At 25.4% G+C, this 60,948-nt stretch overlaps 9 protein-coding genes across 9 annotated transcripts in view; all 9 read right to left on the bottom strand.

The window, feature by feature from the left end:
• Positions 1–17,447: 17,447 nt before the first annotated feature.
• On the bottom strand, positions 17,448–19,688 carry LOC122510209 (cytochrome P450 9e2-like). Its single transcript, XM_043624680.1, has one exon. The coding sequence runs from the start codon at positions 19,284–19,286 to the stop codon at positions 17,766–17,768; it is 1,521 nt and encodes a 506-aa protein (XP_043480615.1). The 5' UTR covers positions 19,287–19,688; the 3' UTR covers positions 17,448–17,765.
• Positions 19,689–20,347: 659 nt separating this feature from the next.
• Positions 20,348–21,939, bottom strand: LOC122510208 (cytochrome P450 9e2-like). The gene has a single exon (XM_043624678.1). The coding sequence runs from the start codon at positions 21,931–21,933 to the stop codon at positions 20,407–20,409; it is 1,527 nt and encodes a 508-aa protein (XP_043480613.1). The 5' UTR covers positions 21,934–21,939; the 3' UTR covers positions 20,348–20,406.
• Positions 21,940–22,515: 576 nt separating this feature from the next.
• Positions 22,516–24,032, bottom strand: LOC122510212 (cytochrome P450 9e2-like). Its single transcript, XM_043624683.1, has one exon. The coding sequence runs from the start codon at positions 24,030–24,032 to the stop codon at positions 22,521–22,523; it is 1,512 nt and encodes a 503-aa protein (XP_043480618.1). The 3' UTR covers positions 22,516–22,520.
• A 701-nt stretch (positions 24,033–24,733) lies between these two features.
• On the bottom strand, positions 24,734–27,205 carry LOC122510206 (cytochrome P450 9e2-like). The gene has a single exon (XM_043624676.1). It carries the CDS (start codon positions 26,278–26,280, stop codon positions 24,739–24,741), a length of 1,542 nt encoding a protein of 513 aa, XP_043480611.1. The 5' UTR covers positions 26,281–27,205; the 3' UTR covers positions 24,734–24,738.
• A 1,470-nt stretch (positions 27,206–28,675) lies between these two features.
• LOC122510211 (cytochrome P450 9e2-like) lies at positions 28,676–30,691 on the bottom strand. Its single transcript, XM_043624682.1, has one exon. It carries the CDS (start codon positions 30,580–30,582, stop codon positions 29,068–29,070), a length of 1,515 nt encoding a protein of 504 aa, XP_043480617.1. The 5' UTR covers positions 30,583–30,691; the 3' UTR covers positions 28,676–29,067.
• A 2,268-nt stretch (positions 30,692–32,959) lies between these two features.
• Positions 32,960–35,087, bottom strand: LOC122510210 (cytochrome P450 9e2-like). The gene has a single exon (XM_043624681.1). The coding sequence runs from the start codon at positions 34,876–34,878 to the stop codon at positions 33,361–33,363; it is 1,518 nt and encodes a 505-aa protein (XP_043480616.1). The 5' UTR covers positions 34,879–35,087; the 3' UTR covers positions 32,960–33,360.
• A 1,973-nt stretch (positions 35,088–37,060) lies between these two features.
• Positions 37,061–39,289, bottom strand: LOC122510205 (cytochrome P450 9e2-like). Its single transcript, XM_043624675.1, has one exon. The coding sequence runs from the start codon at positions 39,163–39,165 to the stop codon at positions 37,642–37,644; it is 1,524 nt and encodes a 507-aa protein (XP_043480610.1). The 5' UTR covers positions 39,166–39,289; the 3' UTR covers positions 37,061–37,641.
• Positions 39,290–43,753: 4,464 nt separating this feature from the next.
• On the bottom strand, positions 43,754–45,567 carry LOC122510207 (cytochrome P450 9e2-like). Its single transcript, XM_043624677.1, has one exon. It carries the CDS (start codon positions 45,532–45,534, stop codon positions 44,005–44,007), a length of 1,530 nt encoding a protein of 509 aa, XP_043480612.1. The 5' UTR covers positions 45,535–45,567; the 3' UTR covers positions 43,754–44,004.
• A 15,264-nt stretch (positions 45,568–60,831) lies between these two features.
• The window catches only part of LOC122510213 (mitochondrial genome maintenance exonuclease 1-like), a 5,752-nt gene continuing 5,635 nt past the window's right edge, over positions 60,832–60,948 (bottom strand). The window contains exon 4 of the mRNA XM_043624684.1: positions 60,832–60,948. This exon is cut by the window's right edge and continues 113 nt beyond it. Within this exon, the coding sequence (XP_043480619.1) occupies positions 60,918–60,948 (31 nt within the window). The 3' untranslated portion in view covers positions 60,832–60,917.

The following is a 60,948-nucleotide window of genomic DNA, read 5'->3' as shown; positions in this document are numbered from 1 at the left end:
CTTTAATAAAGTCTAGTGCTCCACTAAAGAGTCGATACTTAATTAACGCTAATTTAAAAATAAATTTAGCGGTGCAGTTATTACCGGGAAGATCGTTCCCTTTTAAAGTGGTTCATTACTTGCTTTAAATCACCGCGTACTTGTGGTTTCTGCGCGTGTTTTTAAATTTTCCTTTTTTAACACCGCACTTTTCTTTGCGACTTTATAAACCCCCCTCCCCTCCTCTTTCAAGGGAAGAAACGATTCTTGTCGCGAATATAATGAAATTCACTAGTTTTCATCGTCATCCTCTTATATAAATATATATTTTCTCTCTTTGAGCGAGATAGAGAAAGAGTGGGAGGAACAAAACTGATCCCAACAATGTCTGTCTGAATTTTAAAAGGCGAGATACTTTACGCTAAGAGCATTTGGAAAATGGTTTTGTCGGGTGTATTTGAAAGGTGAGGCTTTTATTGAAAACCAATATACGTATATAGAGAGAGAGTGAACGAGGGTAGGCTAAATTCTGGCAAGCGCCATCGGAAGCCTAATTAATGTTAATTAGTTTAAGTGTCCAGACCAGCAATTCGACTAATTATTTAATTACAAGTTCTTTTCTTTCGTTCTTTCTTTATTTTTTTCCCTCTTGTTTTCGCACCTTCTATATACCGTTTTCTTGTTAATCACTTTTTTTTTCTCACTGGCTCGAGGCTGTGATCTAATTATTTTCATGCAAACCCTACCTTTATACTGCTCTTTAGAGTCCCCCCGCTAACCCTATACCTGCCATCGTCATGGCTTTGTTACTTTCTGCCTCTCGAGTGCTTGAAGCTACTTGGGGAAAAAACATTTGATGTGAGCTGAATTCTTATATATAGTGGAAAGCGGGAGTGTTCTTCGTTCATTGGTGAGGGAAGCTATTTTGAATTCAGAGGGAGATTCTTGAGACGGGATGAATTGACGTGTGTTTGATAGTATACGCACCGAGTATAATTGATGAGTTTGTTCTTTGATAAAATAAGGTGATGAATTCATTAAGTAGGTAGTAAATAATTTTTTTCGGAATTGTAAGTTGAGTGATATGCAAATCTGTTTGCTTGATTTGTTTTCGAAGGAGGTTTTTTTCAATTTGTCATCAGGAGAATTGTTATTGATTTCTAGGAAAATTGGAACAATGATTAAAATTATTAATATTAATTCTTTTTTAATTAATTAAACAAATTTTTTTTAGAAAAATTAGAAAATCATAGTTAGAGAGTCCTGTTTTACTTAATCTCCTTTTTTATCCCACATTCCTAAGGCGATATCAAATTGAGACAAAAAACAAATCAAAATGTTGCTTCGCAACACTTTTGATTCGTTTTTTTTTGTCTCAATTTGATATCCTTAGAAAAAATTAATATTTAGCCCCTAAAATTAATAAATTCCCCTAAACAGGGTGTTTACTAACCGGGCAAACCGGGCATTTTTTCACCAAATTAAAAAAAGTTTTATTATTTTAATTTGTTTTTAAAACATCGTTTTTTATTTCAATTTTTATAGGTATTTATACTGCTCTCTACAATTGAATTAGTTAAAAATAATTAATTTTATAGTAAAAAATCAGTCACTGGTTCAAATATAGTATATATATGTAAATAAATTTTTTAAAAAATTATTAAATTAAAAGAAATTTAGTAAAATTCAACTGAAAATAATTTTTGTTAAAGAATTTCATTAAAACACTTTTTAACGAATCGAATTTTCAAAGTATTTTAATTTAATAATTGATAAATAATTGAATTTTATAAAGAGTCACATTCTAATGTATTCATGTTTCTTAGTGCGAAGATTAGTAATTAAAATTTTTATTAGTTAATTTAAAAAATATATAATCTTAAAATATTTAATAAAATTGAATTTTCGTAAAGTTTTTTTGAAAATTCTAAAAAATAAGATTTTGGAAATTTTTCAATTCTATTGTTTTAAGATAATTGAGTTTTTATAAACAAATAATTGAAAATTTTTGAAATAATTGAAATTTCTTTACATTCTATTAAAAATAATTAACTTCTTTTAACAAATTTTATCTGAACTTTTCGAAAATAATCAAGGGAAGTTAGTCACCGTAATTATAATTTTATTTTTAAAAATTTCTTCGCAATATATTCAATTATTTTCATAAATAGTAAAACTCATTGCAGAATTTCAATTATTTTTGATACAATAAATTTTAATCGAATTTCTCGAAAAATGTAATTATTCTTAAAAATTTTATTAAAATTCGTCGAAAGAATTCAATTATTTTCAAAAACTTTACTAAATTTCTAGACAAACATTTAATTATTTTCATAAATAATAACATTCTTTGGAAGAATTCAATTACTTTTATAAATAGTAAAATTCATTGCAGAAATTCAATTAGTATCAAATACATTTTTACAAAAATTCTTAGTTTAATTCAATTATTTTCCAAATTTTCAATTAAAATTATTAAAAAAACAACATATATAAAAATTATTATTTATACAGTAAATTTTATACTATTACTATTTACTATTTATTTTTGAAGAAAATTTTTTTTATAAAATTCAGTAAAATTTAATTTGAACTTTGTAGAATTTCCTACAAAAATATGGTAAAATTTACTTTAAAAAATTACTATTTCCATAATAACTTTTACAATTTCCGAAGAAACTTTCTTTAGAAAAATTAGTACAATTTACATCAGAAGTAGTAGAGTTTACTCTAGAAATAACAATTTTTAATAGTAAATTTTATCTTTTTTTTGAGGTAATTTTCGAAATCTGAGTTAAATTTTTCTAATTTTTATAAAGAAATTTTCTTTGGAAATAGTAAAAGTTATTCTATAACTAACAATTTTGAATAGTAAATTTTACCTATTTTTGAGGATATTCTACTAAACCCGAAGTAAATTTCAGTAAAAATTAGTAAACTTTTTTTCAAGTTCAGTAAAATTTCCTCAAAATATTTTTATTTTTTTTTTATAAGTTATTTTATTTACTTATTTATTTTGAAGAAAATTTTACTATATCGAAAGTAAATTTTAGTAAAAATTAATAAACTTTTCTACGAAGTTTAGTAAAATTTCCTTCAAAATAAGAAAAATTTACTAACTTTTACTAAAATTTAAATTTAAAAAATTAAAATCCTTTTTTTTTACCTGTAATATTAAATGAAAAAATTATTACAGATAATAGAATAATAGGTATATCTTTTAAATTAAAATAAAAAAATTTGTTAAATATATTAGAGATTTAAATTAAATTTATTATTAAATTTTTATTAGTTAAATATAATTTCTCGTATATAATAATAAATTATGCATTTTAGATATAAAACAGTAAGAATCGATTTACTATTCAATGATTTTCAGGTTAAAGCATTGTAATAATTAGATTTTGATTTATTAATTAATGTTTGTTTTTCATTTAATTAGTTATTGATTCCATTTTAATTTATGAACTAAAGTATTTTTATTTTATATTTTTATTTATTAATTTATTAATTAATAATAATTTAATTTTAATTAATTGACCAATCATCCGATTATATAAAATAATATAGGTAGTATATAATTAATTATTAATACTTATAGTTTTGAAATTATTGTGATAATATTATTAATTAATAAATTAATAAATTTTATTTTTATTTTTAAAATTTCGAATAATATTTTAAAAATTTGTTTAACAAGCGTATTTTTTCCAATTGAGTCAACAATATATAAATATACAATATTTAATTTGACAAAAAAATTATCAATAAAATATATGGTACTAATTATAATTAAAAAAAAAGAAACAAAATATTAAATTATTTTTTGTGTCAATTTAAACAGTTTTAAATTTTAGTTTAAAAGTAGGTAATTATTTGTTGAAAATTGAAATTTTAATTATTATTTCCAATAAATTCAAGTATAAAAGTTATAACTAAAATTAAAATGGTAACTTTTAAAGATATATTTTTAATTGTAAATCTATTATTTACAAAAAAAGTACTTTACTTAAAAAGCTGTTAGAACTTTACTGCAATTATTCTTCTTTTAGAAGTACAACGCAAGATTATTATAGATAATAATAATAATAATTTACTAGGGAATTGTTTATTGGTTTAACAGAAAATTAGGATAGTTTTTGCAAAACTATAAGCAAACATTTTTCGAAAAGTCGAATTTTTTTTTTGACCATGTTCTAAATCTCAATTTGTGGTTTAAGCCCACGTAAAATCTAATAACGCGCCTAACGCAGACTGTTGAATTTAGTTTCCGCGTGAAATAATTAAAATTTCATTTTGAAAGTATGATTCTTTCCACGCGGGTAATAATTAATATTTCTGTCGCCAGTACTAGCGGGAGCATTCGTAGATTTTTTTTAAAACCGCGCAGTTCGTTAAAAAAATTTAAAAAAAAAGAAACAAAGGAGAGAGTACGATGAAAATTTTCACGTTTCTGTCACGCAATAAACTTGAGGAATAAAAACGAAAACATTTTCATTAAAAGGCATGTATAGGTCTCGGAGGTTATTAAGTAATCAAGAGATTACTCCCAGTGTTTTCTTCCGTTCCAATTGTTGTCCATTGGTTATTCTAGAAGCTAAGGTTTTGATCCCTTTTTTTCGATGTGCTATAGGGGAGGAAGAGTAGATTTTATGGTCGATCCAGTAAACTTTACGACTGACCTCGAGCCTTAAAAAGACCAAATTACACTTTGGATATACGTTACCAGTTTGCGCTCGTTTGTGGAAAAACGAATTTAGGGAACGACGACGAAGATCGAGAAGCACTATCGATCGTATGAAACCTGGGCGTGTATATATAAACCACACACCGCCAGGTAAAAGATAAAGACCTCACTTTGTCCTGAGACGAATGACGTTAGAACTCGAAAACCAAACCCCAATGTCGAGAAAACAACTTTATTGCAACGTTTACCAAGACAGATTATCCTGAATAGAAATAAAAGAACCGATTCTTTATCTTAGTTTATCTGTATAATATATATGAGAAGGGAGGTGGTGATGAACGAAAATAAGTGAAAATTTCACGATATCTTCATTCAGAATCATTTAGAAGATTTTTATATAGATATTAACATTTCTTCTTAAATATTAATGATAAGGAAATATTAAAATTTATGTAAAAAATTTCTCAGGAGTCTTCCTTTTTATAAGAATTTTCTCCTTGAAAACTCGAATGTATGCATATTTAAATTAGTATATAAACGGAAATTGAAGAGGTCATTTTTTCCTGAAATAAAATTTTATAACTTAAAATAAAGCTCATTATAAATTCTATTTGAATTTATGTTTCTATTTCATATTGGATCGGCTATTTTGAAAATTTGCAAAATTCTTTTTCCAAATATTGCAACAAAATACTCACCACTTTTTATACCAACTTTTATATGGTATAAAATGCAATTTTTAAAAATATTTACTTAAAATGTTCTTTAATATTTATATTTTTTTAGAATTTTATTCAGAGTAATTTTTTCTATTTTTGACAATATTCAACATCACAAGAATTCAATTATTTTCAAAAGTGATATAATTTTTCGGTGAAATTAAATTATTTTCAATAATTTTAACGAAAATCTGGTCAAGAATTTAATTATTTTTAAAAATTTTAATAACATTTCAATTATATAAAAAAAATTTAATAAAATTCTTGTCAAAAATTCAATTATATTAAAAAATTTTTATGAAATTCTTAGCAAAATTTCAATTATTTTCAAAAGTATCTCGTAATTCAATTATTTTAAATGTTTACTATTTTCATAAAATTTACCAAAAGAATTCAATTTTTGAAAACAAATTTTGATAAAATTCTACTCAAACATTCCATTATTTAAAAAATTATTATGAAATTCTTCGTTTAAATTCAATTATTTTCAATAATTTTAACGAAAAATCTGTCCTGGAATTTAATTATTTTTAATAATTTTAATAAAATTCTTGGCAAAATTTCAATTATATTAAAGTTTTTTAATGAAATTCTTAGCAAAATTTTAATTATTTTCAAAAGTATCTCGTAATTCAATTATTTTCAATCTTTACTATTTTCATACGATTTACCAAAAGCATTCAATTTTTGATAAAATTCTACTCAAACATTCAATTATTTAAAAAAATTTTATGGAATTTTTCGTTTAAATTCAATTATTTTCAATAATTTTAAATTAAATCTGGTCTGGAATTTAATTATTTTTAATAATTTTATTGAAATTCTTGGTTAAATTTCAATTATTTTTCAAAATTCTAATAAAATTCTTAGCGAAATTTCAATTATTTTCAAAAATTTTCCTCAATTCAATTATTTTCAATTTCAATTTTCATAAAATTTACCAAAAGAATTCAATTTTTAAAAACAAGTTTTGAAAAAATTCTACGCAAACATTCAATTATTTAAACAATTTTTATGAACTTCTTTGCTTGAATTCAATTATTTTCACGAATAATACAATTTTTCACTCGAATTCAATTATTTAAAAAATTTTTAATAAAATTCTTCTCAATAATTCAATTATTTTTAATATAATTTTAAAGAAATTCCTCGAAAAATATAATTATTCTTAAAAGTTTTATTAAAATTTACCAAAATAATTGAATTTTTTTAGAAACATTCAATTTATGCAATAAATTATTTATTTTCGTATTTAAATAATTAAATTCTCGTAGAATTTTCTAATAAAAATTGATTTAAAAATTAATTTTAGGCTACATTTTAGATAATAAGTGAATATAAAAAGCATTGTAGCATTAATTTTTAGAAATAATTGAATTTTGAAAAGGTTTTAAATTAAAATCTTTGAAAATCTAAATTTTTTTTACTTTTATTTAACAATTCTGTCAAACTACATAATTTTCTTGAGAAACTTTAATTCGACTTCTTTTGAAATTATTTCAAGTTTTTATTTTCTGATATATATGTATATATATTAAATTGAAGAATTTTAGAATAATCGAAATTTCGTAAAATTTAATTTGTACCTAAACAAATGCATTTTAAAAATTCTAATTCTAAAATAGCTTTTAAAAAAAGTCTCGTTAACATTTCAATTATCTTTAAAATAATAAAAATGTTTAGAAATAATAAAATTCTACGCAAAGATTTAATTATTTTTTTAAATAATAAAAATTTCACAGGAATTCAATTATTTTCATAAATAATACAACTCGTTGCAGAATTTCAATTAATTTTTATACAATTCTTATCGAATTCGAAAATTCTTTATGAGAATTTAATTTTAAGAAGCAATCAATTATTCAATAAATTATATAATTTTGTATTTAAATAATTGAATTCTTGTAGAATTTTCTAATAAAAATTGATTTTAACTAACAATTCTGAAGAATTTGTTTGAAAAAGTTTAATTTAATTTCTTTTGAAATTATTTGAAGTTTTTATTTTCTAATATATATTCCAAAAAGGTTTTAATTTGAATGTTTTGAAGAATTTTAATTCCTACGGAAAAATAATAATGACTAAATATTTATTTAAAAATGAAGTTATTGGTGTTGTTGAATAATGTTACAATTAAAAAAATTTGCAAATCAATGTATTTAGAATATTTTTTTTGAGTTTATTTAATCATTTTTAGAGAGTGAATCAGAATATTCTTTAAGGTCAGGAAAAAAGTTTAAATTCTGTCTGGGAATCAGGAAAAAGTGAGGGAAAAATAAAATAAAATTTTTGTGTTAATAACTAAAAAATGGTATCCATTTGTTGAATGGGAATGGATTAAGAATTAATTAAATAATTAACGGATTAAGAATCTATGTTATTTTTTTTTTTTTTTTTTGTTATTATTCTTCTCTAATTTTGAAAAATATATTTTTCTTCTTTGTGAATTATAATTATGAGTAATCAAGGAAACTTTGTATTTTGAATTCAGTGGAATTAGCACTGACTAACTTTAGTTAATAGATCCTGGTTGAAGTTAATTCGTGCTTAATTAAAGTCAGTACTGTTTACTGTTGTGCGTGTAAGACGAGATTACCAAATATGGAGGATATGGAGCCTCCGGTATGTACAAGCACATCAATCTAATTATATCAGGAAACGTTGTGTATACTATATAATGTTCTATGCAAGACACGTTTCTCATAAGGGGTTTCTCCAAGACTACCAAAATTTCATAAAATATAATAACTCACTCACACTCTCTCTTTCCCTTTGAAACTTTGTTTCATGGAAAAGTTAAAATTGCAAAATTTCCCAAATTACAATATATGTATATCTTTTTTTGCCAATGTAATGAAGAAATTATTGGTAGTTGTTTTTCATTTCTTGTATTATTGAGGTTCAGTGGTTTTTAAAAAAGAAATTTTTTTTTCCGGGGAAAATATATATACCTGCGTGAAATAATATTCACACATTGATAAAAAGGTGCTTCATGCAATCGCAATTCGCGAAATCTCAAAAGAGGGTCGAGTTTTTTTTTTCAAGAAAGACGGAATTTGAAATTACCCTAGAGAGATTGGAGAATAGGGTCTCTATATGCTTTTGGTGAAATCTCCTCTGATAGGATTACAGGCAATGAATCAAAGAGGAATTCCCGCAATATCATGAAAACTGAAGGTTTCATTTGTGATGCTTTTGATCTTTTGTTAACTGGTGAAATTTAGTTAATAGTGAAATTGTTTAAAGTTGTTTCACACATATAGAGAGGTGGAAGTTGGAAAATGATTCAATAACTTGCGCAGGGTGTGTTTTTAGTCTTCTCTTTTTCCCTTTGTTTAAAATAATTTTTCACGCCTTTTTTCTTTAATTGAAATTCAATTCAGATAATTTATGTTTTGATTAAATTAAAGATATAGGTAATTATAATTTATAATACAATTTGAATTATCATTTGTGACAAGCTCTGAAAAAGGTACTTAATTAGCTTAAAAAGGTACTTAAAAAGTAATTTTATGGTTATGCTTACACAGGCTTCACAGTCTGTCACCTATTTCCCTAAAAGTCCCCTTTTTTTAATTTTGGCCCCTAAACGTGTACCCTATTTTGAAAATTTCCCTTATTTTTTTCGTCGCAGGAAATCAATTATTTTCAATAATTTTTAAGTAATTCTGCAAAAGAATTCAATTATCTTGATAACCAACAAAATTCTCCCCATAAAATCAATTATTTTAAGGATTTTTAATGAAATTCTTTTCCAAAATTCAATTATTTTGATAAATATCAAAATTCTTCTCAAGAATTCATTTATTGTCAAAAATTTTAATTAAATTCTTGCCAAAATTTCAATTATTTAAACAAAATTTAATAAAATACTTTGCACGAATTCAATTATTTTTATAAATAGCAAAATTTTTCGTCAAAAATTCAATTATTTTCAAAAGTTTTTTGCAATTCAATGTTTTTAAATATTTACTATTTTCATAAAATTTATCAACAGATTTAATTATAGAAAAAACTTGTTGATACAATTCTACGAAAAGATTCAATTATTTTCATAAATAATAAAATTTCATTTACGAATTCAATTATTTTCATCGAAGAATTTCAAATATTTTTAATACAATTTTAATTGTACAAAATCGCATAAATTCTTCCCATAAAATCAATTATTCTAAGGAATTTAAAAAAATTTTTTTTACAAAATTCAACTATTTTTATAAATAACAATATTCATCACAAGAATTTAATTTTCAAATATTTTAATAAAATTCTTCTTTTGAATTCAATTGTTTTCAAAAATTATTACTTAAATTCTGGTCGCAGGAATTCAATTATTTTTAAAAAATTTAATAAAATTCTTCAAAAAGTTTTCAATTACACTGAAACCCCACTTATTTAAAGTCGCGTTTATTTGAACCCGTTTTTGCTTCAGTTATTTTTAGTTAGAATCCGCCCTAACCCCACTTATTTTTTCCCATTGGTTGAGTTCAAACAAAACCAACCAATCATGTCAATTTATCGAATTACGTCACCAATATAGGTTATGTCGACCAAAATACAAATAAACGCGAAACTTCGTGTCGAATTGCGTGAGCCCATGTTCAAATAAGTGGGGTTTCAGTGTATTAAAATTTTAATTAAATTCCTTAAAAGAAATTAAATATTTTCAAAAGTTGTTAATACAATTCTTCGTAAAAATTAAATTTTAAAAAACATTCAATATTATTTATTTTTGTATTTAAATAATTGATTTCTCATAGAATTAAATTATTGTTTTTCGTACTTTTAACTAACAATTCTGTAGAATTAATTTTTTTGAAAAAGTTTAATTGAATAATAATTGATTTTATTGATTTAATGTAGAATTTTAGTTAAAAATTCTAGAAAATGTTAATTGAATTGAAATGATACAAATAATTTTGAAGAAATTACGGTAACAATATTCTTATAATAATAAACTAATGATTAAATTTTTATTTTAAATAAAACTATTGATGTTTTCGAATAATTTTACTTTTGAAAAAATTTGTAAATAAATTTAATAAAACCTGTTAGTAATATTACCCCAGCTATAGTAAACAATGAAGTGGACTTATTTTATTGACAACTTTAATATTTTCTTTTCAATATAATTAAAATGTAATTATTCACAGTAACATTTAATTAATAAAATTGTTTGAAACGAAATATTAATAATTACAAATTTTAATTAGGTCAAGTTGGTTAAATATAATAACTTGAATGAATATAATAACTTACATGAATAAACTTAAATTGCAATAAGTTTATTAAATTGCTTTATGATAAAATTAGTTAAACTTCCGGTATTTATTAATGAATTATTTTTTTATATAAATATTACATGATCATCATTTTCTATTTTATAAAAAAATGTTTATTCAATGTATAAACGTGAACGGAAAGAGTTGTTTTTCCCGAGTAAAATTAACCCCGAGTTTTGAGTAAATAGATCGATAATTGACTAAGTTTGCGAGTCATTTATATATGTGGTGGAAACGGGTGGAAAGAAAAGTGCTTCCATCGTCGTGTGTGTTGGTTGCTCTTTTTTACTTTGACCCATCCTCCCTTGCACTTGGTTTTTTTTAAAGAGGGATCTTCGTCGTAGTCGTTGTCGTTGTCGGCAAAAGGAGGGTCACGCGTCCCTCTCTGATGTGAGATCAGGGAAGCCCGCTGGAGCAGGATCCTCTATAATCTGTATCGCATCTTCCTCTTTGTCGCGTTCCCTCTTCGTCTTTCCAAAATCGATTTTGGTTGAGACCGCGCCCTGTTCCTGAGTTTGTGTCCTAGGAGTTAGTCTCATTTAACCAACTGTAAGGGAGAGAGAGAGAGAGAGAGGACTCAAGTCTGTGCCATGTCGTGCGTGTACGCAGGACGCCTCCTCTTGTTTCTCATACCTTTTCCCTTGTCCCTAGTGAGCGGTCCTCCGCATATCCGCATTTCACGTTTCTCAGTTTCACTGACCCCCCCTTCTCTTCTCTTCTATATATTCCTCATCCCTTTCCTATCCAGCATCCCAAGGTCTTTGATTAAGGTATGGTGGATCCTCCAGGGACACTGGAATTTTAGGATTTTGCCGATCTCTCGCCTGGTCCTTATATAGACGGTATCGATATCACGTGCCGAATTTCGCCAACTGTTATTAACTCGAACTATACTTTACTTTCTCAAACTTGTTATCTGTCGAATTTTGTAGTTATGTCTCAATTTATACTGCGCAAAAATAAATATAGATGTTTCAAATTTTTTAATGATTAATTTCAAATAGTTTGGAACTCTCTACTTTTCGCAATTTGAATTAGTTAAAAATATATTATTTGATAGTAAAAAGTGTGTCATTGATTCTATAATAATTTAAAAATTCAGTAATCAATTTTACGTTATGTCAAAGTAACTAAATTAGTAAAATATAAAACTATTTTTGTAGTTATTTATTTACTAATAATTGGTTGCTTTCTACTTATAATATAATTAGTTATTTTTTACTAATTGCTGAAGCAAAATGCCAGACAACATTTTACTAATATTTAGTTATTTTTAACTAATTTAGATTTGGAGATTGAAGCTGAAGTAAAAATATTTACTAATTTAAATTACTCTTTAAATTTGAATTAGTAAAAATATTTACTAATTTAAATTAGTGACTGACTTTTTGTTTTCGAATTAGTGATTTTTACTAATAACTAATAAGTTAGTAGAAATTACTATTCATATAGTAAAATTTACTAATTCAAAATCAAAAAGTCAGTCACTATAATTCAAAATAGTAAACATTTTTACAAATTAATATTTAGAGACTAGTGGCCGAATTTTTGTTTTTGAATTAGTAAATTTTACTAATAAATAGTAATTTCTACTAATTTATTAGTAAAATTTATTAATTCAAAAGCAACAAGTCAGTCACTACATTAATTACAAAAAAAAATTTTATTAATTTAAATTTAGAGAGTAATTGACAATAAAACCGTCCATGTTTTATCCTTAATCTAATTAGTAGGATAAATTAATTATTAGTAAAAAAATAACTAATTCAGTAGTCAAATTTGACTGAATAATATTATTACATTTTAAACTATTACAATTAATTATTTAAAAATAATTATTACACAGAAAATACAATTTATTTAGATGTAAATAATCAATTACTTGTCTATTAGCAAATAAATATTTACTTGAATCAAAAATAATTTTTAGGGTAAATCTAATTATTAAAATTAATTATTGAAAATTTATTATTAAAATTAATTATTAAAATTAATTATTAAAATTTATTATTAAAATTAATTATTAAAATTAATTATTAAAATCAATTATTAAAATCAATTATTAAAATCAATTATTCAAATTAATTAAATTAAAATTGATTACTGAAATATTAAATTAAAATTTATTAAAATGGAAAATTTCTGTTTTTCTAAAACATTCTATTATTATTAATTCTGCGCTGAAAATAGTGAAATTTGTAGAACTCTTTGTCTGACTCTAAACTGATATTACCTCTGTCTGACTTTAACCTTCTGCTGTTACTTACTTAATAACTGTTACTTTAAAACGTGCTGTCTGACTAAAACTGCTTCTTAGTACTGATATTTAAATTTCCGTAGCTTCAATGGCTTCAATCGTTTATATGTCTGACTAAAATTCTTTTACTACTGCAGCTAGAAATCTAATTCTATTAAATTAATTTAATTAATTATTTTTATTTGATTAATATAATTAACTTACTTAATTAATAATAACAAAATATCCCTTCTGCACAAATAAACTCTAAACTAAGAAAAAAACTTTTTTAATCCAAAAATAAGTAACCAATAAAAAAAATATGTTTAAATTAAACGTGTTTTATAATTTAATTCAACGTAACTTTTATTCCATCAAAATTATTAAATTCAATTAAAAAATTATTTTTGGTTGACTGTATAACGAAGATAATTATTCGCTTCGTGAAAATTATTTCGTTTCGTGAATAATTCCGGAAAGATTCAAAAATAATTATGTTTGAATAAAATATATTGTTTGCTCAGTGTAGACAAATATAAAAATACGTCGAAAATTATATTATAATAAAATATTATACCTAATTAGAATTGCTATTATATTAAATATTATATATTGAAATAAAAAATTATTTATATTCTCGTGTAGAGTTTGTGTAGAAGTGGATATCAATTTAATTAAACTAATTTAATCAATGTAATCTAATCAATTTGGGTGATTAGACTGTTAACTTGAAAGTATCAAATTATAACATTGATACCATAAGTGTGGATAAAATTATAATTTAATCAAAATTTTTGGTATCATTTGATAATTTGATCCAATTTGATATCATTTTAATACTATTTCGAAAACTGTAATTAAATGAATTGTTGTGGTTAATAATACAATTAGACTGATTTAGTTTTAATATATATAATTAGTTGATATATATAATAGTGTAGATAAACTGAAATAGATACTTAGAATTGATAAATTGATATACTTAACTTTTTAAACAATTTTTTGTATTTCTTTAACAAAAATTGTATTCTAATTAATTATTGTCTGAATGTCGTAAAGAAATTTTTCTACATTTAGTCACTATTTACAGGCATAATTCGACTATTTTTTCTTTCGATTCTCTTCGCAAATTTCTTATAAATTAATTCTGATTTATAAAGTTTGTTTCCTGTCTTTTTTCTCGAGTTTTATTATAATTAGGAATTTTCTTCTTTCTTTTCCTTTATGTTCGTCTTGTGTTAAGGAAAAAAGAGATTAAAGGAAGAAGTGAAGTTTGCGGAATGGGAGGTCTACTTTCATCTCTTTTAAGTTGTTCACTGATCTTTTGTTGTTTTTTCTTTTCTCTTGACTCTTTTTCGTCAATTTCTGTATTTAAAAACAGATTGAGTCGTTTGTGTTTAATTTTTCTTTCTACGAATATTATTTATGATTGCAAATAATTATTTTCTATTTATTTTTATTTATATTCATTTGTATTTATTTATATTTATTTATATATTTATTATTATTCTTAAATAAATAAAATAAAATAAATATTTATTTATATTTATTTTTATTTTATTTAATATGTCTATATAAATATTGTTAAAATAGAAAAACAAAATTTGAATATTGAAAATTAAGAATTTAAAACAGTGATGATAGACTTTTTCTATGGAAAAATTATTATTCTGACAAAGTAGGTACATGATGAGAGTTTTGACATTGTAATATTTTACGTGCGAATAATTTTGTCCTGATGATAAAGTCGCTGGACTAAATTAATATAATTAAGATTGAAAAAGAAATATGGCCGCGTACAAGTGGAGATCGATGAATGTTTTTGCACATCAAGTTTTATACAAACGAGGGCGCTGTGAAATTCATGTTCATGACTCTTGGGCACCTTTTTGTCTAACCGTTTCGAACTTCTTTATTTATAAACTTTAGAGAGTTCAGAGAGCGGCCGTCATGGTGCTTAAGTAGAAAAAGAGCTTGAGAGAAATTTCAAACCTCCCCCCGCCGTTAGAAACTTTTCAACGTTTCTCCAACTCAGTATTATGAACTTTTTTTTTCTCTGAAAAGGGAAGCTTCTCATTTTAGAAAACGTTCTACTTTTCTCGATTCTTCCATCGTCATATTGTCCGAGTATTAACAATATTTCTCATCGATTACAAAACTTTTCTACACTTTCAATTGATGAAGAGAAATTAGTTTTGAGAAAAGTATACCTACGTGAATTTTATTAGTGCGATACTGAAAGAGTTTTTTTCTATTATGGCGTTTTTGAAACTTTATTAAAAACTTTACATTATAGTATTGAAACCTTTTTCAAAAACAATTGCATGCTTTGTTTCTTCTGTTGGTTATTACTTGCTGTCAGGTGTAGATTTGGGTAGAATGTATTAATTGGAACACATAATGTTTCACAAATCTCTATATCAAAATACTTTATTTTTGAAAGACTGTCGTAGGAAATTTTTTCATCTTTTTTTAGAAATTGATCCACTTCTTCTTGAATTTGAAAATTTACGACCAATTCGTGTGCTATGAATCCCATTAAAGCTGATGCTGTTGGTGCAAATCCAGCGAACATGAAGACAAAAGCTGTGATACCGTCAATAGAGACTTGAACACTTGTCATTTTTACTAGGTCTCCATTAAAAGATGAATTCCGTCTTGCCTCAACAGTTTTACTGAATAATCTCCTAAAATATCGATTTGTCGAAAGTGATAAAAGTGACATACCAATGAAATTCGTAAATTTTGAGAAAATTCGAAACAAAAAGGTGTCATAAATTCAGTAGCTTCTTTTTATCTCAAATAAAATTCATTCCCTCTTTCCTTTATTGAATTTACAGTAATCCCAAAAGCAGTTGTAGCAATCACATCACTCGTAAATCTTGTAAATGCATCTTTCATTTCCACAGAATCAGTCTCTTTTGGATTATCCAAAAAATATTGTACAAAACTCTCCGCACATTTTGAAATTAATTGGAACATAAATCGTAAACGATGGAGTTTAGGGTATTTCGTATTTTCTTTCAACGTTAATCAAGAAATGTAAAAATATTCCTAAATAGAATCACCTAGTTCGATGTACGCTGTTAATTTTTTTCCAAACCAAGTTGACGATGAAGGAATAACAGAATGGCAACGGCATCGAGTATGAATGTCAAGAGCAATAAAAATGTGAACGCCATGTTGCGTTGTGTGACTACTGTATAGTAAAGTGGTAAAGTAGAACTGCTACAACTTTAACGATCAAATGCCAAGGTCAGCGAATACATATACGTATATGATGCAACTTTGCTATACTGAAACTTAATTCTCTCTGAACTTAAAATTGGGAAAAGTCAACTAATTGAAATTAGTAAAAATTTCTACTAATTTTTAGTGAAATTTGACTATTTTATTTAGGATTTTTAGTTGTAAATTTTTACTCCCCAGACAGTAGTGAAAATTGCACCCTGATAGCACGTATTCTTACTACAAATTTTCAGCTAGCTTTGTGTACAAGTTTTACAAAATTTCAAATTGAAACCTTTGAAGTTCATCTATTTATGAAGATTGTAAACGCAACTCTTTTGAAATTTCTAAGTAAAATTTTTCATTAAATAATTTATAAGTAATAATTTTATGATAGTTGTTCAAGAATTAAGTTATTTAAAAAGAAATTATTATCAGAAATAGAAAAAATTTGAAGGGTTTGTATTTGAATTCTTGGCAAATTCATAGTTTATGAGGCAAACAAAAGAGACACCAAAATTCAGGATTTTCTTATAAATTCAAAAAACTTAATTTTTTCCAGTACTTTTAATAAAAATCCCTGACTTTTTCCTGAATTCCCTGACTTCCATGATCTATGGCAACCCTGAAAATGCCCGAAGCTTGTCGTGTAAGCTTTCTGCTATATTTTAGAAAAAATGTATTCATTAACTATAATTTTCATTAAAAATATTACTTACAAAGTCTTATTTAATAATAATTATGTTAACTAAGAACTCATCAAAGAAGTATAAATAAATTTCAAGGATGGGAAAGACATGTGCGTGAGACAACTTTGCGATTCGAACTTGTTTTTTTATATAATTTTAAAAAAACCAATATTAATAGCATTGAGGTATTTTTTCTTTGTTTACAATTTGCAACTTATCAGAATTTTACACGAACTGCAATTATAAAAAAAAAAATTTGCAGACATTGATCCTCCTTCCCTTGATAAAAGAGACTTTAAATAAGGATATTTTTAGAATTCAGACAAACTGGAAAAATTCTACCAAAGTTTCATTTCAATAATAGGTTAAAGATTGGAAAACTAGGAAAAAATAGTTAATAGATCAAAATTATTTTTGTTTTGGAAAAATAGAAATATTTTCTAAAATGGCATCTTGATTTTTAAAAAGTTTTTCTTGAATCCTTTTTGGTAATTTGAGATCAGACTCTGAAAACATTTCAATAACTCAATTTCAGAAACTTTATTTCTTAGTATATTAACAGCACAAGTAGAAGCATTTCTCCTAAAGAGAAACATAATTGAATAATCAGCTTTCGTTTTATTATTCTCAATTATTGAGGAGTGAAAAGAGACAAAAGGTTTTAAGCTTATTGCAATTTATTAAAAAGATTTATTATCAGTAGTAATCTGTAAAAGAGTTTCTGTTTCGAGATCAGATATGATTCAAACAATCTTATACAATTATATCAATAATTAATAAATACGTGATAAATACGTTTATAAAAAATGGAAAAAGTAGAAAAGGTAGAAATAGGTTATGATGTTTTAAACAGTGTTTGGATAGAATAGATCGATTAAACAAATTTTGTGAATGAAAATGTTTTTTTTACAAAGTCAATATTGTAAATACTGAAAAATCGGTGCTTCACAGTTCTGAATTTCTTTTCTTTAACTTAATCCATAATTCACCTTCAGCACCGACAACGAAACCTTTCTCAAATTTTACAGGATGCTTCATTCTTTCATCTCTTTGGAGAATAAAATTTTGTAGTAAATGAACAAATAGAACTTTTATTTCCATTAAGGCAAATCTGTTACCGATGCACTTCCTCGGGCCAACTCCAAACGGAATATACGCGTACGGATTAATTTTGTCCTTGTTCTCATCATTGAATCTCTCAGGATCAAATTTTTCTGGATCTGGAAAGTATTTTTCATCATGGTGCAAGGCGTATATTGGTAACCATATCATGGAGTTTGGTTCAATGGTGTATTCCTTGCTGTCTGGTGTAGCTTTTGGTAGAGTGTATTTTTTGACGCACAATCTATCCATCATTGCGTTTGGTGGATATTTTCGAAGTGTTTCCGAAATTACACTATCTAAATATTTCATCTTTGAAAGTGTGTCATATGAAATTTCACCATTTTCTTCTTTTGTGAAATGATCCACTTCCTCGCGGAGTTTATCCTGCACGTCCTGATTCATAGCCAATTCATGCGCCGCAAATCCCATTACTATTGCCGATGTAGAGAATCCTGCAAGAAAAAATATAATTGAATGAGCAATAATATCGTCAATTGTCACTTCAACACCATTTTCATTGCGGCTAGCCTCTATTAATAAATGAATCATATCAGGACGAACTATATTTTTCTCCTTTCTTATTTTCACCGTTTCTTGAATAATTTGAGTGAAGAAATTTGTCGCCGAACGTGACATTACTTTTTCACCAAGTAACTTCATAATTGGTCCACAATAACGTAGAGCAACAAATTTTAATCCTCGGAGAAAACTACTAAAATTTGTTGCATCCTTTCCTTTCATATAAAATTCATTGTCACGATCTTGTAAAGAATTTACACTGATTCCAAAAGCTGCTGTTGCTATGACATCATTTGTATATCTCGTAAATGCATCCTTCATTTCGATAGTCAAAATTTCCTCTTCTTTATTCAAAAAATAATTCACAAAGTTTTCACTTGATTTTGATATTAATGTAAACATGAATTTCATTTTACTTGCTGTGAATGTTGGCGATAATGTATTTCTCATTTCTTTCCATCTTGCACCGCGAAGAACGAATAAATTCTTTCCAAACAATGGATCTGCATCTTCGGAGAAAAAATTATTATGATCGGGAAAATTATCAAAGTCTTTGATGCAAATTTCTTTTATTAATTCAGGATCTCGGAGGACAATTAGTGGTGTATGAAATTGCATTATACCGGTGTATTTAGAAGTTGGGAATAGATTATATATTTGATTGATAAATTCGGGTGCTGAAAGAGTTCGTTTAAACATCACTTCCAAAGTATTTCCGAATAGTGGAACCGGTTTTGCGTGAGGAACTACTCCTTTCCTTGTCCAATAATTTCGATAACGATGAGTAAATACTAGAAGGCTGATTGTAGCAACAATGAATAACAATAGGTAGATAGCAATCATTTTTTTTAATTTTCAAAACAAACTTTTTTTAACACTGGTGGAATATTTTTAAAATACTTTTTTTAAACTATTAGTTTTGTTATTGTGGTGTATTTTTAGAATTGTGATTTTTATAATTATTTTTATCTATTTTATACTTATTATTCAAATATTTTCTTTGGTAAACATTTTAAGGGAGTTCAAACAATTTTTAAGTCATTTTATAAATAAAGAAATTTAAAGGAGTGTGAAATGTTGATGCTCGTTTTTGAAGTGTTTCTTTACTACTGAAACACGAGAGGAGTTTGCGAAAGTTAAAATAGTCTGGAAGTGTATTACGTCATACGATAAAATGAAGTCATCTTCCAAAGTATAATCAAGCGATCAATATATTTTTTTATTTGCAAGACAAAAATAAAACTATCACCAAAGAGCAATATAGTAATTATTTATGAATATTTCTAAAGAAATGTAAAATAAAATAATAATAGTTGATACAGTAAATATGAAAATTAAATATTTATAAAAATCCGAACATTTTGAATAATTTTCAAATTATTTAAAGGAATATTTTTTGTTAATAGGGTAGTGAAAAGATAATGTATTTAAAGAAGGGTAATATCAATGACCATCTGAGCAAAAATCATGTTCTTTACAAAAATGTTCTTAAAACATTTTTACAACTGTGTTCTTAAAATGTTTTGAAACATTATTTGGTCAGGGTTGCCAAAGGTCAGAGAAGTCAGGGAATTCAGGGAAATTACACTCAAAAAAAAATTATTTGATTCAAACAACCGATTAATTGACTATTATCAATTAAATATTTAATTGAATCAAATATTTATTGGGGTCAATTAAAAGGCATTTGAACCAATTATTTTAGTATTTGAAGCAAATACCATCTAATTGACTCCAAAGTCAAAAATTTTTCTGGAAACCAGGGAAAAGTCAGGGAAAAAATTAAATTTTTGTGTCAACCCTGTTGGTGGACATGAAATGTTCTAAAAACATTTTTAGAAAGTTTTTGGAAACGAACATGGTTTTTTGCACAGAGGGAAACAAAACACAATTTAAATAGAATATTTTGTAGCTTGCAAAATTTTTTTATTTAAGTAACAAAGTCCAGTACAAAAGTAAAAATCTATTCAGAAGTATTAATTACTCTTTTCTTTAGCTTTATCCAAAATTCACCATCAGCACCGACGACAAACCCATTTTCAAAATTTATTGGATGCTTCGTTCTCTCATCTCTTTGGAGAATAAAATTTTGCAGCAGATGAACAAACAGAATTTTTATTTCCATTAAAGCAAATCTGTTACCGATGCACTTCCTCGGGCCAACTCCAAACGGAATATACGCGTACGGATTAATTTTGTCCTTGTTCTCATCATTGAATCTCTCAGGATCAAATTTTTCTGGATCTGGAAAGTATTTTTCATCATGGTGCAAGGCGTATATTGGTAACCATATCATGGAGTTTGGTTCAATGGTGTATTCCTTGCTGTCTGGTGTAGCTTTTGGTAGAGTGTATTTTTTGACGCACAATCTATCCATCATTGCATTTGGTGGATATTTTCTCAAAGTTTCCGAAATGACCATATCCAAATATTTCATCTTTGAAAGTGTGTCATATGAAATTTCACCATTTTCTTCTTTTGTGAAATGATCCACTTCCTCGCGGAGTTTATCCTGTATTTCAGGATTTACGGCTAGTTCATGAGCAACAAATCCCATAACAGTAGCTGATGTGGCAAAACCTGCTAAGTAAAAAATGAATGCTTGTGCAACGATATCGTCAACTGAGATTTTGACACCTTCCTCATTATTGCTGGCTTCCATTAGAAGATGAATCATATCCGGTCGAATAATTTTTTTCTCCTTCCTTACTTTCACTGTCTCGCGAATAATTGTTCTGAAAAAATTTATAGTCGTTCTTGACACTAAAGTCTCACCGATTAATTTGGTTATTGTGGAAAAATATCGAATTAACATCATTTTGAAAATTCGGACAAAATTGTTAAAATTGGTAGCATCTTTTCCCTTGAGATAGAATTCATTATTTCGATCCTGTAAAGAGTTGACGGTTATTCCAAAAGCTGATGTAGCGATGACGTCATTTGTATAACGAGTAAAAGTGTCTTTCATTTCAATAACATTTGTCTCGTCCGAATTCTCTAGAAAATATTTAACAAAATTTTGTGAACACTTTGACACTAAATCAAACATAAATTTCATTTTACTTCCCGTGAATGATGGCGATAGAGTGTGTCGCATTTCCTTCCAGCGATCACCTTGGAGGAAAAATAAATTTTTCCCCAATAGAGGATCCGCATTTGGGGGAATTAGACTTTCATGATCGGGAAAATTGTCGAAATCTTTTATACAAACATCCCTTATTAAATTTGGATCACGGAGGATAATTACCGGTGTGTGGAATTGCATAATACCGATATATTTTGCTATTAGAAAATTATTATACACTTGACAGGAGAATTCAGGCATTGATACACTTCGTTTGATGAAAATTGGAAAAATATTCCCGAACAATGGCGATGGTTTTAAGTGAGATATCAATCCTTTTCGTTTCCAATAATTTTGATGACGATTCAGAAGTAAATAACAATATCCAATTATAGCGATTACAAAAATCAGGAATAGTAAAAACATTTTTGATATTGTTGCACTTTTTCCGAAAATTGAAAACAAACTTTTTCCTCTTACGGTTATTTTTATACTGTCAAAGTTTTTTTTACTGTTGTATTATTTGTTTATGAATATGATAAATGAACATTTAGGTAAAGTAGACAATTATCTGGAAAAAAAAATTGCAGCACTTTCATCACGATTGATAAGATAGTGAAGAGAACACAAGACAAATTTTACTGATAACTTGATTTATTATTATTTGAAGAAAGTGCAAAGGTACGCGGAGAAAAAATCAAGCTATAGCAATATAGCACTGACTATGTTTTCAAGAAACGCTATGGCACTGAATATACTTTTACACGCACTCTCTCGTGAATTTTAGGTACGAATGTATATTGCATTTGTATGAAACTGTACTCAAGTCGCGTGAACTCGTCCAGGGGAATGTTTTTAATAACGAAGGTCAAAGCAGATGCGAAGGAAGTGTGGGTAGTGACTATCTTGACTTTTTCTACTTCTTGATTTTCGGTGAAATGTGGCAATATTCACAGCCTATAAATGTATGCAATATTTTCTACCCTCTTCTTAAGTGATCAGAATTTTATCGTTCAATCCTCTCGTCGAGTAAACTTTATCCATAATTCACCTTTGGCTATAACAAGAAAACCTTTTTCAAATTTTATTGGATGCCTCGTTCTTTCCTCCCTTTCGAGAATAAAATTCTTTAACAAATGAACAAAAAGAATTTTTATTTCCATTAATGCGAACCTGTTGCCAATGCACTTCTGTGGACCAACTCCAAACGGAATGTAAGTGTAAGGATTAATATTATCTTTATTCTCATCACTAAATCTTTCCGGAGAAAATTTTTCTGGATCTGGAAAATACTTTGGATCATGATGCAATGCGTAGATTGGTAACCATATCAAGGAATTTGGTTCAATGGTGTATTCTTCACTGTCTGGAGTGGATTTTGGTAAGGTAAATTTCTTAGCACATAACCTATCCATCATTGCGTTTGGTGGGTACTTTCTCAGTGTTTCCGAAATTACCATGTCCAAATATTTCATTTTGGAAAGAGTGTCGTATGTGATTTCATCATTTTCTTTTGTAAACTGATCCACCTCGTTGCGTTGCTTTTCCTGTATTTTTGGATTTACAGCTAGTTCATGAGCAAGAAATCCCATAACAGTAGCAGATGTGGCAAAACCAGCAAGCAAAAACATAAATGCATGACCAACAATATCATCATTTGATAATTCTTTACCATCCTCATTTTGACAAGCTTCTATTATAAAGTTTATCATATCCGGTCGATTGATGTTCAATTCTTTTCTCTTTTTCACCGTCTGTTGTATGATTGTCTTGAAAAATCGTGTCGTCGATCGAGACAATATTGGTTCACCTATAAATTTCATAAATGTTGTACAATAACGTGCGAGCATAATTTTCAAACCGCGACCAATACCACTAAAATCCGCAGCCTCCACACCGTGTCGATGAAATTCATTATCTCTGTCTTTTACCGAATTGACCGTAATTCCAAAAGCAGATGTAGCAATTACGTCAATTGTATAACGAGAGAAGCAATCTTTAACATTTACAGAATTCGTCACTTCCGGATTATCCAAGAAGTATTGGACAAAATTTGTCGAACATTCGTATATTAATTTGAATATAAATTTCATTTTACTTCCGGTGAATGATGGGCTTAGGGCATTTCTCATTTCTCTCCATTTATCACCACGTAGAACAAATAAATTTTTTCCAAACAAAGGATCTGTATTTTCGGGAAATAAACCCATGTGATCTGGCAGGTAATCGAAGTATTTAATGCACATATCTCTTATTAAATCCGGATCTCTTAGGATAATTATTGGCGTGTGAAATTGCATCCCACCGACGTATCTCGCTGTTGGGAAGAGGTTATATGTTTCGCAAATATATTCAGAGATAGTGTGAGTTCTTCGAAATAAAACTGGTAAAGTATTGCCAAAAAATGGTACAGGTTGAACATGGGGGATTAATCCTTTTCGAGTCCAATAATTTTGAAATCTGATAAAAAATAAAACACTTATAATGACTATAAATATTAGAAGTAATAGCATGGTGGTAGTCATTTTGCAAATTATGATGTATTATTGAAAGGAACTATATATTGGTACCAAAGTTTTTGTAATCGTTCAATATAAAAGAAAGCACAAAAAATTGCCACAATAAATAAGACAGATAGTACGGTTATTCTCATTTGACAAATTATGATGCATCAATGAAAAGAACTTTATTTAAAAACTTATCCGGAGTATTAAACTGTAGTTTACACGCTACGTATATACTATAGTAAAAAGTGAATGTCGAAAGATTGTGATCTTTCCTCTCCGCCCGTTGTTGTTCTACTGACACAGTGTGTGGAATACATTGCTCTTGAAATAGTCCCCGATTGCGTCATGGTCACTTCAGACGATAAGACGTAATACGTCATAGAAAAGTGTAAGTGGTTATCGAATTGAAAAGTAATAAGATTTTCATTGTTACTTGGTACGAAAAATTTAATATGGTTTACTTGGTTATAATTCCTTACACCATTCTTTTAATTATTTACAACAAACTTAATTGATTTTAATTTTCAAAAATACAGTTTTCATAAATTACAAATTAGAGAGAATTTTAATAATTGTTCAGTATCAACAACCCCAATCAAGATATTCATTATTAAACAGTCCCATTTGTTTTTGATAAGAGAAATAAAAATTTGGTTTTTTTAGCTAACAATGAAAGAGTGAACTCGTTTGCTTCATTGTTACCTTGATGTGATAAACATTACAATTACTCTAATCTATTATGATGAATTTTGTCCGTCCTCTTCTCAAATTTCACCCAAGCATCACCATCAGGAATGACAAGAAAATTTTTCTCAAATACAATAGGATGTTTCGTTCGTTCTTCCCTTTCGATGACAAAATTTTGCAATAGATGGACAATCAAAATTTTTATCTCCATTAGTGCGAATCGATCACCAATACATTTTCTCGGACCTAGTCCAAAAGGGATATAAGCGTAGGGATTAATATTATCTTTATTCTCATCACTAAATCTTTCGGGGTCGAATTTTTCCGGATCGGGAAAATACTTTGGATCGTGGTGTAATGCGTAAATAGGCAGCCATAATATTGTATCTGGTTCAACTAAGAATTCTTCACTATCGTTTGTAGCTTTTGGCAAAGTAAATGATTTTACACAAACACGATCAATCATTCCATTCGCGGGATATTTTCTCAGTGTTTCCGACAGTACCATATCTAGATATTTCATCTTGAATAGAGTATCGTAGGTTATTTCTCCTTCCTCTGTGAAATGATCAATTTCTTTGCGTAATTTTTCCTGTATTTTGGTATTAATAGCGAGCTCGTGAACAATAAAACCCATTACTGTTGCCGATGTGGAAAAACCGGCGAGAAAGAAAATTAGTCCTTGTGCAGCAATGTCGTTAATTGACATTTTTTCACCTTTCTCAGTATTGCTGGCTTTCATTAGAAGATGTATCATATCGGGACGGGTGATATTTTTTTCATTTCTTATTTTTATCGTTTCGCGAACAATATTGAGGAAAAATCTTGTTGTTGAACGTGACATTATTGGTTCGCCTATGAATTTCATGATATTTGTGAACATTGTCAGGGCTATTATTTTAATAAGTCGTGTAACACTGTTAAAATCAACGGCCTCTTTTCCTCGTTGAAAGAATTCATTATCACGATTCTCCATTGAATTGACAGTAATTCCAAAGGCTGTTGTGGCAATTATGTCAGTGGCGTAACGCGTAAATGTGTCCTTCATTTCAACACTGCTCGCCTCATTTGGATGTTTAAGGAAATATTGAACAAAATCATTTGAACATTTTGATATTAATTCGAATAAAAATTTCATTTTACTTCCCGTGAACGATGGGGTTAGAGTGTTTCGCATTTCCCGCCATTTTTCACCTTTTAGAAAAAATACCATTCTTCCAAACAATGGATCCGCATCTTCGGGAACAAAATTTCGATGATCTGTGAAATGCTCGAAATTTTTTATACAAACATCTTTTATTAGTTCAGGATCCCTCAGGACTAGTGTTGGTAAATTGAATTGTAACATTCCGGTATACTTTGCTTCGGGAAAAGAGTTATAGATTTCTTTTGTAAAATCAGTTATTGACTGTTTTTTAAATGTCATTGAATAGAAATTCCCAAAGAATGGCACCGGTTTGACGTAGGAAACTAATCCTTTTTTACGCCAATAATTTATATTATGTCGATGCGAAAGTAAAATTAGGGCTATAAGTACACCGATTATAAGTGTTAATATTAGTAAGCACACTGTTAGCATTTTTTTATGTGTTTTTAAACGATATTAGATTAGAATATTCGATTAATATCTTAATCACGTAATTTAAAGAGTCGCGTGCTGATGTTCGATTCTACGAAGTTGTTTTATTACTGACAATGTTCAGTGCTCGCTGTAGTTTAAATACTATGTCTACGCTTATGACATTACTCAGAGTGAATAAAAAAATTTATATAATTTTTTATTACATTATTTTATCTATTTGCGATTAAAGTCGGAATTGTGATAAATAAAGTTAAAAATATGTATTGTTTTTTAATTAATTAAAAAATGGTATTAACAAGGAGCAATTAAATTTAAAACGTATATCTTAGAAAAAAACGTCTATATATTATTCACTAGAAAGGTATGAATGAATTTTCTCGAAATCTTATTTGACGTAGTAATTTTTCACATAAAACCATTTAGCATATTTGGAATAAAAATTCGAACTAATTAATATAAATTAGAATATGAAAATTCAAAAGATTAATTTTTTTTAATTCTATATGGAATAGGACATAGAATGAAAATCTGTAGACGACACTTTAGTAAAAATTATATTAACAAAATTTATTTTTTTAGATATAAAAATATTTATTTACTAAAATAAGAATTATGAAAACAAAATGTTTTTTTATCAAGTTGCGATTGAACTTAATTGTCTGATAAATAATATTAAAATGGAAATATTGATAATATTACTTTTTTCTTTAGAAAAATATTTTATTTATATTTTTAAATATTGAAACATTGTAGGTAATTATCACTTTGGTTTTCTTTTAAGTTGTACATAGAATCGTTTCTTTTATTTTCAATTATTTAATTACAGGGTTGCCATAAAACCTTAATTTTGTTTTTCCCTGATTTTCAGACAAAGTTTTCACTTTTTCCCTGACCCTGAAGAACATCAATAACTTCTTTTTTAAATAAGTATTTCATCATTATTATTTTTCTATAGGAGTTAAGATTCTCAAATTCAATAACTTATGAGAATATTATTATAAAACATGAAAAAATTGACTACTCCGAGTCTTCGACTCGATCATGTTTTATAATAAATTTAAGATGACAGAGTGATAAAATCATTACTTCATATAAGAATATTGTAGCTATAAATTAAAATTTTTAAAGATTTTAATTTGAACCTTTTCAAAATTCAATTATTTCTAAAAAAAATCCACGCAATAATTCTTCTAATATTCAATTATTAACTAAAATTTAACCTGAAATTCATTTTTTAATAAATTTTTATTAGAAAATTTTTTGAGAATTCAATTATTTGCATACAAAAATAAAGAATTTATTTATTAATTGAATATTTCTTCAAATTGAATTTTTATGAAGAATTTTATCAAAATTTTTAAAAATAATTGAATTCCTTCGGCGAATTTTAAAAAAAAATTTTAAATAAATGCAATTTTCTATCATCATATTTAAAATTGTATAAAAAATAATTAAAATTCTGCGATAAGTTATATTAATTATGAAAGTCATTGAATTCATGCAACGAATTTTATTAAAAATCTTTTTAAAGAATTGAATTTACTGTAAAGAATTTTATTTGTAAAAATAATTGAATTCCGGAGAAAAATATTATTATTCACGAAGATAATTAAGTTCTTGTGAAGAATTTTATTCAAATTTTTTTAAATAATTGAATTTCTCAGAATTTTTAAAAAATTTTTTGAAAATAATTAAATTCTACCGAAAAATTTCATTAAAGAATTGAAAATAATTGAAATCTGACAGAGAATTAAAAAAAATTCTTTTTAAATAATTGAATTCCTGTAAAAATGTTTATTTTTGAAAAGAATTTAATTCTTGGGAAGAATTTACTACCAATTTTATTATAATTTTTTAAATTTATAAAGCATTTTATCAAAATTTTTTTAAATAATTGAATTCTCGAGAAAAATTTTTCTTTTAATGAAAATAATTGATTGCTAGCGAAGAATTTTATTTAAATTTTTTTTAAATAATTGAATTCCCATAAAAAATGTATTATTTGAAAAATAATTGAATTGTATAGGAAAATTTTATTCAAATTGCAAGTTTATTAACTAAATCTTGTAAAGAATATTGTCAAAATTCTTTTAAATAATAGAATTTTTAAAAGAATTTTATTTAAATTTTTCGAAATAATTGAATTTCTCAGAACTATTTTTTTCAATTCTTTGAATTATATTTGAATTCTTTGGTGAAAGTTCATTAAAAAATTAAAAATTATTGCATTGATGCGAAGAAATTTGTAAAAAATTGGTAAAAAATAATTGAATTCTTGTGGAATTTTTATTAAAATTTTGTTTAAATAATAGAATTCTTTTGTAAAATTTTATTAAAATAGTAGATATTAAAAATAATTTACATGAGGAAAATTTTTGGAATTTTGCCAAGAATTTTATTAAACAAAAAACACAAAATTTCAGAATGTTCTTATAAATTCTAAAAACTTAATTTTTTCCAGTACTTTTAATAAAAATCCCTGACTTTTCCCTGAATTCCCTGACTTGTGGCAACCCTAAATTAGATTGATCGTTTCTCTCTTACATTTACATTGAACATAAAATTCATTTGATATAAATATCAATTGACTTAAAATTAATTTAATATATATTACATGTTACATAAAAATCCTCTAACATAATTCCTATGTTTGACATAGAAATCACTTGATATAAATTTCATTTATCATATAAATCACTAGACATAATATCCATTAGACAAAAATATCTTTACACATTTACATTTATGTATTTAATAATAAATCTCCCTTTCTGTTCTTTAAAATTAGTTTGTTCTTTTAATCATTTTGACGAAAAAATCTCCATCATAGGCAACATTAAATCCCTTCTCGAACACAACGGGATATTTAGTTTTGTCAGTAGTTTCTAAAGTGAAATGTTGTAAAATACGAACAAAGAGAATTTTCGTTTCCATCAGAGCAAACCTGTTCCCGATGCACTTCCGTGGTCCAAGTCCAAATGGAATATACGCGTACGGATTAATTTTGTCCTTGTTCTCATCATTGAATCTCTCAGGATCAAATTTATCAGGATCTGGAAAATATTTTGGATCATTTTGCAAGGCGTATATTGGTAACCATATAAGAGAATTTGGTTGAATTGTATAGTCCTCGCTGTCTGGTGTTGCTCTAGAGAATGTGTATTTTTCCACACACAAACGATCCACAACTCCTGCTGGTGGATATTTTCGCAAAGCTTCAGAAATAACCATATCCAAGTACTTCATTTTTGATAAACTATCGTAAGAAATTTTCGAATCCCCTTTTGTAAAACTATCAATTTCTTTACGCAATTTCTCTTGAATATGCTGATTCACAGCCAATTCATGGGCAACAAATGTCATTAATGTTGCCGAAGTGGAAAAACCGGCCAAGAAAAATATAAAACTTTGGGCAATCATATCGTCAATCGTCACTTCAACACCATTCTCATTTTTACTAGCTTCTATTAATAAATGTATCATATCAGGTCTGATGATATTTTTCGCCTTTCTTGTTTCCACTGTATCGCGAACAAGTGATTTGAAAAAGCGATTTGTACCACGAGACAAGAACGGTTCACCAATAAGAAACATCACACTCGGGCAGAATCGAAAGAAAAAGAATTTTATCATACGAAAGAAAGTCATAAAATTCATAGCATCCTTACCACGTAGGTAAAATTCATTATCTTTATCCTTCATTGAATCAACACCAATTCCAAAAGCAGCCGTTGCTATAACGTCGTTCGTGTATCTCGTAAATGAATCTTTCATTTCGACTAATTTTGCCTCCTCCGAATTCTTTAAATAATAATTGACAAAATTTTCCGAACACTTGTCCACTAATTCGTACATAAATTTCATCTTACTGCCAGTAAATGATGGACTCAGTGTATTTCTTATTTCCCTCCAACGATCACCCCTCAATGCAAATACATTTTTACCCCATACTGGATCAACTTTCTCATCAATTATATTATTATGATCGGGAAAATGATCGAATAATTTGACGCACACATCTTTTATTAATTCCGCATCACGAAGAACAATCACTGGTAGACCAAAGTCAACAAGTCCGAAATATTTTGCCGATGAGAATCTATTGTATACTTCACATATCCATTCGGCGAGGGATTTTTGTTTTAAGAAAAATGCTGCAAATGTATTGCCCAAAATTGGCACTGGTTTTAAGTGGGGTATTTTTCCGTTACGTTTCCATATGTTTGATTGACGACTGATTGACAGAAGAACAATAATACCGATTATGAATGTTAGTAGTATTAGAGATATTGAAATCATTTTGCGAGAGATTATTCAATGCGGGAAATGAAATGTTTTTTCATTGACACACTCTGACAGAGCGTGTCGACTGTACTAGCGAGTTATTCCTACAACGCAGGCAAATAAATATTGTATATATATATACAATGTCACGTGGTGAGTTTAAAAAGAAAATCTACGTAATGCGTCATTCATGAATTAATGATTATAGTACTTGAGGCAATTGTAACGTCTAATAAGGTAATATTGGAGAATTCATCAGAGATAATGATATAATATCAATTCACATTCGATAAGATATTAAAAATATATATTAATTTATTTTATCATTTCATCATGTTCTTTGTTATTCTTTAAATTTTTAGAGAAGGAGAATTTCTTGACAGTTACAGTATTATTGTAACTGCCAAGAAATATGATTGATTTTTTCGTAATTTTTCTTGTGATGAAAAAATTTGGTCAGAATTGTAAGTGATTTAAATTCAGGAATCATTTCTTTTTTGAGACAATTAAAAGTTGATAGCTTTTTATTTGTATTTAATTAAAATACTACAATTAGGAGCAGGATTTTTAAATATTAAGATTAGGATAATAAAAATAGGATTGTTAATGCAAATTATTATGCAAATTACAAATTTTTTTATTCTTCAGCATCGTTTTCAACTTTTGTACAATTTTGGATTCAAAATTTACAGAATTGCACTTATTAGATAATTAATTAATTTATTATTATTATTTATTATTTTCCTAAATAATAAAATTCTTTGGAGGAATTCAATTATTTTCTAAAATTTTGATGAAATTCCTTATAAGAATTCAATTATTTTCCAAAATTTTGATGAAATTCATTATAAGAATTCAATTATTTTTAATAAAATTAGAATTGAATTGCTCAATTAAATATAATTAGGATTAAAAATTTGAAGAACATTTTTCACAAGAATTCATTGAACTTTTAATAAAGATTCTAGATGCAATTATTTAATAAAGATTCTGGAACCAATTTTTTAAAATTTCAATAAAATTCTTTAGAAGTTTTTGATTACTTTTAAAAAAAATTTGATAAATTTCTTTATAAAAATTGAATTGTTATTAATTTATTTTGAATTGAATTTCTCAAAACAATAGAATTCTTTGACAAAAATTTAATTATTATTATCTTCGCCGAAATTCAATTATTTTCCTTTAAATTTTAATAAAAAGTTCCGAAAGAATTGAATTATTTTTCAAAATTGTAATAAAATTTCTTAAAAGATTTTAATTATTTTCAAAAACTTTGATAAAATCTGCATAAGAATTGAATTACTTTTAATGCAATTGTAATTGAATTCCTGGATAGGACTTTAATTATTTTAAAAAATTTAAATAAAATTCTTCAAAATGAATGTTTTGAAATTTTAATAAAATTGTTGAAAGATTTCAATTATTTTCAAAAACTTTGATAATATCTGTATAAGAATTCAATTATTTTTAATGCAATTGTAATTGAATTTTTGGATAGGAATTTAATTATTTTAAAATATTTAAATAAAATTCTTCAAAAGAATTCAATTATCAGAAATAATAAAATTCTTCCACTAAATTCAATTATATTTGAAAATTTCAATAAAATTTCCGAAAAAATTGAATTATTTTTCAAAATTGTAATAAAATTTCTTAAAAGATTTCAATTATTTTCAAAAACTTTGGTAATATCTGCATAAGAATTCAATTACTTTGTATGCAATTGTAATTGAATTTCTGGATAGGAATTTAATTAATTTAAAATATTTAAATATAATTCTTCACAAGAATTCAATTATCATAAATAATAAAACTCTTTGACAGAATTCAATTATTTAAAAAAATTTTAATAAATTTGTTGAAAGATTTGAATAATTTTCAAAAGCTTTGAAAAAATTTATTATAAGAATTGGATTATTTTTAATACAATTTTAACTGAATTCCTGGAAAGAATGAAAATTTGATTCAAAGATTTTGATAATATCCTTAAAAAAAATTGAATTAACTTTTATTTTCTTTTATAAAATTCATCAAAACAAATCAATTATTTTTAAAAATTTTAATACAATTCTTAACAAGTATTTAATTATTTTCTAATAAATAATAAAATTCTTCTGATGAATCCCATTCGTTTTTCGACAATAATTTAAAAGTAAATATTTTAGAATGTTGAATTAAATTTACAAATTAAATTATAATTTTTAATTATATTTTTTAGATATAAAAATATTAATTTCCTAAAATAAGAATTATGTAAACTAAATGTTTTTATGCAACATTGTTAAAAAAATTTAATTTTATTGAAAGCATTGGATTTTTCCGTTTTCTAGAATTTTTTTTCTTAAAATTATTCTTGAGATTAAAAAAAATAGTACATTAATAATAAACACAATTGCTTATATATAATTTTTTTTAATAAAAAATGATAAACTTGACAGGATTTTTTTACACACTGTAATTAATTAAAACATGTTTATTGCTTTTAAATGACGCGTTAATCTTTCTGATTATGGTCAACGATTTAACATAAGTAGTCTGTGCGAAAGTTTTATCGGTCATTCTTGTTTTTAAATGATTTCACTTTTTTTCTTTATTAGCATAATCATTCCTTTCAAATGAAAATACATTTTTTTCTCAGTTTAATCAAGATTTCTACGATTCATGCAAAAAATATATAGTTTTAAGGAAATTTGAATTTCAATGACAGACACTTTGACACCTCAATGTTAAATTTTATTATTGAGAAAAGTAATTAGAATAGTATAAAAAAATGTCAGTATAGTTTTTTTGTTGTTAATTGTCTCTTTTTGTAAATTTCACCCATAAACCACCTTTAGCGACAATAGCAAAGCCCTTTTGAAATTCTATTGGATGCTTTGTTTTAACACTTTTTTCCAAAATGAATTTTTGCAAAATATAAACAATGAGAATTTTTGTTTCCATTAGGGCAAATCGATTGGCAATACATTTTCGTGGTCCAATTCCAAACGGTAAATAAGCATAGGGATGAATTTTGTCCTTGTTCTCATCGTTGAATCTCTCAGGATCAAATTTCTCTGGATCTGGATAATATTTTGGATCGTGATGTAATCCTTGGATAGGAATCCAAACAACTGATTTTGGTAGTGCTGTATATTCTTCACTATCTGGTGTTGCTTTCGGTAAAGTGTATTTTTTAATGCATAATCTGTCTGTCGATGGTGCTGGTGGATATTTTCGTAATGCTTCCGAAATCACCATATCGAGATATTTCATTTTTGAAATTGTTTCGTAGGTTATTTTTTCCTCTCTATTCTCTGTGAATGTGTCAATTTCGTTGCGCAATTTATCTTGTATTTCTGGATTCATGGCCAATTCATGAGCAACAAAACACATTGCCGTTGCTGTTGTATCAAAACCAGCCAGGAAGAAAATAAAACTCTGAGCAATAATATCGTCGATTGTTAATTTAACACCATTTTCCTTGTTACTTGCCTCCATCATTAAGTGAATCATATCGGGTCGAATGATATTCTTCTCCTTTCGTACTTTCACCGTTTCAGAAACGAGATTCTTAAAGAAACGATCAGTTGAACGTGCCAGGAATGGTTCACCGATTAATTTCATTATTTGTGGACATGTGCGAAAAATGAGAAATTTCAGTGCACGTAATCCTTTTCCAAATGCTGTCGCATCTTTACCCATTAAATAAAATTCATTCTCTCTGTCCTTTAATGAATCGACGCTTATACCAAATGCAGCAGTTGCTATTACGTCATTCGTATAGCGCGTAAATGCGTCCTTGGATTCAATTGATTCCGTCATTTCCGGATGCTCCATATAATATTGTACAAAATTTTTCGCACACTTTTCAATTAATTCAAACATAAATTTCATTTTTGTTGCTGTAAATGATGGACTCAGGGTATTTCTTACTTCACGCCAACGTTCACCTTTTAGGGAGAAGACATTTTTCCCAAAAATAGGATCCATTGTTTCGTCAATGAATGCCTGATGATCGAGGAAATTGTCGAAATTTTTCACACATATTTCTTTGATTAAATCGGGATCACGTAGAACTGCTATTGGGGTGTGAATGTCCATCATTCCGAAATATTTTGCATTGGGGAAACTATTGTAAATGTCATTGACAAACTTTGTTATTGGTACTGTTTGAAAGAAGAATGAAACCGTATTTCCGAATATTAGAATGGGTCTGAGATGAGGAGTATTTTTTCTCTCCCAAAAATGTGCTTTGTAGTGGAGAAAGAAGAATAGAAGGCAAAGTGCCCCAACAATTAGGGTCCAAAGTGCTAAATTCAGCGACTCCATTTCACGCGTCAGTTAACGAGGGAGTCACACTGAAGACTAATTTTTATTTTCGCTTCTGCTGTTTTCATGTCCACTGTTGCATTTCGTATATAGGTATATATAAGTTATAGATGCTTACACTGAGTTATATCAATATTCCTTTCGAGTAGCGATTACTCAACAGAGATTAAATACATAGAATAATTTAGAGTTAATTTTCCGTAAATATGAATTTTCTACATATATTATGTGTACCAAACGTGTAATTTTTCTGTCGGTAAAAAATGTTTAAGAATAGAACGATCTAGTGCCAATGTCATATATTTGTTTTTTTATATTTAAAATATGTTCTATTTTTCTTATTTTATATTTTTTATTTAGAAATAATTTATTCTTGTTCAATATTTCTTAGTGGAAACAAATGTTTTAATTTTATTTTTATTGATTAATCTCAATTCTAATTTATTATTATTTTGACTGATTAATATAGACAATTCTGATTAATAGAAGACAACATTATCTTATATTCTCTAATATAATACTCTTACATTGTTAAAAAAAATCATAAATGAAATTATAATTGAAATCACACTGAGAAAACAATATATTTGAATCAAACATATAATAATCTTTGTTATACAGTCAACCAAAAATTATTTTTGAATTAAAAATAATAATTTCGATTCAATACATAATAAAGTTTGATTCAATAAAAATTACTTTTAATCCAATTGTAAAATATGTTTAATTTCGTTTCTTTTTGCAAGAATCTGCCTAATATTTATTTACATATTTTAATCTTTTAGATATAGTAAATATTTTTTTTTTCTTGTAGCCTATTGGCTTTATTCTTTTATCTTTGTCAGTAAAATTGACTTTTGATTTTTTAAATTACTTTTTATTGTTTCAGGTCAAACATGGCAGATAATTATTGGTGCTCTTCCAAAAGTCCTGGAAATCCCTGCGGAAAATACTGTGTCGACCAGCAAAACGGTGAGTTTTTCCCTTTGTTACTATTTTTAATTAATTTATTTCTTACACACAGGCCTTTTTCTAAAATAATTAAATGTTCGAAATATAAAGTTAAAAAGTTAAAATTTTTATTGAAAATAATTGGTTTTTTTAAAGTGGTTCATTATAGTTTATAGTTTTTGAAAATCATTTTTTGGAGAATTTGAATTGCAAATTTTAAATATAATTAAATTCTTAGACTCTTTTTATTATAGTTTTTGAAAATTGAATTTTTTCAATATTTTTAATTACATATTTCCAAAACTTCAAATATCTACAAAAAATTAAAATATTGACATTTTTATAAAAATCAAATATTTTTTAGAATTATTGTGAACATTTTTAAAGAAAACAATTATTTTCAAAATTTTTAATTAAAATTCTGCCTTACAAAAATTGATTAGTTTTTAAAATTTTACAAAAATTCTGTATAAAGAAATTTAATTCTTTTTAAAAAATAAATTAATTATCTTCAAAAGGTATAAATTCAAATTTTTAAAAATATTACATCGGACTTATTCATTAAAATTTTGGAAAATTACGTATTTTCATATTTGTCATTAAAATTCATAAAAAAAAACTTGATTATTATTACAATATTTTCTAACAATTATTTTAAAAAATTTTTTGGAATTCAATCATTTTCAAAAATAACAAAATGTTTCACAGAAATTCAATTATTTTTAAAAATTTTAATAAAATTTTTTGCAGTACTTCAATTATTTTCATAAATAATAAAATTTTTCTGAGGAATTCAATTATTTTTGGAAATTTTAATAAAATTCTTTGCAACTATAAAATTATTTTCATAAATAATAAAATTCATCGCAGAATTTCAATTATTTTTAGTACGATTTTACGGGAATTGCTCAAAAAATGTAATTATTCTTAAAAATTTAATTTCAATCCCTCGAAAAATCAATTATGTATTTAAAAATATATTTGAATAAAATTCTTTTCAAGAATTCAATTATTTACATAAATAATTCTTAGAAAGAAATCAATTATGTCAATAAATAACAAAATTATTCTCAAAAATTCAATTATTTTCATAAATAACAATATTCATCACAAGAATTCAATTATTTTTAAAATTAATAAATTTCTTCTTGGAAATTCAATTATTTTAAAAAATTCTAATAAAATCGTTCGCAAAAATTCAATTATTTTCATAAATAGGTGAAAAGTAAATATTTATTATGAAAACTGGGAAAAAGGCAGGAAAGTAAAATATAGAATGAAATTTTTGTGAAGTTTCTAAAACGAGTTTTTTTTTGGTTGTCAAGTTTAATTTCTCCATAGCACTTTTTTACTACTTTTTTTAGTTTGATTGAATGCTACTTTTTGCTACCTTTTTGCATTTTGTTTAAGGCAAAAAGTTTTTATCTTCAAAAATTATGATAATTACAACTAGAAAAATTGAATGTAACTTATTGTCAGTTTTTTATTTTTATCTTATTCAGATTTAAAGAGTGAGGAAACATTTTTTTTCGTTTCTTAGGTAAAGTCTTTTATTTTCTATTAAATTTAATTATGTACAAATAAAATCGTATGAAATATGCGTTCATTTGATGACTTTTTGTAGAATAAAGTAAATTTGGAAATGACACAATTGAAATGACAAAGTAAAGTAAAATAAAAAATAAATGAAGTGAAGAAATATTATGAATTAAAGATGCTTTTATATGAAAAAGAGAAATATTTTTAAATTAGATAAAACATTTTCGCATCGTTACATAAAAATGTTACAGTCTATTAGTGTTGAATATTTCTTTATGTGACTTTTGGTGTTCTTCTGACAAATTTTGCCCAGGTACTACCTTTAACTCCAATAGTGACACTGATTTCGTATTTAAGTGGATGTTGCGTCTTTTCCGTTCGTTCCAAAATAAAATGCTTCAGTATGTAAATGAGAAGTAATTTCGTCTCCATTAGGGCAAATCGATTTCCGATACATTTGCGTGGTCCAAGACCAAACGGTAGATAAGTGTAGGGATTAATATCATCCTTATTCTCATCACTAAATCTTTCTGGATCGAACTTTTCTGGATTTGGAAAGTATTTTGGATCATGATGTAAACCAATAACCGGTATCCAAATTGATGTGTTTGGTTCAGCAATATATTCCCCACTATCTGGTGTGGGTTTTGGTAAAGTGTAAGTTTTCACACAAACTCTATCAACAACAGGAGCTGGCGGATACTTTCGGAGCACCTCTGAAACAACCATATCGAGATATTTCATTTTAGTGAGAGTATCGTAATTGATTTCACCATTATTTACTTTCATCACCATGTCCACTTCGTTACGCAATTTTTCCTGAACATCCGGATTCATGACCAATTCATGTGCGAGAAAACTCATTAGCGTTGATGATGTTTCAAAACCAGCTATAAAAAAAATAAAACTTTGTGCCACAATATCATCAACTGATAAATCAATACCATCGTCCTTTTCCTTCGCCTCCATAAGCAAATGAATCATATCCGGTCGTACAATTCCATTTTCTTCTCTTGCTTTAAGAGTCTCACGTATCACTGCCTTGAAAAATCGTGCCGACGAACGTGACACGAACGGCTCGCCAATAAATCTCAAAAATCCCGGACATATTCGAAATATTATGAATTTTGCGAATCGCCAAAAACCCCTAAATGATGATGCATCAGCTCCATGAACGTAAAATTCATTCTCTTTGTCCTTCATTGAATTTACGCTTATACCAAATGCAGCGGTTGCTATGACGTCGTTAGTGTATCTCGTAAATGCGTCCTTGGTATTAATAGACATTGTTTCATCCTCATGCTCTAAAAAATATTTCACAAAATCACTCGCGCATTTATCAATTAATTCGAACATGAATTTCATTTTTACTGCCGTAAATGATGGACTGAGGGTATTTCTCATTTGTTTCCAACGATCGCCCTTTAGGGAAAAGACATTTTTACCGAAAATCGGATCCATTGTTTCGTCGAGAAAACTTTTGTGATCGAGAAAATGCTCGAAACTTTTAACGCCTATTTCTTTAATTAATTCAGGATCACGTACAACTGCCACCGGTGTATTAAAGTCCATCATACCGAAATATTTTGCATTTGGATGACAATTGTATATGTGCTTTGCAAAATCACTTACTGCCATTCTTCCTGTTATGAGACGCAAATGACTGCCGACAATTGGTAGACATTGGATTTGTGGTATTCCTCTTTGTTTCCAAAAATTTATTTGACGATAAAAATAAATCAGAACACCAATTGCACCTAAACAAATAGTGAGAATCGCCAGATTTAACGATTCCATGTTCAGAGAGAGTTGGTTAATATTAGCAATTGATGATGCGAGAGTGGCGCAAACACTGTATGTGCCACTGCGTATATTGCTATGAGTCCAGTGATTATATATATATATATAGTTTAAATACCCGAGCATCTATGTACACTCACGTACAGTTTTATAAACTACATACCAACTGCGCACTGTTTTATTTTTACACGCAATGTAGCATAAAATGCAAAATAGTATTTTCATGACAAAGTGATTTTCGAGATTTTATTAGGAAAATTTTTTACTGCTTTTAGAAACTGTCGTTTTGTAATTTACATAAACTTCTTGAATTAGTGCATATATTAAAATTGTTTTCAACAATGGTCTTTAAATGACATCATTTAGAAAATGTTTTCTAAAACTCATTTTGTGATGTATTTTTAAAAGTTTTTGCTTTTATTCGCTCGCTATTTGCAAATATGTAAATGTTTCTACAAAAGATTCTTTGTCTTAATTTTTTACTAATCATTTCTTTACATGAATTTTTATCAAACATGATTTTTAACGACGTTTAACAAAAAAATTTTGGTCAAAAACAAAATTTCTTTCTTTAAAATATTTTAAAAGTTAAATAAGTTTTAAAAGTTATTTAAAAAAGATTGTTCTAAAATTATTAAAAATTAGTAATTACCTATTTAATATTTATTAAACTCTGGCGAATATTAGGCGCGCAAAAACAGGTATTCCACTTATTAGTATGCAAATTACGAAATCTTTTATTTTCAAATATCACCTTCAATCAACTTTGATTTTTGAATAATTTTAAATTCAAAATTTTAAAAATCCACTTATTAATTAACTAATTATTATTATTAATGTTGTTCATTATTTTCTAAATTTTTAATAAAATTCTTCGTTGGAATTCAACTATTATTTTTATAAATAGAAAAGATTTTTTGGAAAAATTCAATTATTTTTATAATGTAATTTTAGAAATTAGTGGAAATAAATTCATAAGTATAATATTTACAAAAATGGAATTAATTAAGTTAAATTAAATAAAATTAAATAAACAAAATCAAAAATTAAATATAATAATTTGAATAAAATTTCGCTAAAAAAACGAACTAGGTATACAAAAATATTGTAATAAAATTCTTGGAGAAAATTCAAATTATTTTCAAAAATTTTGATAACATTTTTTATAAGAAATCAATTATTTTCAAAACAATATTAATGAAGATTCTCGAAACAGTTCAATTATTTTTTTAATTTTAATAAAATTCTTTGAAAGAAATTATTTTTAATATAATTTTAATTGAATTTCTCTATAGAATTCAATTATTTTCAAAAATTTTAAATGAATTTTTCACAAGAGTTTAATTTTTGTCATAAATAGTAAAATTCTTCGGCAAAAATTCAATTATTTTTAAAAAAATTTTAATAAAGATACTCGATACAATTCAATTGTTTTTAAAATTTTTAATAAAATTCTGTAAAGATTTTAATTATTTTCAAAAATGTTGATGAATTTTTTTTTTTATTTTTCAATTATTTGCAATTCAATTTTAATTGAATTCCTCGAATACAACATATAATTAATTCAATTCTTCTCAGAAGTTCAATTATATTCTAAAATTTTTATAAATTTCTTTACAGGAATTAAATTATTTTAAATACAATTTTAATTAAATTTCTGAAAAAATTCCATGAGATTAAAAAATTTTAATAGAAATTAAATTAAAAATAAATAATAATTAAAATTCAATTATTACCTTCGTCAAAATCCACTTCTTTTCATTAAAATTTTAATAAAGATTCTCGACAAAATTCAATTATTTTTTTAAATTTGAACAAAATTCTTTGAAAAATTTCAATTATTTTCATAAATTTTAATCAAATTCTTTGAAAGTTTTCAATTATTTTTAAAACATTATACATTTTGAATTGAATCCTTCAAAAGAATTTTATTAGGTTCAAAAATTTTAATAGAATTTTTGACAAGAATTCAATTATTATCTTCGAGGAAATTCAATTATTTTGAATTAAAATTTTCTAAACAAAATTTAATTATTTTTTTAAATTTTAATAAAATTCTTTAAAATATTTAAAATATTTTTATAAATTTTGATAAAATTTTTTGAAAGTTTACAATTATTTTAGAAAGTTTTGATAAATTTCTTTATAAGAATTGAATTATTTTCAACACAATTTTAATTTAATTCCTCAAAAGAATTTAAATAGAACTTCTCATAAGAATTCAATTATTTTTGAAAATTGTAATAGAATGTTTTACAAGAATTCAATAATTTTTGTAAACAATAAAATTCTTCGCAGGATTTCCTTTGTTTTTAATACAATTTTAATAAAATTGTAGATTTGAATTTAGAATTCTTTGAAGAATTGAATTACTTAAACAGAGTGTCCAGCTACCTTGAAAACCTTAAAAACCTTGAAAAGTACTTGAATTTTATGACAAAACCTTGAAAAATTAAAATTCTTAAAAGTGAGATTTATTTCCTTGATGTTTTAAGTTGAATTCTCGTCAATATTTCAATTATCTTCATAAATATAAAAATTCTTCGCTGAATTTCAATTATATTCAGGTACTTTAATAAAATTCATTACAAAATACAATTATTTTCATAAATAACAATATATTCATCACAAGAATTCAATTATTTTAAAAATTAATTAATTTCTTTTCAGAAATTCAATTATTTTCAAAAAATCAAAAAGAACATTGTGGTCAAAATTCCAATTATCTTTATGAATAAACAATAATATTCTTCGACAAAGTTAAATTATTTTGTGGAATTTTAATAAAATTCATTGCAAAATTCAATTATTTTAATATAAATAATAGTATTCATCACAAGAAATCAAATATTTTTAAAAATTTTAATAAAAATCGTGGCAAAATTTCAAATTATTTAAAAAATGTTTGTTTGCTTCGATGGTTTTCAATATTCTATTATTTTAATAAAATTTCACGAAAGAATTTAATTATTAAACAAAAGTTTTTAAAAAACTCTACACAAACTTTCAATTATTTAAAAAAAAATTTGTTACATTAATTCAATTATTTAAAATAGAATTTGCATAATTTTTTTCGCAAAAATCAATTGTTTCAAAATTTGGCATTAAATTCTTTGCAGTAATTTTCAATTATTTTCAAAAATTTTCAAAATATTCATTTAATAAAATGTGTTTTAAAATTTGGCATTAAATTCTTCGCAGTAATTCAATTATTTTTAAACATTTTAATAAACTTCATTGCAAAATTTCAATTATTTTAAAAAATTTTTGTTAATTCAATAATTTGTATATCTATTATTTTTAATAGAAATTTCCAAAAGAATTCAATTATTTAAAAATAATTTTGATTGATGTTTCTTAAATCGATGTTCTTTATATTTCTAATATTTTATCAATAAATTGTATTTATTTATTTTTTATTTATATATTTATTTAATTTTATTTATGAGTAACTGTTGTAGGTAGAAATTATAAAATTCTTTATAAATACTCTCTAAATTTTAATTAGTAAAAATATTTACTAATTTGCATTAGTTACTGATTTTTTGCTTTTGAATTAGTTTATTTTTACTGATAAATTAGTGGAAATTACTATTAACTAGTAAAATTTTCTAATTCAAAAGCAAAAAGTCAGTCACTAAATCAAATTAGTAATCATTTTTACTAATTTAAATTCGATTATAAATAACAAATATTTTGAAAATTAGTACCCTAAAAATGGACCTTGAAAAAAATTATTTTGGGCCTTAAAAACCTTGAAAAGTCCTTGAATTTTTTTTTAAAGAATCGCTGGACACCCTGTTAAAAAAATTTAATAATATTCTTTGCAAAGAATCTAATTACTTTTAAAAATTTTGAGGAAAACCTACAGAAGAAATTTATTATTTTCAATGCAATTTTAATTGAAATTCTCTAAAGAAATGAATTATTTTCAAAAATTCTATTAAAATTATTTGAAACAATTGAGTTATTTAAAAACATTTTATTAAAATTTTATGCTAGAATCAGATTACAATTTCACATTCAAAATTATAAATGTTACAAAAATTATATTTTTTAACAAAAGTTTTGTCTTTTAAAATTAAAGATAAATTTACTTATTGACGCAAAATTATGAAAAATAGAATAATTTCGAATTTTTTCTTACAAAAATGGTATCACAAAACATATTCTTTAAATAGGAATTAGTAAAAATTATAACTATTATGAATAGAAGTGATATGAATTTTCTAAAAATTAATTTTTTAACTCTACGTAGAAGAAGATATTAAAAATAAATAAAATTCATTTTTTTATAAAATAAATAACACTTACCGTTTTTATGAATGAATAAATGTTAATTTTTGACTGTAATTATTTTTAAAATAATTTAATTAATTAATTTAATTTAATTTATTTTTTTAAAATTATTTTTAACAAATTTAAATTAATCAATCGATTAAATGCTTATTTCTGAATACTTTAATCAGATAAATGTATTGTGTATAAAATAATGAGAAACAATCATTTTTTTTATTATTTATTAACATTAATTACATCATTTACAAAAGTTTTGATTTTTATGAAGATTTTTTTTATTTTTTATTAATTTTTACTCACATTTTTATTTATGAAGAATATGTCACTACTTATAGTAGATATTTCCTTGTCATATATTTATCAGTGATTATTTTATCACACTGGTTAGAGATTAACTAATTTAAAGTTTATAATAGTTTTAGACTATAGTTAGAAAAAGTAGCATGAACAGTAGAGTGAAGTAATAGAGTAAATGAATGTAATTACAGTAGTTGGAGTAATAGAAAAAGTAATTATATTTTAGAGAATATTTCCGTGTTAGCAATCAAATACCCTCTTCTCAAACTCGATCCAAAGACCATCCTTGACCTTCATTCCACCACCGTTGGCAAATTCAATGGGATGTTTAGTTTTCTCAGTGGGCTTCAAAGTGAAATTACGCAAAATGAGGACGAAAATTAGTTTAGTTTCCATTAGGGAAAATCGATTTCCAATACATTTTCGTGGTCCAAGACCAAACGGTAAATAGGAATATGGATGAATTTTGTTCTTATTTTCAGCATTAAATCTTTCAGGATCAAATTTTTCTGGTTCAGGAAAATATTGCGGATCATGATGTAAAGCGTAGATTGGTATCCAAATGGCATTATTTGGTTTTACGGTGTATGGCACACTGTCTGGTGTGGGTTTTGGAAAATCGTACTCCTTTACACAGAGTCTGTCTATCAAAGGATTAGGAGGGTACTTTCGTAATGCTTCCGATATCACCATGTCCATGTATTTTAATTCTGATAATTTTTCGTACAAATCGTCAACGTTTTCATCATTCTGGTAAAGATTGTCTACTTCTTCTTGCAGCTTCTTTTGAATTTCGAAATTTACCGCTAATTCATGGGCCATAAATTTCATGAGACCTGATGATGAATCGAAACCTGCCAAAAAGAACAAAAATGCTTGTGCAATGATATCATCCATTGATAAATCGTTATCATCCTTATTTCTAGCTTCCATCAACAAGTGTATCATATCAGGCCTAATTATATTTTTCTCATCTCTCGTTATCACTGTTTCGGTAATGATTTTCTTGAAAAAACGATCAGATTTTTTAGCTAGAAATGTTATACCAAGTAGATGCATTAATTTTGGAAATAAACGAAAAGCAATGAATTTAACAAAACGTTTTGGACTATCTAAATTAAAGGAATTTTTTCCCCTCTTGTAAAATTCATTTTCACGATCTGTTAGTGAATTAACAGTGATTCCAAATGCAGCGGTAGCTATTACATCGTTACAATATCTGGTAAATGCATCTGACAGTTCAACAGAATTCGCTTCATTTGGATGATCGATGAAATATTGAATAAAATCGCGAGCACATTTTTCAACTAATTCAAACATGATTCGCATTTTAGCGGCAGTGTAAGCTGGACTCAAAGTATTTCTCATCTTCTTCCAACGATCGCCTTTCAATGAAAATACATTTCTCCCATAAACTGGGTCCATTTCTTCAGTCATAAAACTGCGACGATCGATAAAATTATCGAAATTTTTCACACAGATTTCTTTAATTAATTCGGGATCACGAAGCAAAATTAATGGTGTATGTAAAATCATCATTCCGTAATATTTTGCGTCGGGAAATTTATTGTAGAGATAATTTAAACCATCGTAGAACGAGGAGCGACGAAATAATATTATGGACATACTGCCTAATACTGGTATTAGGGGTTTTAAATAAGGAATTCCTTTTCGTTCCCAGAAATTTGTTTGATGACAGAGAATTAGAGCGAGGATAATTGTAGCCAAAAATAGTGTGATTATAATTAACAGTAAACTTATCGACTCCATGGTTGGTATGTGTGGAGAGAGTTAATAACAAGACCGATATTAAACGACTGAATAAATTTTCACCGCGAGTTGCTTTTATTTTATCTACTGTCAAGTAACAGATAATGAATGTTGCATCTTGAACTGAATTTGTCTTGATTATTTCATCATATCTTGTGTATGTTGAAGAAAAATTAATATTTGTCATTATTGTATCATCATTTTCCTTTCTAAATTAATTTATTGGGCCAATTTAAAAGCTACATTCTATAAAATTATTGAAAAATTCAATCAAATAATTGAAGAATTTAATTATTTGCATAAACAATATAATTAATCACAGAAATTCAATTATTCTCAAAAATTGAAAACGAATTCTTTACAACAATACAATAGTTTTCATAAATAGGTAATAAAATTCTTCGGAGGAATTAAATTATTTTCATTTAAATTTTAATAAAGATTCCTAAGTAATTTCATAAATAATAAAATTCTTAGCAAAAATTCAATTACTTTTGCAGACAATAAAATTCTTAGCAGCAATTCATTTTTTTACAAAAATTTTAGTATAATTCTCGGCAAAATTTCAATTATCTTCTAAATAATAAAACTCTTCGCAAGAATTCAATCACTTTTATATAATATAATAAAATTCTTTGGAGGAATTCCATATTTTATAAAAATTTTACAAAAATTCTTAGAAAGAATTCAATTATTTTCATGAAATAATCAAATATTTGAAAGAATTCAAATAATTACAAAAATTTTGATAAAATTCTGTATAAGAATTGAATTATTCTGAATACAATTTTAAATAAATTTCTCGAAATTATTCAATTATTTTTAAAAATATATAAAAAATTCAATTATTTGCATAAACTATATAATTATTCGTAGGAATTGAATTATTCTCAAAAATCTGAAACAAATTCTTATACAAAAATAAAATAATTTTCATCAATAAAATTCTTCGCAGGAATTCAATTACTTTTACAAATTATAAAATTCTTTGGAGGAATTAAATTTTTCAGAAAAATTTTAGTATAATTCTCGGCAAAAATTCAATTATTTTTATAAAAAATAAAATTCTTTGTAGGAATTCAATTACTTTTACAACTAAAAAAATTCTTCGGAGAAATTCAATTTTTTACGAAAATTTTAGTAAAATTCTTCGCAAGAATTCAATTATTTTCTTATAAATAATAAAATTCTACTGACGAATTTAGTGTTTTTTAATTGTAATAAAATTCTGGAGAAAAATTTAATTACTTAATAGTAAATAATAAATTTATTAGAGGGATTTGATTTTTTAAAAAAGTTTTAGGAAAAATCTTCTCAAAAATCTAATTATTTTTATAAATAATAAAATTCTTTGCAAGAATTCTCTTATTTTTAATAAAATTTTTTTGAAAATTTCTCTGAAAAATTGAATTATTTTGAAATATTTAAATAAAATTCTTCATATGAGTTTAATTATTTTCAATATAATTTCAACAAAGATTGTCGTAAGAATTAAATTATTTTTAAACAGTTTAATAAAATTCTTCACAGAAATTAAAATATTTTCTATAATTTTGACAAAATTCTTTATTTGAATTTAATTATTTTTAGTACAATTTTAATTAAATTAAAAGGGCTTTTTGTTTTTTGTATGTCTGTTAATAGTAAATAAATAACATAAATTACTAATTTCTCCAAAAGTTTTATTGATTTAAAATGAATTTAGTAAAATTCTCCCAAACAATTGAATTATTTAAAAAAATTGTAATAAAATTCTTTGCCACAATTATAGTTAAATTTAATAAGATTTAAAGTTGAATTTTTTGAAAAAGTACTTAATTTTTTAGAAGTTTTATTTGAAATTCTGAAAAATCAGGTATTTATAATTTTTCAATTCTATTTTTTGAAGATTATTTAATTTTTATAAGCAATTAATTGAAAATTGTTGAAATAATTGAAATTTTTTAAAAATTCTACTAAAAGTAAAGCTTTTTTTTAAGAATTTTAATGAAATTTTTGAAAATAATTTATAAAAGTTAACTACAGTAAAAAATCTTATTTTTAACAGACATGCTAAAAATTTTGGATTAAATTTTTGCTTTTAAAGATTTTTCTTTATATATAATTGAACTCCCTTTAAATTTTATCAGAAGGACAATATTACATCAGAACAAAAGTCAAAATTTTGTCTGGGTATCAGGAAAAAATAAAATAAAAGTTTTGTAACAACCCTATTAAAATTGGGGTAATGAGAAATTTTATAGAAATGTGGTAAAATTTCTTTTAAAATTTCCTCACTTCTTTTTTTTCTCCCTTGTATTGTACAAATGTTTTTTTAATTATTTTATCACAATGATTAGATAAACGTGCTCAAGTCGGCTAGATTAAATCTATCCAATTATAATTATTTTCCTCTCTTTACCTCCCTCTTTTTCTCATAACTCTCAATCAATCAAACAATTTTGACATAAAAATAATATTTTTCAGCATTATTTGTCTGAAATTAATGTTAATTTGTAAATTATCATATCTTAATTCGAAGACAAATCTATAAATGATAAGAATTTCGGATTAATATTGTTTTTCAGTTGTATTTTTAACTTAAAATTATCACAAATGTGGCAAAAATAATGATGAATCTATCATGATAAAATAAATTGATAAAATTATTTATTAAAAAAAACAAGGGATAAGAAAAATTAATTTAAGTAATTTGAGATTGAAATAAGTGCTCTTTTTTTTCCTTAAATGGATTATGGAAAAATAATGTTTGAAGATAATAATTACATCTGTATGAGGAAAATTTAATTTGAAAATTATTAAAATTTTCCAACTCAGTGATGAGTGAGGAGGATCTCAGGATTTAATATTTATTATATAAACTTTAGAACTTAAGTTTATAGTTATGGTCGCAAAATTTATTATGAGAATTGTATCAAAATTTTGAAAATTTTAAGTTAATTTGAAATTTTCTTCAATTCATCTTCCTTCGTTGAATTCCCTGTGGTTTATATAGGACTTGAAACTTTACGATCCTGACAGATTCCGCGAAATAAGGAGAAAACTTTCTTCTGGAGTTACTCTCTTCTTAACAGTTAAAACTCCTTTAAAACTTATGAATTGCATGGTAATATTATGCACATATACACAACATATACACATACTAAACAAGCTCGTTAAGGAAAATCCCTTTTCCACTTGACGTGGTGTGCGATATTATTATATACACATCTTGTATATTTAAGAGCCACTCGAAGCTGGATGTGTCTTCATTTTGCGATAAATTTGCAAATTTGATAATCATCTAAAATTTCTAACATCCCTTTTGTCGTCAACGTCGTCTTTATCGTTTGCCATTTAGCCACATATAGAGAGGGTCCTTTCTCGCACGAAAATAAGTTACGCTTTTCATAACTCATCGCATTCTCTCCCACTATGAAAATATACCCCAAGTTGTTACGTGCAAGATTAGCAAGGCTCAACCACACAAGATTTAGAATCATCCCAGAGCTTTTCAGATTAGTTACCAGAATCATTTGGATCGAAAAAAGAAAATTATACACAACAGCAAATTGTTATTTATGGATTAAAATAGTTGTTTACAGTGTTGTGGATTATAATAAATCAAGGTTGCCACAAGTCAGGGAAATCAGGGAAAAGTCAGAAATTTTTATTAAAAATACTGGAAAAAATTAAATTTTTAGAATTTATAAGAATATTCTGAATTTTGTTGTTGTTTTTTTTGTTTGCCTCATAAACTATGAAATTGACAAGAATTCTAATACAAATCTTTCAATTTTTTCTATTTCTAACAATAATTTCTTTTTAAATAACTTAATTCTTGAAGATATAAGAAATTATTACTTAGAAATTATTTAATGAATAATTTTACTTAAAAATTTCAAAATTAATTGGATTTCAAAAGAGTTGTGTTTACAATCTTCATAAATAGATGAACTTCAAAGGTTTCAATTTGAAATTTTTAAAAATATCATTTTTTAATGAATTTAAATAGAAATTTTAAGAACAACTGATTACAGAAATTTAATTATTTTTAAAAGTGATGAACTTCTTCGCATAAATTTAATTATGTTCAAAAATTTTTTAAAACTCTCGTCAAAATTTCAATTATCTTTAAAAATAATAAATTATTCTTCTCCGAAATTGAATTATTTTCAAAAAATTTAATAAAATTCTTGGCACATTTTAAAAATTTTTCTCATTTCAATTATTTTTAACATCTACTATTTTAATAAAATTTTACAAAAGAATCCTATTATTTACACAGAATTTTAATAAAAATTCCACAGGAATTCAAATACATACCAATTTTTTTAAATATTTCTTCGCACCAGTTCAATAATTTTTAATTTTTAATGAAGTTTCTCTAAAGAATTCAAATATATTCAAAGAATTGAAAAATAGTTCTAAGAAATTCAATTATTTTGAAAAATTTAAATAAAATTCTTTTAAAAATTTTATTATTTAAAAAAAATTTGGCAAATTTTTTTACAAGATTTAGTTAATAAACTTGCGATTTTAATAAAACTTTCCTATGCAATTCAATTATTTTCAATACAATTCTTCTGGAGAATTTAATTATTTAAAAAAATTTTGATAAAATGCTTTATTGAAAAATTACATTAAAATTGGTCGTAGAATAAAATTATTTTTGTAAAATATAACGTTCTTACTAGAAATAAAATTATTATCAAAAATGTTTGTAAGAATCTTCGAAAGAATTCAATTATTTTCGTAAGAAGTAAAATTCTTTAAAGCAATTCAATTATTTTAGAAATTTTAATAAAATTCTTCCCAAGAATTCAATTCTTTTCAAAAATAAACATTTTCACAGGAATTCAATTATTTAAAAAAGAATTTTTTTAAATTTTTTGTCAGATTTCAATTATTTTCAATTTTCTAATGAAATTTCTTGATGGAATTTAATTATTTTCAAAAAGTTTTAAAAAATTCTGAGAAATTCAATTATTTAAAAATATTTGAATAAAATTCTTCACAAGAAATTAATTATTTTCATGAATAATAATATTTTTCTCCGGAATTTAATTATTTTTACAAATAAAATTATTTAATGTTAATTTGTTAATTATCATATCTTAATTCGAAGACAAATCTATAAATGATAAGAATTTCGGATTAATATTGTTTTTCATTTGTATTTTTAACTTAAAATTATCACAAATGTATCAAAAATAATTATGAATCTATCATGATAAAGTCATTTGATAAAATTATTGATTAAAAACAAGCAATAAATTAATTTATGTAATTTGAGATTGAACAGGGTTACCACAAAACTTTAATTTGGTTTTTCCCTGATTTCCAGACAAAATTTTCACTTTTTCCCTGACCCTGAAGAACGTCAATAACTTCTTTTTTAAATAAATATTTTATCATTATTATTTTTCTATAGGAATTAAGATTCTTAAATTCAATAACTTATGAAAATATTATTATAAAACATGAACATTTTCACAAAAAATACATTTGTTTATGGGAATTCAATTCTTTTCAAAAATAAATATTTTCACAGGAGTTCAATTATTTAAAAAAGAATTTTTTTAATTCTTTGTCAGATTTCAATTATTTTCAATTTTTTTATGAAATTTCTCTATGGAATTTAATTATTTTTAAAAAGTTTTTAAGAATTCTGAGAAATTTTCTCCAATTATTTAAAATATTTGAATAAAATTCTTCACAATAAATTAATTATTTTCATGAATAAATAATAATATTTTTCTCTGGAATTCAATTATTTTTGCAAATAAAATTCTTTACAGGAATTTAAATTCCTTCTTTAAAAAATTTTTTAATAAAATTCGTTGCAAGAATTCAATTATTTTCATAAATAAAACAAAATTCATCGCAGAATTTCAAATTATTTTTAATACAATTTTAAATATAATGATAGAAAATTGCATTTATGCTTAAATTTTTTTTAAAATTCACCGAAAGAATTCAATTATTTATAAAAGTTTTGATAAAATTCTTGATAAAAATTCAATTTTAAGAAATATTCAATTATTGAATAAATTATTTATTCTTGTATGTAAATAATTGAATTCTCGAATAATTTTCTAATAAAAATTTATTAAAATATGAATTTCAGGTAAAATTTTAGATAATAATTGAATATTAGAAGAGTTATTGTGTGAATTTTTAGAAATAATTGAATTTTGAAAAGGGTTCAAATTAAAATCTTTGAAAATTTGAATTTTCAGTTACAATATTCGTATGATATAAAATAATGATTTTATCACTCTATCATCTTTATGTTTTATAATAATATTCTCATTAGTTATTGAATTTGAGAATCTTAAAGTGATTAAATATTTATTTAAAAAGAAGTTATTGATGTTCTTCAGGGTCAGGGAAAAAGTGAAAATTTTGTCTGGAAAAATTTCATTAGGACTTTGTTTCGAGAAGAAATCAGTTTTTATTTTTATTGGTTTTAGTTGATTAATTAAATTATGATGCGCCATCAATCCAGATTGATTAAAAAATGTCGAATTAAATAAAACATATGTCTCTTTGTATTGTGTAGCCTGTATCTGCAATTTAATTATTCGTTGAAAATGGAAAAGATTAGCTCCCGCAATAATGATCGTGGCTGATTTTGCTTTTAATGAAGTGAGCCCCTTTTTCAAGAGAGAAATGGGGAAATGAAATTTTAATATTTGCCCAGGGCAGAAAACGAGTTTTATCCCAACTAGTTTTTGTGTGCGTTCATGTACCTCTCCTATGATGTTGGTTTCATTTTGTTGTGTACATGACATTTTCAACTTTTGCATATACTATATATATATATGTGTATATTTTTACCCTCATTCCCGAGGCTGTTTGAGTATATAGTCTGATGCTGTGTCTGATTTTCAACTCTATCTATGGTCATCTCTTGTTTTTCTCTTTTCATTTTAAGTTTTCTTCGGGATTCTCTTCTCTCTATATATGTATTTATATGAGGCAAACTACTGACTCTGCGGCTCCCGTTTATAAACGAGATGATATCTGAAACATTGCGCGGGTATAAGGGATCGCTCCATTAGCACCGCCAGGAAACGAGACAATTTCTGATAAGAGCATCTTGTTTAACATCCAACCACTATTGTAGAGAGTAGACACTAGACCTCTTGTGCTGAATTCCCATCAGAAATTCGATCTTCTCCTATATACTAGATGTAAATTACAGCAATTCTCCTGGCTTGATTACTCGCGAGCTCTTGATTTCAAATGAGGAGAGACGATTGCTTGAGTCAATATATCAGTTTTCTTGGTGTGGGAAAGTTTAATGTGATTCTTTTTTTAGATTTTGTGATTTTTGTATTTAAATTATGATTAGGTGGGTTTTAATTCGAGAGGATTGTTTTTTTCCACTGTGGAAAGAGGTATACATATTTTTTAAATAAAATGTCAGATAGTACATGTGGTAGCACGGTTTTTCTAAGGATATCAAATTGAGACAAAAAAACGTATCAAAACGCTGCTTCGCAACTATTTTGATACGCTTTTTTGTCTCAATTTGATATCCTTAGAAAAACGGTGAGTTTCTTTATTAGATCATCAACTGAGTAAATTTTGAACTTTAGTGTTGAACTTGTGTTTATTAACTTAATGTTAACTAACTTAACTTAAATATGGAATTTGAAACAGTATCAGGTAACCCTCTGGGCAAAAAACCATGTTGGTTCCAAAAACGTTTTTTAGAACGTTTCATCTTTTCCAAATAATGTTCTGGAACAATATTTGAATATCCATGTTGAACGATTTTCAAAAATAATTGAAGTTCAGAAGGTTTTAAAGTCAAATTTTGCCACGCAATATTAACATTTTATTGAGGTCAACTATTGTGCTATTTGGGTTACTATCTATTAATTCAGTTCACAGCTTTCTTGAAAGTACCATACCATCTAAAACCAATCTAAATTCATCTAAAATTCAATTATTTTCATAAATAATAAAATTTCCATAGGAATTCAATTAATTTTAAATAGCATTTACAACAAAATTTCGAAAAAATCAATTATTTAACAAAATTTTTATACTATTCTTCACAATAATTCAATTACTTTCACTAATAATTACATTTTTCATGGAAAGTCAATTTTTTAATGAAATTTTTGATAAAATTCTAAACAAGAATTCAATTATTTTCATAAATAATGAAACTCATCGAAGAATTTCCATTTTTTTCAGAAATAAAGTTTTCCACAAGAACTCAATTATTTAAAATAAAATTTTCCTAATATTTACCATATTTCGAAAAAAAATAATTTTTTATAAAATTCTTATGAAGAATTCAATCATTTTCAAAAATAACAAAATTTTTCACAGAAATTCAATTCTTTTTGAACTAATAAAATTTTTCGCAATAATTCTATTATTTTTATAAATAATAAAATTCTTCGCTGAATTTCAATTATTTTGAATAAAATTTTAATAAAATTCTTAGGAACTATTTAATTATTTTCATAAATAATAAAATACATCGCAGGATTTCAATTATTTTTTGTTCTTAAAAATTTAATTTCAATTCCTCGAAAAAACGAATTATTTAAAAAAATGTTTTTTTTAAATTCTTTGGTAGAATTCAATTATTTACAAAAATATTCGAGTTTTTCAAAGGAATTCAATTATTTTTTCAAATATTTTAATAAAATTGTTTGGAAGAAAGCAATTTTCTTAAATACAATTTTAATTAAATTTTTTTGAAATAATTCAACTATTCTTTTAGATTTTAATAAAATTCTTTGCAAAAATCAATTATTTGCATAAATAACAATATTCATCACAAGAATCCAATTATTTAAAATTAAATTTTTATAATATTTATTATATTTTAAAAGAATTAATTATTTAAAACAATGTTTATAAAATTCTTATAAAGAATTCAATTATTTTCAAAAATAACAAAATTTTTCATAAAAATTTAATTCTTTTTAAACATTTTAATAAAATTTTTCGCATAATTCAATTATTTTTATAAATAATAAAATTCATCGCAGGATTTCAATTATTTTGAATAAAATTTTACAGGAATTGCTCAAAAAATTTAATTATTCTTAAAAATTAATTATTTAAAAAAATGTTTTTTTAAAAAATTCTTTGGAAGAATTCAATCATTTCCAAAAATATAATTTTTCACAGGAATTTAATTATTTTAAAATATTTTAATAAAATTTCTTGAAAGAAAGCAATTATTTTAAATACAATTTTAATTAAAGTTTTTTAAAGTAATTCAATTATTCATGTAGATTTTAATAACTTAAAATGTTTTCAGGACCTTAATTTTTGTCAAATAAATTTGTTTATATTTTAATAAACTTCTCCCCAAAAATTCAATTATGTCGACAAATAACAATATTCATTACAAGTATTCAATTATTTTTAAAAGTAGTAAATTTCTTCTTGGAAATTCTATTATTTTAATAAATTCTAATAAAATCGTTCGCAAGAATTCAATTATTTTTATAAATAACAAAATGCTTTTTATGAATTCAATTAGGTATTTTCAAAAAAAAATTGAATAAAATACGACACAGACATTCAATTATTGTCAGAAATTTTAATAGAATTCTTCTTAAAATTTAATTACTTTTAAAAACTTTTCGCAATTCAATGATTTTTAATAGATTTTTATAAAATTTTCAAACAGAATTCAATAAAGTTAAAAATTTTTTTGTAAATATCTTCTTGAGAACTCAATTCTGTTCATGAATAATAAAAATTTCTCAGGAATTCAATTATTTATAATTAGAATTTGCATAAAATTAGTCGAAAGAAACCAATTATTTATAAATTTTTATAAAATTCTTCGCAAGAATTCAATTATTTTCAATAAATATTTAAATTCTTTCATGAATAATAAAATTCGTTGCAGGAATTTAATTTATTAGCAGAATAAGAAAGAATGAAATATTTTTGATGAATATTAGGAAAAAGTCAGGAAAATAAAATATAGAATGGAATTTTTGTCAGTTTTGTGAAGTGTTTAAAACGAGTTTTTTTGGTCGTCAAGTTTAGTTTTTCGATATAGTTACTTTTTTACTACTTTTTTAAGATTATTTATCGAGTGCGAAGTCGATACAATAAAATTAGTCCCTAAAATTCATATTAATAGTTTGTTGACGTCACCTGAAATGAGTCTCTTTTATACCTGATGATCTAAAAATTAAGTTTCAAACGACAAAATTCGATACTTTGATGTTAAGTTTTAAGCTCATATTCTATAAAATAATTTTTTATTTTAATATATTCCAGAACTGAGGAACAATAAGAGGGGACATTTAAGAGAAGGAAGCAGATGCTATCCGTTTGGAAATGATCATCCTGCTATTATCATCCTGCCAATAATTATAAGGAGAAGACACCCCCTGATATCGGCAAGTACTTTTTATTATTATTATTCTTTGCATGAATATTTTTGATTCTGGCGAAAAAGAGAAAATAATGGAACTTGCGGTACTCTCGAAATACTGATCCATCGGCTTGAAGGTGATGAATCATGAAGGGATCGTGAAAGCTCAGGGTGTGTGAGCGCGCGGTTATATATTAACAAAAAAAATTTATTCCATGAGTTTTTATTTACGCGGAAGTCAGCCATTCGTTGTCTGGAGGAAAAGAAGTTCGAGACAGGTGCTTTCTTTAACATCCCTTCATGTTACAGCATCCACATGAAAGATATGTATGTCGGTAGATAGATATACGTTCGCGTATATATGTATACACATTGTGAGGCATTAGTTTACAGTCCCCATGGGCGTAGGGTTGGTTTTGGGGCGAAAGAGGTCTTTGGGGCCCCATATAAAATACGTGTGGCCACGCACTCCATCCTTACGCAAAAGGGATGTCCCTGCAAAAGTTATAATTGCTAAATGTCAGTTGGAAGGGAACTTTTTTTTTTTATACGTCATGACACCCTTTTTTTATTATACTTTTTTTTTGGCCTCGACACGAACTTCGAGAACATGCACTTCTCTCGTCGTGGTCCTTTTTTGCGGAAATAAGCTTCAACTCCCATTTTCACCCTACTGAAAAGGTCCTCTCTCTCTCTCTCTTTTTCTCTCGCACCTCCGAATGGTCGTTGCGTCCTCCCGTTGAATTTTCTTTTCCTCTTTTGCCCCCCAATTTCATGAGGTTGCTCACGGCTACGACGAGACGCGACCTTAGTCAGCACTTGCTTCGACATATTTTTTTTTCTCCTTTCTTTCCTTCTATTCCGAGATTCTTCATACTTCCGGGTCACATTCTTCCGTTGATATCCATTCATGCCTTCTTTTGTACGTACAAAAATAAAAAAAGAAAAAAAAAAGAAGAAAGAAACTGCTCTAACTGCAAAAGTGTCGTGAAAATGCACTACGCGAATAATTAGGAATTCTGTTCTCATTCATTCGGAACTTTTTTCGAGCTTTGTAGACTCGACTACTTTTGTCAAAGGGGTGGGGGGAGAGGGAGGGTGTGTGATAACGTCACGTATTTCACCTTTTCTGTTAGGGAGAGACAGAGAGAGAGAAAGAGAGAGGATGAAAATGCGCACGTACATGTGCATTTGATGTGTAGAATTATGCATGAAGATCAAGATTTTCAAATATGCCCCTTCGGCTCTTTTTTTTGAGCAACAAAGGCGATTTACGAGAGCGAGTATATGTCTCTGGGTAACTGACGACAAAATCGATTTCGAAAATGTGTTTCAGAAATGAAAAAATAGTATTAGAGATAGAGGGAATTTTTTTATTATTCTGATTCAAAAATTCTTCTGATCAAAACCTAATAATAAATTCTTTTATTTATATTGAAGATTTTTTAATTTATTTCAAGTAAATTGGAAATTTTTTATTTGAATTTCAATAATTTTCGAAATGCTTTCGTGGTCCAGTACAGGGTTGCCACAAAACTTTAATTTTGTTTTTCCCTGATTTCCAAAGAAAATTTTTACTTTTTTCCTGACTCTGAAGAACATTAGTAACTTCTTTCTTAAATAAATATTTAATTATTATTATTTTTCTATAAGAATTAAGATTCTCAAATTCAAACCTTCTGAAATTCAATAACTTTTGAGAATATTATTATAAAACATGAAGAAATCGACCACTCCGAGTCGAAGACTCGGAGTGATCTATTTCCTCATGTCTTCACCCTTTGGTTAAAAATTTAAAATTATTAAAATTAGCAAAAATTCGAAAAACCGAATTTCTTAAAATTCAACATTTTTTCTTCTCTTTTATGGCATTCAGCTTCATTATTTTTGTGCTCTTTAAAAATACTTTACTTATTTAATAGTCTCCACCCTTTGGCAAAAAATCTAAAATTATCAAAAATTATCAAAATTTCGAAAAACCGAATTTCTTAAAATTCAACATTTTTTCTTCTCTTTTATGGCATTCAGCTTCATTATTTTTGTGCTCTTTAAAAATACTTTACTTATTTAATAGTCTCCACCCTTTGGCAAAAAATCTAAAATTATCAAAAATTATCAAAATTTCGAAAAACCGAATTTCTTAAAATTCAACATTTTTTCTTCTCTTTTATGGCATTCAGCTTCATTATTTTTGTGCTCTTTAAAAATACTTTACTTATTTAATAGTCTCCACCCTTTGGCAACAAATCTAAAATTATCAAAAATTATCAAAATTTCGAAAAACCGAATTTCTTAAAATTCATCATTTTATCTTCTCTTTTATGGGATTTAGCTTCATTATTTTTGTGCTTTTTAAAAATACTTTACTTATTAAATAGTCTGCACCCTTTAGCAAAAAATCTAAAATTGTCAAAAATTATCAAAAATTCGAAAAACCGAATTTCTTAAAATTCATCATTTTTTCTTCTCTTTTATGGCATTCAGCTTCATTATTTTTGGGCTCTTCAAAAATACTTTACTCGTTTTTTAATCTCCACCCTTTGGTAAAAAATCTAAAATTATCAAAAATTATCAAAAATTCGAAAAACCGAATTTCTTAAAATTCATCATTTTTTCTTTTATTTTATGGCATTCAGCTACATTATTTTTGTGCTCTTTAAAAATACTTTACTCGTATTTTTAATCTCCACCCTTTGGTACAAAATTTTAAATTATCAAAAATTCGAAAAACCGATTTTTTTAAAATTCAACATTTTTTCTTCTTTTTTATGGCATTGAGCTTCATTATTTTTAGGCTCTTTAAAACTACTTTACTTATTTCATAGTCTTCACCTTTTGGTAAAAAATTTAAAATTATCAAAAATTTTAAAAACCGAATTTCTTAAAATTTTTAGCGAATTCCAGTGGAATTTGTAATTTAATTTCCACGTCGTATAATATATATTATATCTTGAAATTTCTGATAGAATTTCTATTGAAGAGACATTTTTCTATTTAATTGAATTTCACAGAACTGTTTTTTTCAATTCTCTGAATATATTTGAAACCTTTTGAGAAACTTCATTAAAAAATTAAAAATGATTGAATTGGTGCGAAGAAATATATAAAAAAATTGATATGTATTTGAATTCCTGCGTGAAATTTTATTCAAACAATAGAATTCTTTTGTAAAATTTTATTAAAATAGTAGATATAAAAAATAATTGGAATGAAAAAAATTTTTGAAACTTTGCCAAGAATTTTATTAAATTTTTTAAAAATAATTGAATTTCGGAGAGGAATTTTATTAAATTTTTTAAAAATAATTGAATTTCGGAGAGGAATTTTATTATTTATAAAAATAATTGAAATTTTGACGAGAGTTTTAAAAAATTTTTTAACATAATTGAATTTATGCGAAGAAGTTAATTCTAATTCTAATTCTAATTAAATGAATTACGAATAATTCACATTTCATTAAGAATAATTCTCATTTCATGTTTAAAACATCTTTAAATATCGCAGATTATTAATCTGTTTGATATTTCAAAGAAAATATTATAGTTATATTTGAATTGCTAAAACAAATTATTCTCTTTAGAATTAATATACATGTGGAATAATCTCGGTAATTAATTTTGTCCAACAGATTCGATAATATAATCCTCTATAATATCTATCAATCGTTAACTATTAGACTTATAATTTATTAGACTTATTCATAATTATTATTTATTTGCATTAATTCATAAACTATTTATTATAAATCGAGAAATTAGATAATCTGAATTCAGTATTAACTTTCACGATTTTGAGAATACAATTTAATTGATTTAAATAAAAATTATTTGATTGAAGTAAATATTTTTTTGATAATATTTGGTCTGGAAATCAGGAAAAAAGTGAAAGTAAATTTTTGTGGAAACCCTCTTTTTCATAAACTAAAATCGAATTATTTAATCTGAATTCAGTATTACACCTTTCACGCTTTCGAGATTAATTTTTTGAGGTATGTTTAAATATCAAGAATTTTGAATTGCAACAAGAAATTATAATTTCTTAAATTTATCGTTTTCCTTCGGTTTCATTTAATTTTCCACTTTCGTGTAAAGTTTTGAGTAAATATTTCAAAAAACGAAATCAATGTAAACATTTATGGAAATTTTGTTCCATTTCATAAGATTTACATACGCACGCTCTACTGATGTTTAGATCAATATTTCCCTTCCTCTTTCTTTCTCTTTCTCTCTTCTTCTTTCTCCAATAATAGCTTTCGTACAAGTACAAGTGTATTTAACTGAAGATATATTTATATGAAATACGAAACAACTATTCTCATAAAATACATAAACAAATAAGAAAAGTTTCCGTTCGGGAAAAAAACGGAACTTGCCTCGACGTTATTAGAAAACAAAAAAAAAAAAAAATCCGAAAACGACATATTGTGGTCTCATAAAGTGTTTTTCAAAAGAGACTTAAAAAAAAAGTTTTCCCGGGTTTCGTTGCAAGTCTTGAAATCTCATTTTCCCCTCCTCGAAGGAAAAAAAACCTCCATAACTTATCACATTTGAAACTTGTGTTGTCAGAAGTTCTCTCTGACTAACTCTCGCGCCTTCGGCTTGTTGGTATGGAACGTCGATTTAGTGGTTCGTGAAAATTTCAATAACAGGGAAAAATTGAAACGAAAGAAGAAAATCTCGATAGAACGAATCACAAATAACGTTAAAAGGAAATAAATATTATTAAAATGAAACGCGAAAGTAAAGTACAAAAAATAAAATAAATACAGAAAATAAAGTAAAAAATAAATAAAACAAAAAATAAAATAAAAAATAAATGAAATAAAAAACAAATAAATAGATGAAAAATAAATCAATAAACAGAATAAAAATTTTAACAAAAGAAAATATAAAGTTATTTTTGTAATTAATTTTTTATACAAACATTTATTTAGATAGAAAATATTTTCATTAATCTGTACATTTTCTCTTTAATGAGTTTTTCTCCCTTTTTATAAATTTTTTTTTATTTTATGTTTTTTTCCTTTTATCTACTTTTTTGACGTTTCTACAAAATATTTT

The sequence above is a fragment of the Leptopilina heterotoma genome, unplaced genomic scaffold (genome assembly GCF_015476425.1).
Source record: "Leptopilina heterotoma isolate Lh14 unplaced genomic scaffold, ASM1547642v1 Lhet_68, whole genome shotgun sequence".
NCBI lineage: Eukaryota > Metazoa > Arthropoda > Insecta > Hymenoptera > Figitidae > Leptopilina > Leptopilina heterotoma.
Note: the sequence above shows the minus strand (reverse complement) of the source record. Positions and strands in the feature narration are given on the sequence as shown.

Excerpts from the sequence above, each read along its gene's own strand:
- LOC122510206 (XM_043624676.1), bottom strand. The coding sequence starts at position 26,280 with ATGCTAACAGTGTGCTTACTAATATTAACACTTATAATCGGTGTACTT.
- LOC122510210 (XM_043624681.1), bottom strand. The coding sequence starts at position 34,878 with ATGGAGTCGCTGAATTTAGCACTTTGGACCCTAATTGTTGGGGCACTT.
- LOC122510209 (XM_043624680.1), bottom strand. The coding sequence starts at position 19,286 with ATGATTGCTATCTACCTATTGTTATTCATTGTTGCTACAATCAGCCTT.
- LOC122510211 (XM_043624682.1), bottom strand. The coding sequence starts at position 30,582 with ATGATTTCAATATCTCTAATACTACTAACATTCATAATCGGTATTATT.
- LOC122510208 (XM_043624678.1), bottom strand. The coding sequence starts at position 21,933 with ATGTTTTTACTATTCCTGATTTTTGTAATCGCTATAATTGGATATTGT.
- LOC122510212 (XM_043624683.1), bottom strand. The coding sequence starts at position 24,032 with ATGACTACCACCATGCTATTACTTCTAATATTTATAGTCATTATAAGT.
- LOC122510207 (XM_043624677.1), bottom strand. The coding sequence starts at position 45,534 with ATGGAGTCGATAAGTTTACTGTTAATTATAATCACACTATTTTTGGCT.
- LOC122510205 (XM_043624675.1), bottom strand. The coding sequence starts at position 39,165 with ATGGAATCGTTAAATCTGGCGATTCTCACTATTTGTTTAGGTGCAATT.